The sequence below is a fragment of the Furipterus horrens genome, unplaced genomic scaffold (genome assembly GCF_987537825.1).
Source record: "Furipterus horrens unplaced genomic scaffold, mFurHor1.1.pri manual_scaffold_12, whole genome shotgun sequence".
Taxonomy (NCBI): Eukaryota; Metazoa; Chordata; class Mammalia; order Chiroptera; family Furipteridae; genus Furipterus; species Furipterus horrens.
The window spans coordinates 69,794,669-69,866,757 of record NW_028327182.1 but is presented as its reverse complement, the minus strand read 5'-3'; the positions used below and the strand labels follow the sequence as shown (position 1 = coordinate 69,866,757).

At 39.6% G+C, this 72,089-nt stretch overlaps 1 protein-coding gene across 1 annotated transcript; it reads left to right on the top strand.

Annotated features, from left to right (window-relative positions):
* Positions 1-17,753: 17,753 nt before the first annotated feature.
* ANKRD10 (ankyrin repeat domain 10) lies at positions 17,754-49,810 on the top strand. The gene is made up of 6 exons (XM_090258290.1): positions 17,754-18,132; positions 21,869-22,021; positions 25,463-25,554; positions 36,474-36,709; positions 44,964-45,059; positions 48,208-49,810. The coding sequence occupies exons 1-6, from the start codon at positions 17,923-17,925 to the stop codon at positions 48,681-48,683; spliced, it is 1,263 nt and encodes a 420-aa protein (XP_090114416.1). The 5' UTR covers positions 17,754-17,922; the 3' UTR covers positions 48,684-49,810.
* The last annotated feature ends 22,279 nt before the right edge of the window (positions 49,811-72,089 follow it).

Genomic DNA, 72,089 nt, shown 5'->3' with positions numbered 1-72,089 from the left:
AAGACACAAGACCCTTGAGGCAAAGGAAGGTTTAGGGTCTGATGTGGAATTCCAGAGGCATGGCTTCTGCTACTTTGCCCCTGCCCCTGTTCCCTGCAGAACAGAGAGATACTTCTCTCATTCCATATCAGACTTAGTGGATTTTATGGTTTGAAGCTGCATTTGTATCTTAGTTTTGCAAATTAAAACATGTAACCATGACATCATTGTGTACTGGCTTCTGGGTACAAGAGGCATAGTTTGGGAAGATGTACAGCACCTCAAAGATTTTTATACAGCATGTTCTTGGTGACAAATTAAAATTTTTAATTTTCCAAGAGGTTACTTTTGTCTATTGTTATTTTTTATTTTATTATGGACATAGATCATCTAATTTTGGGGAAAAATGAATTACTGGTGATTGTTGAGAGTTCCTTGTGGAACAAAAAAATGAAAGGGAGTTTGGCAAACTATATTTTTAGAGTGTATTATAAAGCTACAGGGTATAAAACAGTATGGCACAGGAATAAACGAAATGTCAGTGGAATGAAATAAAGTGTCCAGAAATTTTAAGTCATGACAATCATTTTTAGTATCAAATTTTAAGTATATGACAATCATTTCAGACCTAAATGGGACATTTAAGTACAATGGGTGAACTACTGCAAAAACATTAAGTTAGAGCTTTAACATGTCCACACAGGAAAACAAACTGAGATGAGTTTAATATTTAAATATTAAAAATACAAACAATACAATGGCTAAAAGAAAATATAAGGGAATTGTATAAATAATTATTAAGTGTGGTAGGAGAGTAATGGTAAGGATGGGGAGAGGAAAGTGACAGGTACTCCGTGACTAAAGGAGGAGTGTCAAAGGAAGACAAATTTGGAAGGGATCCTGCTCCTGAGACCAGTGTCCAGATTCCATGGAGAATATCCACCTGCAGAGTGCCAGGTGGTGGAGAAATTGCACAGTCAGAGCTGATCCCTAGTCACAGGGCAGTAGGAAATAGACCCCAGGCTGGGCTGTGAGGGGTTGTGAGGCTACACCCTCTCCCTAAGTCATGTCCCCACCACTCTGCAGCACCAACAGACCTCACAGAAGGAACAAGAAAGAGAACAAACATAGCACTTCAGGTGCCATCCTCCTGCCATGTTCCTGCAGCACCTCCTACTATTGAAGTTCAACACTGTGTCTACTGCAAAGGAAGAATGCTTAGAGAATCTGGTCCAGTATGGTAGAGTGGGTACCAAAGCTGAAGTTAAGGTAATAAGCTGATAACTAGCACAGAAATGTTTTTATAATTTCAACATATTTTTCTTAGCATGACTCCAAGGACAGAAACTATAAAGAAAAATATGATGTCAGACTTGACTACATAAAATAGACAATCCTGGCAAAGTAAAAGGACCCATTAAGATAGTTAAAACAGCTCTTTATCACATAACAGTTGATATTATTAAATATGAAAGGCTTTTATAAATTGACATTTACAAATAAAGCCTACCAGTTGGCAACTCAGCAGCAATACACAACAAATAGAAACATAAAACACACAGAAAGATGCTCAGTAGCAGTTTCATTAATAATTTTACAAGTGCAAGTTAAAAAGGGCATGTGGCAGGTGCTTGATAAATACTTGTTGAATGAATCATTTTTGCATATCAGATTTCCTAAATTTAAAAATATGACTAATGCCCAGTATTGACCATGGTGGGTGGAAACAGGCACTCTCAAACCTTATTAATGGGGTTATAAATTAGCTCCAATTTTCTGAATGGTAACTTGGAAATGTATGAAAAGCCTTTAAAATGTGCATAAAATCAACCTAGAGATTCTACCTCAGAAAATTGGGCAAGTATACCAAGAACTATATATAAGTATATTCATTGCACCATTGTTTATAATTACAAGAAATGCATTCATCAATAAAGGATGAGTAAATACATTATGCTACAGACACACATTGGCATATATAGCTATTAAAAAGAATAGTAGTGATTTCTGTTACCGGCATGGAAAGCTGCCTAAACTTCCAAAAGTAATGACTCTTGCAGATGGTGTGTGATATGATTCCATTTTACCTGAAAAATCATGTGTAGATTAATGCATAACCATACTTGTGTGTGTGTGTGTGTGTGTGTGTGTGTGAAAATATATACAACAAATGTGGTAATCTCTGGTGTGGAATTATAAGGGGTCACCCTACATTGGGGATGAAGAGGCCAGAGGAGGGCAGTGTCTCCCCGCCACAGGTCAGCATACTGTCACCAGCAGCCCTATGGACACCAGTGCTAGGAGAGGCCATTGGTCCCAGGAACAGGGAGGAATCCAGAGGACACTCACAACAGCTGGCATAAACTCTGAGTGGTGCCACTTTCTGACAACAAAGCCTTGGAGACCTTGACCACTGTAATTTAGCCTTCAAGAGAAAGAAACCACCTAACAGTAATACCTCATATCAGGAAAGACTGGTAACTGAAATTGTTATAAATTGCTTAGTAGCAGGGTAAATAATGAAAGTACTTTGCAGAACATTTAATAACCTGTATCTTCACAATATAAAAATCGTTTACACATCCACAATCTCACCTGACCCTCCCAACAAACCATTTTGCCAGAATAGGGTAATTTTTGTCTTCCTTTAATCAATGAGGAGACTAAGCTAGAGAGGCTGAGAGATGCTCCCTCAAGCAAGGGAGATCCATTAATCTTCTTTCCTAAGACATCTTCTAGCCCTCAGAAATGGAGAAAGGGGGAAAGGCTGGCATTAATGAGAGGTGACAAAGCACCCAGCCGCAGTGCCCTAGGCCACCACTTCAGGATGGCACTGTGTCTCCATCTGTGAATCTGGCTGCTCCCCCTCATGCTCCACAGTCACCTACAAAGATCACTCCCATGGCTGAAAGGACCAAGGGTGCAAGGTTCTAGTGGGGTGGTATAAAAAGACAAATGCTCGTGTGCTTGTCTTCCAAGTAGAGACCCTCCTGGGACCCGAGTGACAGGATCTTTTTGCTCCAGTCTCACTCCCGGGTAGCCTCTGCATTTCTGGCTCACACAGCCTCTCCACGCTGCCTCAGTTCTGCATCTACTAGCTTAAGGTCTTGTCTGTTAGTGCTGAGCAAGAGTGGTTTTAATTTGACAACTTAATTCCTGTTATTTCATCAGATGGCTAGGATTATGTTATCCTCCATACAGAGATTCCTGTCAGACGAAATGCTCTCGCTTCTAGAACGTTCTTAAGGAATAAATTCAACAGTGGGAATCTCAGGAAGGGTGAGGAAGATGGGTTAAACTTCAACCACATCAGGGACCTGGGTCTGGCCCAGAGAGCACAGTTAGCTGCCTCTGCCTGAGGACTGTGGCTCTGTCTAGAAGAAAGTCGGCCTCAGGGTGGCAACATGGGGATTTCCTGGCCAGCTCTGTGGAGGGAGGTCACCAACCCACCCAGTGGGACCGCTGATGTACATTTTAATAATAGTGATGACTCACTAGGGACTTTTCTCTCCAGTAATAACATTGGGAAATTAAGAAATAGGCTGACACATTTGAAAGGACTTCGTGGGTGCGAAGTTAAAGATCAAGGGGTCGGGAGACCACATGTGGTCATCCTCACCCATCAGCAGGACCCTCCTCAAGAGCAGTCCCTGTCAGCCTCTGTCTTTAGGATGGCAGATACCAGACTAGCCTGCTGTTTTTTCTTCTTCAGAGCTTTCACCCCTCCATCCCCAAGTATTCTGCTATCATAAGTCTACTTCTGAGTGGAGCATAGATCCTTTTGGTTTCATTTTATTTTAAGGGCATTCGTGCTTGTGAAATTATAAGAAATATGTATATATTGCCCTCTGTCCCCAGTTCCCCGCAGAGCTCTTGAAATTCCCTGATAAGACACTAGGAACATCTCTTACTCTAAATCTCCACACATTAGGTGAACAGAAGTGTCTAAAGTGAATGTTCTCTGTGAAGGGAAAGGAGACACACAGGGAAGAAACACACAGTAGGGAAGAACTGGGGTTTTGCCTACATAGGAAGAAAAAACTTATAGCGCTAGTCACTTTTTTTCTTTTCTTTTTTTTTTTTTTTTTAACAAGCTGTAAGACACAGGACAATCAGATTCAATAATCTTGATGTTCTTTGAAACCAAGGTCCCTGGTCCATAGCAGGTGTCTCCTTTCTGAAACGGAGCTGCCAACTGATATGAGTTTCAGCTTGCAAATTTCATGTCAGTCAACAGATTTGTATTTAGGCCTTAATACGGATAAGGCACTATTCTGGTGCAATGGCTACAGTGATAATGGGGAGAGAGATAGAGACAAAGACAGGAAGAGATGGAGAGAGGGGCAAAGAGACAGGAGGGAGAAACAGATGAAAAGAGAGACAGAGGTAGAGGGAGAAACAGAGAAAGTAACAGAGAGAGACAGAGACAGATGAAGAGAGAGAAAGAGATATGCAGACAGAAAAATAGAGGGAGAGACATCCATCCCTTTTTTATTCAACAGCACACCTGATACGAAGTGGAAAGCACAATATTTTCAGAGCAAGCTCTCTGACCTGCCTGGGGGTAGGGGGACTCCCTTCCAGAGCAGAGAGGGGTAACCTCTAAAGGCACACACCTTCTTTTACACTTAGAGCCTCTAGAGAGCCTCGAATGTGGAGAGGCAGTTGCAGGGCATGACTCTTCACTATCAAGATTATTTTTCATACATTTTTTTTTAGTTTTTAAATTTTTATTTCATAATTTAAAATGAGTAACATTTACTTGTTGGGTTTTTACATTTTTTCAGTTGGGGGTGAGAAGAAACTAGTGTTCTAGACATCTGGAAGCTCTCCTCCTGGAAGTGTCTTGAAGGGAAGAAAGCTTCCATTGTTACCAAGGTCATGGCTTTTGAAAGAAGTCTGAGGAGTCAGGTGCATTCAAAGGTGTCTGAGCAGGGCAATGAAGAAGCCTTCTAGCCTTTGGCATCTCCAGATTGAACCAAGATAGAAAGGTGTGTTAGTGTCCTAGTGCTGCCATAACAAAGTACTGCAAACAGGGAGCTTGAACAACAGGAATGTAATCTCTCATAGTCTGGAGGCCAGAAGTGCAATATGAGGGTGTCCACAGGTTGGTTCCTCCTGAGTCCATGAAAGAATCTGTCCCAGGCCTTCTCCCAGTTTCTGGTGGTTGCTGGCACTCCTTGGTTTCCTTGGTTTCTGCTGCCTCACCCCGCTCTCTTACTTCACCTGCCCATGGTGTTCTCCCTGTGCATGCATCTGGGCCAAATTTCCCTTTTTTATAGGGACACCAGACATTGGGTTAGGGGCCTGTGCTCTATTATGATCTCATCTTAACTAGTTAGTTACACTTGCAACAACCCCATTTCCAAATAGTTACATTCTGAGATACTGGGGGTTAGGACATCAACACATGAATTTGGGGGGAATTTTGGGGTGGGAAAAGCCTCTGGCAGAGGCAACTTTCATTTCAAAAACTGAGAAGACAGCCTTGAGCAAACTTTACTTTGTCATGTATTTGTTTAAATGGGTAGGGAAGAACATGTAACTAGTACCATAACTCATGGATGTTTTGTTAATGAAGAGGATGTGAATAAAGTGGATAAGTGTTAAAAAGTAAACCTATTTTAAGAAAAATATGAATAGTACAGATCATATATAGATATAAAAATTCACGTAGATGTAGTAAAAATTTACATGGGAGTGGTAGCTGAATGACCAGAGTTTGGGAAGTTGCTATGGACTGAATATTTGTGTCTCCCCAAAACTCATACCAATGTGACGCTATTTGGAGATGGGCCTTTTGGAGGTGATTAGGGTTAGATGGGGTCATGAGGGTAGAGCCCCCATGATGGGACTCGTCGGCGGCGGCAGCCGTCCGTCTCGAGAGACGATGGTGTAGCTTCTTAAGAGTCTATCTGCACCGCCAAGAATGGCTGTGCAGTCCGACTCGGGAGTGACACGGTATCTGTCTCCTCCCGTGTTGAATCGACATCTTACGATGACGCTGGAGTGTCCTCTCCAGTGAAGCTGAAGCTACAGAGCCTGGGCAGGGTGATATGGAGGGTCTGCTGTTGCCCATGCAGCAGACCCCCCCTCTCTTTGCAGCTGAAGGGTCCAAGGGAAAGACGGAGTCAATACAGCTTGGCTTCAGGTGCGCCGCAGGAGTTGCCGGTGTTGACTGCAACGTCAAACCGCCTTAGGGACTCCGGCTCCGGATTTTCTGTCGGGGTTTACTCCCTTAGCCTTTCCCCTGAAGAGGTATGCCGCAAGGCAGCAGAGGTTTTTTGGAATCAGAGTTTTCCTTCTCTGATGTGCCCTGACTGGAAGATCGAACCAGCGACACTTAGCTCGCAGGCCGACGCTCAATCCACTGAGTCAAACCAGCCAGGGCTATGATGGGACTAGTGCCCTTATAAAAAGAGACATGAGAGAGATCTCTCCCCCTGCACCAAGTGAGGACACAGCAAGAAGGTAGCCATCTATGAATCACAAAGACTTCTCACCAGAACCCAACTGTACTGGCACCCTGACCTCAGACTTTCAGCCTCCAGAACTACGAGAAATACATTTCTGTTGTTTAAGCTGCCCAGTCTTTGGTATTTTGTTGTGGCAGCCCAAACAGACCAAAACACCCTTCTTATAGATTTGCCTTCTTAAAAGATGGATCTGGCAGAATGGGAGAGATGGATGGGAGGGGAGAAAATGTAGATGAGATAATAGGAAGACTCCAGTCCCACTTTTAGGCCAAGGTGAAGGTACCATCAGAGTGGGGTCTCTTGAATCAGCAGTAGGTTGGGTCTGGTTCTCCCTATGAGCCCCACCTCTCCTCACCTGGCACCACTGCAAAGCTCCTCACCGGTCCAACACATTCAGGCCTTAAAATAACTTCTTGATATGGTGTATAACTTGGGGCCCTGCCTTCCTCTCTAATTTCATCTCCCACGACACATGTTCACTATGTCCCAAGTGTAATAACAGCACTCAGAAGAGGCCCACCAATCTCTACCAAGTATGTGGGTACTTCTATGCATTTCTGACTGGGACATTCCTTCAACTAAACACTGCCCCATTTGAGCAATTCCTCATGTAACATGATCCTTTTCTGGAAAACCACAATGCCAATCCTAAACACAGGGTTTTGAGGTTTGGTTTAATATATTGAGTCTTGAGTCTTCTTGTTTTCTTTCATGTATTTGAATTATGTCTTCAAATACCCAATTTGCTAGGTTAAAGAAAAAAATTATTATTCAAACAATTAAAGAAGAGAATTCTTCAATGACACTTGTTAAGGCATGGTAAGGTAGATTTTAATCACAGAATTGTGCACCTAAAACCTGGATAATTTTGTTAACCAGCATCATCCCAATAAAGCCAATAAAAAGGAAAAAGAAGATTTTACTCAAGTGGGGCCATCATGATGGGTGTAGGGACCACTACAATAGAAAAGACCTTATTATTTCTTGCAGTGAGGGAGAGCTTGAACTCAATTCTCAATCTAGCAAGGACAAGTTGGAATGTATAGCCACAACACAAGGTGGGTGTCCATGAATGGGAAATGGTTAAGAGGAAACATCACCTAAACATCAAGGATTCTAGCTAAACCAACCTAACAGGATTCTTGCTGAAGGCTGGCCAGGGTGAGCAGATTCCACTTCAGGGTTGTGGGGAATAAGGTATCTAATTATACATCAAGGGTGATTATATATAGGGGACGGCAGATTCTAGCTAAACCACATAGTATTCTTGCTAAAATTGGACAATGCAGAGACAAATGCACAAGTCCAAAAATTAAGGCCTAGTTGAAATTCAGAGGAGTCATAATAGAGTCTGGTCAAGGACAGAATCTTTGTCATATATTTATAGTTGCTTTATCAAATAAAATGAAATGATGTAAATTATGAATCTACTTTTTAGAAACAAGAGTCCTAAAGAAAATTGGGGATTGATAAAAATTATAAGAGTTGGGCAAAACTTGGGACCAACCAATTGGAATATTGGCATTTGAGAGAACTCAACAGACTCCCCCTTATAATTTGCATATACATAATTATCATGAGACATAGCTTAGGGATCCATCATCATATATATGTTGATCTATTTCTCTACAGCTACCTAAATGCATATATAGTCCAAGTAACACTAAAGAACCAAAAGGCATATTAATTGAAGAAGGATGCACTCTGAGAATTCTATCACATAACCTGTTTTATTTTCTTTTTTATGCAGAGTAGAATTCAAAGGTTAAAAAATTTTAACGGTGGGGAGTATCTGGTCAAGATGGTGGCTTAGGCAGACATGGCTTGCCTTTTTGCACAGCCACATCAAAATTACAACTAAAATATAGAACAACCATCAGCCAGAATGGTAAGAAATCAAGAGGAGTGGAAGTCTGACAAGTACAGAATTAAAGAAACCACATCCATTGAGATGGGTAGGAGAGGCGCATATGTACAATGGGCTGGTCTCTCACCTATGTGTGGTGGATAAATATTTGGGAGGGGTATCTCGGTAACAAGGAGTCCCAGCCCCACACCAGGGGCCCCAGCCCAGGGTTCCAGTGCCAGGAAGATAAGTCTCCACAACTTCTGACTGCAAAAACCAGCAGGGATTTAGGCAGTGGAAGAAACTGCTGGAGCACCAAGCAGTTCCTCTTAAAGAACCCACACATGAACTCACCTACTCAGACTCATTCCCTCTGAACACCAGCACTCAGGTAGCAGCTTGAAAGGTTCCAGTGGTATACAGGAGAAAACTGAAGTGTCTAGTATCAAGATGTGCAGAGGCCATTACCTCTTTTCTAAACCCTCCCCCTACAGGGCCAGAAAGCTGGTGCCATATTTAAGACTCCCATATCTGAGACTGTCAACCTGGCTACAACATTGTTTGACCCACCTTGGAAATCCCCAGAGACTCTGCCCCACCCAACTTACAGGCTCACCCAAGCTGCTTTTCCAAGTGAATGGCTGGTCTTGGTTCATGCTTCATAACTTCCTAAATCCTATCAAACAAGTAACAGCTGGCCTCCGTGAGCTCCAGGCCTACCTCTAGCTACAGCGAACCTAGATTCACAGCTTGGCTTCACCTGGGAATCTCCAAGCCCCGCACAAGTAGCAGCCATCTCAGATTGCTTTGCCCTGGGCAAAAACAGGTGGGGGCTGATCTTGGCCTGCACCACCAGGGAAACCTCAGAATCAGCGCACCCAGTGGACAGCTACAGATCACATCGGAACACCACTAATCGGCCCCTGCACAGCTGATCCTCCACAGATGACAGATGTTGGTGGTCAGTGGTCAGAGCCAGTTCTTGCAGCTGACTGGCCCGGGTAAATCCCTCCTATCAATCTACCAACAGCAACCAAGGCTCAACTACAAGAGGAAAGTGTACTCAGCCCAGTGAAGGGCACACCTCCAATACCCAGCTTAGGTGATAGGGGAGGCTGTGCCACTGGACCCTACAGGACACCCACTACATTAGGCCATACTACCAATACATGGAGTCAAATTAGCTCTACCCAAAACACAGAAACAAACACAGGGAAGCTGCCAAATTGGGGAGGTAAAGAAATATGGTCCAAATGAAAGAACAGAAGAGAATCCTCAAAAAAAGAACTAAATGAAGCAAGATAGCCAACCTATCAGATGCAGAGTTCAGAACACTGGTGATCAGGATGCTCAGAGAAATGATTGAGTAGGGTCACAAAATAGAGGAAGAAGTGAAAGTTATACAAAGTGAAATAAAATATATATATAAAGGGAACAAACAGTGATAGAAAGGAATCCAGGATTCAAATCAAGGATTTGGAAAAAAAGGAAGAAATGAACATTGAACTGGAACAGAAAGAAACAAGACTTCAAAAAATGAGGAGAGGGCTAGGAATCCCTGGGACAACTTTGAATGTACCAACATCCATATCATAGGGATGCCTGAAGGAGAAGAGGGAAAGCAAGAAATTGAAAACTTATGTGAAAAAATAATGAAAGAAGAGAGACTTCTGGCCAAGAGGAGGCATAGATAGACATGCTGCGTCTTCCTGCACAACTAGGAAGGAATACATCTACCTCAAAAACTAAAAAAATCAATCAAAAGTTCCCAAAAATCTAACTGAAGAAAAGTCCAACTAAGAAATAAAGAAAAAACAATCATTCAGACAGGTAGGAGGGGTGGAGTTGGGGTGGAGAGGAAGCAGGGTGGTGACAATGGCGGTGGCGCCAGCAGAACCGGAGTGGCAACACCCAAGGCAACACCAGTGGCAGTGGCGGTGCCGGCAGCAGTGGCAGCACAGTGGCAGGGGCTGACAAGTGCTAAGTACAGTCACACATTTAAAAAGTCAAGAAGAACCAAGAAGACAGACAACCCAATAAAAAAATTGGCAAAGGACCTGAACAAACATTTTTCCAAGAGGACATACAGAGGGTCCATTGGCATAAGAAAGAATGCTCAGAGACCTCCGGCCAAGATGGAGGCCTAGACTGACATGCTCCGTCTCCCTCCACAACTAAGAAGAAATACAACTACCGCAAAACCTGAAATAACAAGAAGTTTCAGAATATGAAGCTACATGGAAGTCCAATGTATGAAGTTACAAAGAAGTGGTGCTCGTCCAGATGGGTAGGAGGGGCAAAGCCAGCACAGAGAGGTCAAGCTGTGCTGGCAAAGGCAGCAGCAGCGATGGCGACAGGAAAGCAGTAAGCACAGACACCTGTATTTAAGGGGAGGCAAGAAGCACCTGGGGAGCACCCCCGGCTACAGACCAAACCCGTCAGCTCCCAATTCCAATGCAGGGGAAGGCAGACCCCCATTGCCTCGAACTGTGAGGGTCAGAAGGCATGGGGATGGAGGAGGAGGCTCCCGGTCTCTCAGCAGACAGTGAACGGCAGGAATCCATCTTGGACCCCCGCCCCCACACAAAATGCCACAGTGTGGTGAGAAGGGTCGCCTGGTAGTGACGAGTGGGCGGGGTTCCATCCCCTATAGCATAGAAGGTGCTACAGCCCTGCACAGGAAGCAAAGATAAACACAAAACTGTCACGATGGCACAGATCACGACAGAGATCCCGGTGACACAGATGACCAGCCAGCAAATATCTAATCTAATGGATCAGCAGATAGGAAATCTTTCTGAGGCACCGTTCAGAGCTTTGGTTATACGAATGTTTACAGACCTAAGAGGAGATCTGAAACAAGACTGGGAAGAAATGAAGGTTAGTCCCGCTGAAACGAACAAAAACACATACAAAAATAGTGGTGAGGGAAAGAAAACCAGGGATCAAATCAACAAATCGGAACATAGGGAAGGAACAAACAGTCAACCAGTGCAGAAAGAGGAAACGAAAAGTGAAGAAAATGAGGAGAGGTTCAGAAACCTATGGGACACCTATAAGTGGGCCAACATCCAAATCATAGGGTTGCCAGAAGGTGAAGAAGAAGAACTAGAAATTTAAAAATTATGTAAAAAAATAAAGAAGCAGAACTTCCCTAACTTGGGGAAGGAAACAGACTTACAGGTCCAGGAAGCACAGAGAGTTCCAAAAAAACTGGACTGATAGAGAACCACACCAAAACACATTATAATCAAAATGTTAAAAATTAAGGATAAAGAGAGAATCTTAAAAGCAGCAAAAGAGAAGAGAATTACGTACAAAGGGGTCCCAATAAGACTGTCAGCTGATGTCTCAAAAGAAACTGTAGGCAAGAAGGGACTGGCAAGAAATATTCAAAGTAATGAGAAGCAAAAACCTACAATCATGATTACTCTATCCAGCAAAGCTGTCACTCAGACTAGAGGGCAGAGAAAGTAAAACTGAAGGAGTTCATCAGATCCAAACCACTATTATATGAAATGTTAAAGGGACTTGTTTAGGAGAAAGAGGATCAAAACTATGAACATTAAAATGAAAACTGCATCACAAGAACCAACAACAGAAGCTAGGGAATTGAAACAAAGGCAAACTAAATAGGCAACGAGAGTGGGAAAACAATTATAGGGAACTTCCAGCCAAGATGGAGGCGTAGACAGACACGCTGCGTCTTCCCCCACAACTAAGAAGGAATACAACTACCTCAAAACTAGAAACAACCAGAAGTTCCAGAAAAGGAAGCTACATGGAAGCCCAGCAAACAAAGATATAAGAAGAAATACTCATCCAGACAGGTAGGAGGGGCAGAGCCAGGGCAGAGAGGACATGGTGTGGTGGTAGCAGTGGCGGCGGCAGCAGCAGGCTGGCAGAAAGCGCAGTCACACATTTTAAAAAGTCAGGAGGGACACCTGGGGAGCTTTCCCAGATCCTCACCGGACCTCGCAGCTCATGGTCCCAGCACCAGAGAAAATCAAGCCTCATTGCTTATGAGTGTTCATACCAGTGGGTGTTGGGGTGAAGGCAGAAACTTATGGTCTCTCAGCAGAGTCCGCTTGTTTAAAGGGCTCCCACCACCCTATAACGTCCGCAGACCCACCCACTCTGGGTACGACAGCCAGGGCAGCAACTAGAGGGGCGCCAGTCTGGTGCGGAAGTGGGAGAGGTGCCTGGAAAAGGGGCGAGTGCTGGGCAGGCGGCATTGTTCCCTCTCGGACCCCTCCTCCACATATAGCGCCATATAGTGTGGTGTAATGGGTTGCCCTGTACTGATGAATCTCTAAGGCTCTGCCCCTTACAACGTAACAGGAGCCAGAGCTCTACCTGGGACGCGAAGGCAAACAAACATGGGAGCCTGTCAGAATGAGGTGACAGAGAAGTATGGCCCAAAAGGAGAACGGATCAAGGTTCCAGTGGGAGAACTAAGGGACAAGGAGATAGCCAACGAACAGATGAGGAAATAGACAACTTAACAGACACAGAATTCAAAACACTGGTGATAAAGATGATCACAGGCTTGACAGATATGCTTGAGTACAGCAAACGCATAAGGGAAGAAGTGAAGGCTATGCTAAGTGAAACAAAGAAAAATCCACACAAAACTAGTGGTGAAGGGAAGGAAACCGGGGTTCAAATCAATGATTTGGAACATAAGGAAGAAAAAAAAACAGTCAACCAGTGCAGAATGAGGAAGCAAGAATTGAAAATAATGAGGAAAACTTCCCAAATCTTGCGAAGCAGATGGACATACAGGTCTGGGAAGCACAGAGGACCCCAGGCGAGCTGGACTCAGAGGGGACCACACCAGGATGCATCATGATTGAGATGTCAAAGGTGAAAGATGATGACAGTCCTGGGGGCAGCAAGAGAGAGGGGGAGAGTTGTCTGCAAGGGGGTGCCTATAGGACTATCAGCTGATTTCTCAGAGGACACTTTGCAGGCAGGAAGGGGCTGGCAAACAGTATTCAATGTGGTGAAAAGCAACCTACAACCATGATTACTCTATCCAGCAAAGCTATCATTTGGAATGGAAGGGCAGATGAAGTGCTTCCCAGACAAGGTGAAGCTAAAGGAGTTCACCATCACCAAGCCATTATTATATGAAATGTCAAAGAGAGTTACTTAAGAAAAAGAAGATCAAAACTATGAACATTAAAATGACAACAAACTCACAACTATGAACAACTGAATCTAAAAAATAAAAACAAAATCCAACTAAGCAAACCAGAATAGAAACAGAATCATAGGTATGGGGATCATTTGCAGGGTTATCAGCTGGAAGGGTGGAGAGGGAGAAATGGGGAAATGGGGCAGGGATTAAGCAGCATAATCTGTTGGTACAAAATAGACAGGGGGAAGTTAAGAATAATATAGGAAAAGATGAAGCCAAAGAACTTATATGCATGACCCATGGACATGAACTAAGTGGGGGTGGGATTGCTAGAGGGAAGGGGGTACTGGGCAGAGGGGAGCAAAGGGGAAAAAGTTTAAACTACTGTAATAACATAATCAATAAAATATACTTTAAGAAAACAATAATAAAAAGAATAGGTATAGGGAACATTTGGGGGGGAGGTCAGCGGGGAGGGGAAGGGGGAAAAGGAGGGAGATGGTACAGGAATTAAGAAGCATATTAGGAGGGAGTGGACAGGAAGATGTTGAGAAGAACTATATGCACAACCAATGGGCATTGTTAAGGGGAAGTGGACAAGTGGAGGGGGGTCACTGGGTAGAGGGGAACAAAGGGAAAAGAAATTGGGACAACTGTAACAGCACAATCAAGAAAGCTTTTTTTAAAAAAAATAAAGTAATTACAACAACAACAAAAAAAGAAGGCTCAACATCACTAGCCATCAGAGAGATGCAAATAAAAACCACAATGAGCTACCACCTCACACCAGTCAGAATGGCCATCATCAACAAATCAACAAACAACATCTGCTGGCGAGGATGAGGAGAAAAGGGAACCCTAGTGCACTGCTGGTGGGAATGCAAACTGGTGCAGCCACTATGGAAAACAGTATGGAATTCTCTCAAAAAACTAAAAATGGAACTGCCTTTTGAACCAGCAATTCCATTGCTAGGATTATATCCAAAGACTCCTGAAATACTAATTCAAAAGAACCTATGCACCCCTATGTTCATAGGGGTGGGCAGGGAGTGGGAAAGAAAAGAAAAAAAAAAAAAGTCAGGAAGGAAACCTGAGGAACCATCGCAGCCCGAGACCAGACTGGGTAGCTCATGGTTCCACCACCCAGGGAAAATAAAGCTACATTTCTTCTGTGAAAACCTGTGGGGGTTAGGGCAGAGGAGGGAGCTGCTTGTCCCTCAGCAGAGTCTGTGAGTTTAGTAAAAAAGGAGCAAGTGCTGAGCAGGTGGCATTGTTTCCTCTCAGACCCCTCCCCAACCTACTGCGCCACAACATGGAGAAACAGGTCACACCCCATACTGACCAATACCTAAGGCTCCTCCCCTTAGAATGTAACAGGTGCAACAGACACGGAGGCAAACAGGAGGTTTTCAAGTTGAGGAGAAGAGAAGTATGGCCCAAAAGAGCAAGCAGATCAAGGTTCCAGTGGGAGAACTGAGTGGCAAGGTGGTAGCCAATCTAACAGATGCAGAGTTCAAAACACTTGTGATAAGAATGCTCACAGACTTGACAGATTAAGTATGACAGGCAAGAAATGAAGGCTATACTAAGGAAAACCCGCACAAAACCAGGGGTGACGGGAAGAAAACCAGGGTTCAGATCAGTGACTTGAAACATAAGGAAGAAATAAAGTCAACCAGTACAGAGTGAAGAAACAACAATTGAAAAAAACGAGGAGACACTTAGGAACCTCTGAAACAGCTTTAAACATGCCAACATCTAAATCATAGGGGTGCCAGAAGAAGGGGAAGTGCAAGAAATTGACAAATTATGTGAAAAAATAATGAAGGAAAACTTCCCTAATTTGGTGAAGGAAATAGACATAGAAGTCCAGGAAGCACAGAGTCCCAAACAAGCTGGACCCAAAGAGTACCACACCAAGACACATCATAGTTAAAATGCCAAAGGGTCCAGATAAAGAGAGAATCTTAAAAGCAACAAGAGAAAAGCAGAGAGTTACCTACAAAGGAGTTCCCATAAGGTTATCAGCTGATTTCTCAAAAGAAATTTTGCAGGCAAGAAGGGACTGGCAAGAAGTATTCAAAGTGATGAAAAGCAAGGACCTACCTACAACCAAGATTACTCTATCCAGCAAAGCTATCACTTAGAATGGGAGGGCAGTTAAAGTGCTTCCCAGACAAGGTAAAGCTAAAGAAGTTCATCATCACCACGCCATTACGACATGAAATGTTAAAGGGACTTATTTAAGAAAAAGAAAAATATTAAAACTATGAAAATTAAAATGGCAATAAACTCACAACTATCAACAACTGAATCTAAAAAACAAAAATAAACTAACCAAACAACTAGAACGGGAATAGAATCATAGGTATAGAGATTATTTGGAGGGTTATCAGCTAGGAGGGGGAAAGGGGAGAATGGGGGAAATAGTGCAGGAATCAAGAAGCATTATTGGTAGGAACAAAATAGGGGGATGTTATGAAAAATATAGGAAAAGATGAAGCCAAAGAATTAAATGCACGACCCATGGATAGGAACTAAGGGGTGAGGGATTGCTGGAGGGAATGGGTATACTGGGAGGAGGGGGGCAAAGGGAAAAAAAATTGGGACAACTGTAACAGCATAATCAATAAATACATACACACAAAAATAAAGTACAAGGAAAAGGAAAACACAATTAACAGTGGTCTGGAAACTGGTCTGGTTTACTAACCTCTGTCGCAGGCATGTAGAAACTTTGTCCTTGGGCAAGTTCCTTAGTTTATGTGTCTCGGTTTCATCTTTTGCAGAATGCAGGGTTAGAAAGAGTAATCCCTCCCTGCCCTTATTATGGATTACAATGCATGCTTTTTGTCCTTTTGTAAAATGGTATGCCTCTTTCCTAGGAAGTGTAGGAGTCATTATCAGGGTGTATATCTTAAATAGATGATTTGATTAATATCAGCATAATGTATACAAAGAAAAATGATTGAATTCTGGAGTGGATCAAGCTTGAAATGTGTTCATAGCATATTTCTACCATTTTGGTCTGAGGGAGTATTGCTTAAACTACTGAAATATTCTTTCTTGCCTCATCTAACAAATTATAAGCTCATTGAGAGAAGATAGATTGTAAATCTCATTAACATTTCCTATTCATTAGTAATTGCTCACCGATTTGAAATACTTGCTATTTTTTCTAACTAGAGCATTTCCCAATGTTTCATTCACCATTGTACTCAACATTTGTTGCATGAATAGATAGCTCAGATAGCTCTTACGTTTATACCATTAACAATTTCCCTCTGTTAGGCACTGTTTCTAATTTCTTCTTTTATTAACTAATGCTGCAAAGTGCTATTTTATGCATCACTATTTTTCCAGACATGTGGTTACCTACTTAGTTTAATTACTGTGATTAGAATCTTGTAAAGGAAAAAAAGGAAAGTAATATACATAAGGTAAAAGAATATATACAAATCAACTATATGATTAGAAAAGTACTATAACTAAATATCCATAAACGTTAAGTGGTTATTCCTCGATAGTGAAATTATTGATAATTTTCACGTATTACTCATTATCAGAAAAAAAATTCTATTTTAAAGAAACAATGATTCTCAGTCATTGAAAGAGAAATTAGTATTTCTTTGCGGGCATAATGTTTCTTTCTCAGTATTTTTGCTATCTGTTCTCGTAAATGACCAGCAGGCGCCCTAATTAGGGCAGAAAGCGCGGGAACTTGCCGTCCAGTCCCGCACTGCAGTCTCAGATATGAAGGAGCAGTGGTCTCCCCAGTAGAATTAACTGGGCGAATTAGAGGCGCGCGGCCGAAACCTCTGGGAACTAGGAATCCCGCTTGCATGGAGACCACAAAAATACCAACTCAGGCCCCGCCGCTGGGCCGCCCACTGAGGGACGATTAGGACACTGCCGGGCCCTTGCCTGGCTCCGGCAGGGGGCGCGGCCAAAGGCTGGTCGGACGGCAGGTCCTGGGGGTCCACCTGGACACAGCCCTCCGCTACACCCCCAGCTCCAGGCCCCGCCCTCAGCCCCCCGGCTCCAGGCTTCGGCCCAAGATCCCAGCCGCGCCAGGCCCCGCCCCCTACTCCCGGACTCTTCCACTGCTGCTGACTCCGCCCGGACTGCCTCGGCACTATCTCCGGCTCCCGGGCCCTTCCCCTGGTCCTGGCCGCTCTCATCCCCGTCCTCTCTTTCCCCGCCAGGCTCCACCTCCATTGTTCCAGGCCTAACTCGGACCCGGCCTCTCCAGGCGCCAGTCTCAGGCCCGTCCACTTCAGGCCCCGCCCCCATCCCCGCCCCCTGTGCGCGCTCCTCTCCGCCGCCAGCCGGACGCAGCGGCGGCGACGGTAGCTCTGGAAGTGCTATCCTGATCCTTTGTGCTCGGGCGGCGACGACGGCGGCGGCAGCGGCGGCCTCTCAAGTAGTCACTGGCGTGTCCTCTCGACCCGCCAGCGCACACTCTTCGGTGAAAAACCATGTCGGTGGCGGGAGCGAGCCCGGGCGTGGAAATGGGCTTCTCTAGCGAGGAGCTGCTGTCGCTGCGTTTCCCGCTGCACCGTGCCTGCCGCGACGGGGACCTGGCCGCGCTTTGCTCGCTGCTACAGCAGACGCCGCGCGCCCACTTAGCCGCTGAAGACTCCTTCTACGGCTGGACGCCAGTGCACTGGGCCGCGCACTTCGGCAAGGTGGGCGCGGGCGCTTTAAGGCGCCATTTTCCACGGCTTTCCTGTGGGGGTCGGGAAGATGGGGGCTGAGGCGCTGGGGGCGCGGGGCGTACCGGGAGCGCGGGATCCGCAGCGGCGGCGCCAGGAGGGGGCTGGGGCGTGTCGGCGGTGCGGGGCAGAAGTGGGCCGGGAGGCGCCCCGAAGGGCTTGGGGCGCTTGTGTGGCGGCCCAGGTTTCAACGGGGGTGGCCTCCCGGAGGCGCCAGCTTTCCGGGTGCGCCGCCCCTGGCCAAGTGAGGATTAGCGCCTGCGGTCTGGAGGGAGGTTCGGGCCCACCCCCTAACGCTTGTACTGAGGCCCCGGGCCTCCCGCGGCCGGCCAGGTTGGGCTGTAGTGAGACGAGGCCGTCTTGGGGGCGTACGTGCTGCCCGAACCCGATGATTCTGGGGAAAGCCGCGGGGCGGTCGGGACCCAAGCGTTTGTGTGGCTGCGAGCTGTGGAGATTTTCTCGCTCCCGCTCTGACCCAGGGGAGGATTACTGGCCTCTGGAGCAAAGCTGCGTGAAATGCCGAGGATCAGTGGGCCGGGTTAACCTCTAAATGCGGAGGGTTGCCAGTGCTGAGCTGTGTCCGCCAGAGCCGGAGCCGGAAGGGGTCTGCGCGCCTCTGGCTGACGGAACTCCTGCCCCGCCGTTGCTTCGGAGATGCCCCCACTCCCCTCTCCACTGCTCCGCGGTTCGGGTCTGCGCCCTGGTCCCGTTTGGACGAGCGCGTACACCAATTATCTGGAGAAAACTTCTTTGTTAGCTGAAGGTTGTATTTCAGATTATTTCAGTGGTGGAATCACCTGATTAAATTGAAAAGTCAACAAAAAATGGTTTTAGGGGATTTCGTGTAGGATGTTTGTATGCCTCTGAGATTCTTAGCTTGTCCAGGTTCAGTAAAATCAGTGACGGCTGTACAATCTTGCGTGTTAATTGCTGTGAAGGTGTTAAATTAGGTAGAGTTATTTTCCTATGATAATTTAAGTACAGATTGCTACTTTAAATTTTTTAAAGATTAGTTAACATTTTCTTGTCTGTGCAGTAAATGGGGTTGTTTAATCAGGGAAGTAGTCATAAAGTGAGATTTACGGTGCACTTCAAAATTGATTAAGATTTATATGCCAGAATTTAGGGACATTTAAAAATGTTTACCTCTGAAACCATGAGCTTAGATAGAAATAAATGTTTTTGCAGAAATAGATGCAGGATAACGCGAAATAAGTTATTTCATTTCAGGAAGACCTGAACGTCTTAATGCAGCTAATGAAGTTGCTTTACTTGGCTCTTCTTGGTGCTTCATTCACAATAAGGTTGCATCTTTTGGGAAACAGTTTCTGATTCCCCTCATAAAATGGAAAAGTCAGAGGTTTATTTTATTAAAGAAAAGAAAGGGAGTTATGATAGCGTGGGTGAGGCAAGTAACTTAACTGTAAGACCCCATGGCACCAGTCTCTACGGAGCACCCATGGGAAATCAGGCTCTTAAAAAAAGTAATAGAACCTTATTTCCTGCCATTCTCCTTCTGGCCTTGAATGTAAATAGAGTTCCCAAGGCAATCAGTGATCTGAGGCATTATCTCCCTCCTGAGTGCAACTTGCTCTGGTTTAATTTTGCATTAAACTGTAGGTAACTCAAAGCGTTGGTTCTCAACATTTTTTTTTCTTTTTTTTTTTTTTTTTTGTCCCTCTGTGTTTTGGGGAAAGACACCCTTGTAACAAGCAATGACAGTTTTTTTGAAATGGTTTCCCTGTTGATGCCTGTCCTCCTCACCCTGGTAGAGAATGACAGTCTAGTACATTCTGTAGAATGCTTAAGCCTCATTTCCACTGGTCATTTAGAATATTTATTAACCGGCCCCAGGGTATCTTCAGGTATCTCTTGGGATTAATAATGGTTATAACTAATTTAAAATGCTTAAACTGGTCAGTTTCATGTTATGTGTATTTTATGACAATTAAAAATAAAACCGACTTTTTGGAAATCTGCTTTTATAGAACACGAGTAGTAAATTAATCTTAGAGGCCAAATGTAACTGGAGGCAGTTATTGTAGTGTTTTCAGCTGTCTGTAATCATTTTATCTGTATAGTCTTTGATACAGAAGGGGCCATAGACAGCATCACTCGTTCTTTGAGAAAAAGCTGTAAGGACAGAAATTAGCCCAGGATTCAGGGCTGCAGGTTCCCAATCCAGTCCCCAGTAAACCTCCCCCACCCCTTGAAAACAGCTTCCCTTCTTACTGTTGTGGGCCTGTGCAAGTGCCAGTGTAGTGTTTAGCATATTATAAAATTTTCCCAACTTTCAAGCTGATGTTTCTAGAACTGTGCCAGTTGTGCACAAAGTACCTAACCTTCTTTAAGGCTTATTTGTTCCCAGAGCACTAAACATTTTAAATCTCTAATTATACCTTGCTTTAACAAGCTCTCTTATTGAACAATATTTTTCCAAAATTTCAAATCCAGTTTCCTCAAGTGAACTGATTTTTAACAGATTTAAGTCCAGGGAGGTCTGAATTGATGTTAAGATTAACTGGCTTTGGCATGCCAAGTGATTTTCATCCTCATTTCATTTTTGTTGGATTTGACGGGTGTTCGTTTTATCACTGGTATTGCAGCTTTCTTTTTTACTCAGTACATTAACAAAGGCAATATATAAAAATATACCAAAGTTGTCTCTTATCAGCCATTACTCCCAGATTCAAGTTCCTTGAAGACAGATATCATGTTTTAAATCTGTGTGCTTCCAGCTGTGAGAGCTCATCACACAAAAATGTTGATTGCAGTAATCTGTTCTTTGCAAGGAAAGGCTTAAATTACTAAAAGAGGAGAGGAGACATGGGGTGAGATGAGAGCAGAGCTATTCTTCATTTGAGGTCTGCCCTCTGGAAGAAAGAATTTTGGCAGGTAGAGCTTTTTCAGTAATTGTGCATGGCTCTTTGTGAGGGGAAACAGCAGGTGGAAAGTGTAAGTTCTTGAGAACAACAAGGCTTTTTGGACAGTGCTTGGCATTTGTTAGGCATTAGTTAAATGTCTGCTGAATGTGATGAATTCTTTTACCCAGAGGCTAGTATAATAAGGTAGCTGGCTGCAAAGTCTTATCTTGACTCCTGTCTTCCTTTTAGTCATCAGCTAGGTGCAGAGCTTAGCTATGCTCTAGCCCTTTTTGCATTAATTTTCTTTTTTCTCCTCTATACACATCTTTTCCCTGAGAAAATAATCTGAAGGATGGGCCTCAATTGAGTATTCATTAAATGCTGCATAGTATAAAGGTGTACAGTTGTGCAGAGTGCAGAAAACAGCCTTTCACTGTGCAGTTTCCTATGGCTACACAAATTTTTTTTAACCTACCATTCACTTTAACATTTTTATTCTTTAGGATAGTGTGTGAAAGTGACAAAACCTAGTTTTGATAGAAGGCTGAATAATGCAATTTAACCTAATTTTGTCTGTAGGAAAAACAAAATATTTAAATTTGCATAGTGTCAGGTTTTTTTACTTTATATTTCTATGTGCCAAATTTTTAATAAGGGAAAATGTTCTTTTAAATGCCTTTTAAAATTTGTATGGTATTGGGAAGGAATGACTGACTTTGCTCTCGTAAACAGGAAAAATATTGATAACAAAAATGCCACTTAATCTCCATTGTAGAATTCATATTATTTGTAATCGTATGACAACATTTATGCATGTTTCATTTCTTTTTGTGCTGTTTTCGAAGTTGGAGTGCTTAATACAGTTGGTGAGAGCTGGAGCCACACTTGATGTCTCCACTACACGTTATGCACAGACCCCAGCCCACATTGCTGCTTTTGGGGGACATCCTCAGTGCCTCATCTGGTTGATTCAAGCAGGAGCCAGCATTAACAAACCGGTAAGGGAGTGCCAGTGATTGACTTGGTTTGGTTTTTCCTTTTCCAGTTATAATTACATGGTGTTGAGTTTTAAATTGAGGCCTTAATTAGAGTTGGATATTGTTACCTGTGGGCTCATTGGAATTTATGTTTATTAAGTTACTTATGGATAATAGGCCTTTCACATAGCAGAGCTTTCTCTCCTATTATATGACTTACTGTGACCCAAAGTGATTTGCCCAAGGTTACAGTTGTAACTGAAGGAGTCTGGCGTAGAGACCAGCTTTCCTGGCTACCCTGCTCACAGCTGCCTTAGCCTTGTTTTCACTGATAATTGTGAAAATATATCCATGCCAGCAAAAGAATGGCTATTAAATCATCTCTGTGGTTAAGTTAGCCTTAGAGTGACCAACATGGGTTACTGTTACTTCAGATACAAGGTGCCAGTTATGACCTCACAGATAAGTAGACGTGTCATAGGAAACGACTCTTGGACAGCAGATGCAAGGATTTTGTATTTAAGCAAAAAAAAACATGAACATGAGAGTGCCTTTTTTTTTTTTTCCCCCATGGTCTGTTTTCAGTTTCCTTTTCACATAAGTGGGCGGAAAACCCGACAAGAAGAGTGCTTGGCTTGGGAACTATGGATAGTCTCACTGGAGCATCCCCAGTCTTAGCACCCCGTCCCAGGATGGATTTGTTAAGGAACTTATGCTGTGGGCTTTGTAGCTATTCTTCATGTCTTTTTTCTTTTCCCTTTATCCTGCGTTTAAATTTTTTCCTACTAATAATCATCAAAGGCCTACTGTGTGCAAAGGAACTTCTCTTTTCTGCTTTTTTTATTTTTCCTAAGATTTTTCCATTGATGATAGTTATAAAGTAGTTGCTATCCCCTCTCCTAAAGATAACACAGCTACCCACTTACAAAGCAAGTAATTGAGGAAAGGTGTTTTAGCAGTGATTTAACACAAGGATCAGTAGGAAAGGGGAGTGAAAGATAGAAGGGTAATTTGTTCTCCATAGTAGACCTTTAGTAGAGAGGACGGTAAAGGGAGAGGACTGGATTTTAGTCCCGTTTCTGTTACTAAACTGGAACTCAGGAGATAACACAGATTTTAGGCTTACTGTGCTACTCCTTTCTCTTCATTCCATCTCCATGCATGGGTGCCTTTATATATACAGACTTTTCTCCTCCTTTGTTACTTTTACCCACATATTCAGGAGTCAGTGACTGTATACCATTATTACTATAGGCATTGCCTGCCTCTCCATTTATCTTATTCCTGGTCCTGCATTCTCCTCTCCTCCCCCTTCTCCCAGTAGAAAGGGCACTGGGTTCTGATTACACATTTTGTTACCTCATCTCTCTGGCCTTGGGCAAGTCATTTACTTGGTCTTTGGCTTAATCTTATCAATAAAATGTGGACAATCCATGAATGGTACTAATTAATATTTAATATTAATATGGAATTTAAGTACAGAGTATTCTGTGTGTTAATTTTCATTAAATTGTTATGTAGCATCTAATTTGCAATTAAAGAAATTTTCTAAAGCTACTTTTCAGACCTTTTAAAATATGGAAGCCCCCTTTTCATATAACGTTTTTAGCAACTTAATATTTTCCACAAGTAACAAATTTGTGCCCCCACCCCCTTCTTCCACTGAGCTGCTCTAGATAACAGTGTGTAGAAACCTCTTCTGAACTCTGCTCCCAGGACTACTCTCCTCACAGCCCTCCATATGTTCGAACCGCTCACCTGGCTCAATATCCCCAAGTCCTCTCATGTACAAGAGGGTCACTTGAATTTCTTAAGCATCCTCACATTGCTCCTGAGAGGATCTCAGTTGGCTGTGGTCTCATGTGCTCCGTCTGAATCTCAGATGTCATCTTGCCCTGTTAGGTAACAGTGGGACTGCTATGACAGGCACCCAGTGACCCTTGAGGTCCCAGGAGCCCTTTGGTTGGCTCCCTCAACACACTGGTGACTCATCTTGAGGTAGACAGGTTTCCTCATTTTCCAGTAAACCAGATCCAGATTTTTCTTTTTTGTGTGTGTGTTTTTTGTTTGTTTGTGTGTGTGCATGTACTTTTTTTGAACCTAGCATAGTATTTCTTAATAGCATTTTTTTAGTTTTAACTCATTTTTTATTTTTAACCTTTTGGCATGCTAATGACTAACCATTTTTCTCAAGTTTAGTGCATTTCTGCCATTTCTAAGGTTGGCACAAGCAGTTTCTGAAACTTAGATGTACTATCTAGACGCTCAGTGTTCTAAGTTTACACAAAGGAAGTGAAGGCAGTTTTCAAGTGATTTATTTTTATAAGTCTATAGCAGCAATTTTCAACCTTTTTCATCTCATGACACATGTAAATTAATTACTAAAATTCTGCAGCACACCAAAAAAATATATATTTGTTGCTGATTTGACCAAAAAAAGGCATTTTGATTCATTCACACTGGACAGCTATTGTAATTTTTTAATTTGACAATCTAAGGGAAAAGAGGTCAGTGCCCCTGACTAAATTGTCACATATTGCATGTTTTAAAAATCTTGTGGCACACTGGTTAAAAATCCCTGGTCTATAGTGACCACCGTTGGTGTCATTTTTGTGTTTGCAAGTTATCTCTTTAAAACCCCTTCTAGAATTTTGCTGGCATTTGATGTCGCATTTCTAATTTCTTGTAACTGGATTACAAATAAGATTTTTGTTTATTAAAATTAAAGGTGACTTATCTGTCTTCAGATTTCTGGTAACCTCTCCCACTTTCCTTTATTAGTCAGTTTGCCAACAATACTTCTAGAATCATACTACAAACTCTTTGGTATTCTTGAAATGTGACTGGTCTGAAATGTAACCTTAAAATGGCTCTTTACTCTTATTACTCTCTTGGCTGCAGTTTTCTTTAAAGTTTATTCTGCCCTTCCAGCTTGATGATGTTCTCCTTGAATAACACAAAACAGGAGCAGGGTAGTTGTTTTGCTTTGTCTCTGTCATCTGTTACTGTCCCACCATGTTTTGAAAGTAGCAAAAACCTTTACTACTTCTTGTTCCAAAGGTAACTCAAAAAAAAATTATTTTTCCTTGAGGATTCTTGTTTTATTTTTTGAAAAACCTCATAAAAATATCAGCTCTACTTCTACTGGCAATATTTGTCAGTAATTTTTATTGGTCTTCATTATAGTCACTGCCCCCCGCTCCCATATTTTGGGGGAGGATTAGAGGCATGTCACGGGGGCTGGCTTCATTCCCAGTCAGGGCACAAGCCTGGGTTGTGGGCCAGGTGCCCAGTTGGTGGCGTGTGAGAGGCAACCTGTTGATGTTTCTCTTAAATGTACATGTCTCTCCTTCTCTCCCTCCCTTCTCCTCTTTCTAATAATAAATAAATAAAACCTACATTGGTTATTTTACTTTAAAATGTGAAAGTCTTGGATCTGTGTGTCGCTTTTTGTTGTTTCAGGACTGTGAGGGTGAGACTCCCATTCACAAGGCGGCTCGCTCTGGGAGCCTAGACTGCATCAGTGCCCTGGTGGCTAATGGGGCTCACATCGAGTAAGTGTCTTTGTGTATTCTTCCCAACCAAGATGTAGTCAAGGTGTTGTATTTAGAGACAGTATTTAGAGCAAGCAAAAATCCTGAAGTTTCTTCTTAATGTTAGGAATAGAATTTTGCTTTTTTAGATCAGTTGATGTTAGCAAAATTGTGCAAGTAAGTTGACCATAGAAGGGGCCTTAATTTCACAGCTCTAACAGAATTATTGCCACGAGAGAGAGCATATTAGGATGGAAAGAACAGTTAACTAATTAAACTTGGAAGCTAGCACCATTGACTTTTCCACTAACTGGTTATATCACCGTGGGCAAGTCTTCAGACTTTTATTTGCCAAGTTGTAATTTCAAAACAAGATACTTGAATTGGATTTGAATATTTTTCAGGCCTCTTGGCTCAAAAAATTTTTGCAGACAGTTAGCTTTCCTAAATTTTTATTTCCTCATCTTTTAGCAGATGTGACCTATTATGACTTTTGATGATTTGTAACTCCTTGTAAAATGTAACTATATATGTACATTAAAGACTTCAAACTCTCTCTGGGCTTTTGATACTGATAGCATTATTTTAGAATATCCTTGTTTTAGCCCAGTTTATATCAACTAGATTATTTATGGTTTGGTAAAATGATAGCAATATTTAAGTATTAATTTTAAAATGTTACTTTGTATGCAAATTATGAGCTATCCATGACATTATACATTTATTTTAGGTAGTAAATTCATTTGTATTTACTTAAAGATTTATATTATAAAAATTTTTCTTCTGCAGTTCACAGCATTAACAAAATGGATGCGGTTTTCACCCTTAAATGTTGAGTGTAAGCTATAGAGCGTAATAACCAAAATAACTATGATAATATCAGCTTTTTTGTTTTACCTTGAGTGTCTCGAATATTTAAAAATTAATTATAAGCCACTTTAATTGGAAATGTGAAATTTTAGACTTTGGTAGAAATAAAACCCACGAAACTAACTTAGTTTAACCCTTTGGTTTCCACTTCATTGTTTTGACTCTGTATTATAATAAATATTGAAAATAGACCCTGGACAGCAAAACTATATAGGTTAATGCAATACCAGAAGCTGTCATTAGGCTCTTAGTATCTTAGCTTCTGTTTCATTAATTATTATTGTTAAGATTAGTTATTAGTTTGGGCTTGGAACATTTACTTATGTAGTAATTTAGTATTATAAATATGACCTGTATTAACCATTACATTACAGGGAACCTTGCAATTTCATATGTAGTTACGACTTAAGGTAACGTAAAAACAATTGAATATATGTTATACAATGTTAAGAACATTGAGATAATTCTCAATGGATTGCTTTAAAGCAAAGATACATATGCAGTTTTCTTAACTGTATTTAGATAATTCATCTTTAATAAGAGAAGCTTTGTTTATAAAATACAGAGTCATATAAAATAATTGATTAAATTGCTTAATTGTCATTAATTGAAATAATTAGATGTTGATCTTTTTAATGACTTATTTTTCTAAACAATACTGTTAATTGTTCCTGAACATTTTATTACTAAAATGTTAGTTTTATTCATTTTAAGGGATAGCTTAATCCTTTAAGCCAATAAATATCTATTGCTATGTCCTTTTAATAGGTGTCTTTTAAAAATGAGATCATTTTATTTACAATTCTGTCCTTGGTTACAGGACCCTCGAGTGTCTCTTTTCCACCAAGTGTGACTGAGCATGGCCTCAAGTGCCAGTCTGTTTTTCCTTCTCAGTATAAGAGCCACTCCCTCGAGACCCTGCATTATGGTGATTTCCCTTGACTGAACTTTCAGATATTTCACCTGAGCCACCTAAGCCAAAAGCGAATCTTAAAATTATAAGTCTTTGGCCTGGAGATGGAGCACAAGTAATCATTATGTATTGCAATTTTATATAGGGTTATTCAGTTTTAACATCTAAATAAAATGTCAATATTGCCAGTAAGCTAAATTGTCAATTGCTTCTGATAATTGTTCTGCACGTTTTTATAGTTTAACAGTTTTAGTCTACCAACAAATAATAGTTTGATTCCCCCCAATTATGATTCTTAGATCTGTTTTACTTGTTTCCTATAATGCTGTTCATATGGTAAAGTGTAATCCTAGCAAATAAAATGCCTTTTTCTTTTAAGAGCAAAGGGCACATAATTTATTTAAAGTTACTTATTTTTTTCCAGTTCAGAACAGACTAGATTATTCTTTATATTACATGCCATATACTTAGAAGATAATATAAATTTTTTCTTTTCCTGTGAATAGATTTAAAAACTGTCTCATGTCAGTACTTTATCACACTTGGTGGTATTTAATAATTTTGTTCTTAATTCCTACTTTGCTTTTTATATATCAGCTGCATAAAGTGGCCAAAGTCTTAAGTTGCTGCTTTTTGGTCATTGGGTAGATAATGGTGAGGTCAAGTGTACCACATATCTGTGGCTAGAATGGTTTGTTATATAACTAACTTGTCAATGTAGGCTGCATCTGTAAGATAACGCATGTCAACTGCTGTGCATCGTATTACATTTTCTAGCACCACACGTGAGTATATTGATGGAGTTTGTTTTGTTTTGTTTTTCCTTCTCTTATTTTACACCTTGAGTTTTGGTGCCAAGTTTTCTTTTTCATGTAAAGTTTTATTTCTACTTATATGATCATCATGATTATTTGCCATTGTTTAGATATAAAAATTAAAATCCACAGGATCAAATGTCAGTTCTGTGACCAAACTAGATGTTTTGTGTACTTTAAGTGATCTAAACCTCTACAGATGCTTCTCATTCTCATTTTTTCTCAACTATGTCAAGTATGGAGTTTTCATTAAGCTGGGTATTATCCTTCATTTTGCTTGTATGGCAGTTCAGTTTTTCATTGCAGCTAATATTTGAATGCTGTTTTTTTTCACAATTAGGATTTTTGATTGGCAGAAGGGCATATACCAACATGGAAAAGTTGTTGCCTCATTTTTTCTTTTGTGATCAAACTAGTAACAATGTAAGAGTGTCTTAATATGATTTTAGAAAATAATGTTTGAAAACTTGTGATCTGCTGATAATTAAGAAGACTGTTTTACTACTAACATTGTCAAGTGGACATTTTGAGCCTTATATTATCTTTTAGTATTTTGGCACCATTAATTTTGGTTACTTTGTATTTATTTTCTTGAGAAATTAAAGTGGAGAATGAGAATGTTTCCATATCAACCAGATATTAAAGTAGCTTTTTTTAATACCTCAGAATAAAAATAAAGGGATTTAGCAGGATTTAGAGTGAAACCTGAATTACTTGTGTCTCAGGCAAATTTGCTAGTCCATTTTAATACCACAGTATACAGGTGCTGATGTTGAATCAGATTATGACAAAGTCTCATAGCTTTCTATTAGGAAAGGATTTCTATATAAGCCATTCTGTGGGAACCAAACCTTCCAGTGGACTACATATATTTTAACTTAATTATTTTGATCCCGAGAAGAACTTAGTTATGATCATCAGCTGGAAAAGCATCTATAGCCTTATATAAAAATTCATTGACTCACTCTAAAATAATCTTGCCTAATTTAGAAAACAGGCACAGTTGGCTATAATAACAAAAGTCTTAAATGTGATCTTCTTAATAGACTTTTTTTTTTTTAATGTTGCAATAAAAAGTATGTCACTGAACTTTTAGGAATTTTTCATTGAAATGGATGTGGTTTAGTTTGGTTCATAAAGATGGCCATATTTATGACACACTTTTGTTTATTACCCATAGAGCCCTATCTGGAAGCAGAATTTTCATTAGAGCAAATCATGAGATAAGCGTTATTTTTAATATTAGTGCAAGAATTTTGTTTGTAACTTGCATTTGGCAAATCCAGATTTACTTGATTAGTCATTCACGTTTGACATTTGTGGTTTCTTTCTTTTTTATTTTTATTTTTCATATTTTTTGTGATTTCTTTTTATCTTTTCACTTGTCCTTCAGAATAATAGTCTAACTATGAAATTTATTAGACTTATATCTCTGAATTCGTACTTTCTGATTTTGGATCCTCTGCATTCCAGTCACCCTTACCTAGTCCTAATTTTCATTGTGACAGACTTGTCTGATCTTGCCATTTCCTGGCTGTTTTTTCATTTTATTAAAGTGTAACAAACAAAGTGGAGGAATTGACTTCCTCAGATAGCTATTAAAGTTCTGCCTGATAGGCAGGATCAGATGATGGACTGATGATGTTATAGAGTTATTGACAAATTTAGTTTAGAATTTTTATTATTTTTCATTATTGAATAATATATAGGTTTGAATAGTTGTCTAACCACTACTTTTATAAATAGTGCTTTCAAATAAACCAATGATTTCTAAATCAAAATATTTTTCCTTTGCTAAAATGTAGTGGTAGCATGTTAAATATTTCATCAGAGTATTTTAATGTATGCAAACATAATTGGGTTCAGTTGCAATGTAAAACTATCCTCATCAATTTTGAACTTAAAATGAAAACTTGGCACCAAATTTATTCAGGTAGAAACTTTAAAAAATAGTTTCTTCCTATTGTTACCTAAAGAATATATTTAAGAAAGTCCTCATAATTATTTAAGAATTTGGATACCAAAGGGTTAAAAATACTCATTTTTCTTCTACTGAAGAAATTTTAAGATGTTTGCTAATGTTTTGTTTGTACAAATGGACATTTAATAATGTTTTTCATTTTTTTTTTTTTTTTTTTTTTTAATGATTCCATGTATTTGCTTATTTCCATCTAGGAATAGTTACTAATGTATTTGAGATACAGCATACCAAATTTTAAAGTAACCAGAATCGTGAGTTAATGGTTTTTAGTCCATACTGTTAAATTTTGTTGAAATATTGACATAATTAAGTTGGCTTCATGCTCAAAATTATTAGAAGTGATTGAGAAGGCAGTGTTTTAGAGCAATAGCTTTTGGTCAAGGAGGTCACATGACAATGGCTTACGCTCAGTAAATGTGCTTCTGCACCTCGTGTATGTATATGTATTTTTAATCCAAATGTTGCCTGCAAATATGTGATCCCTTATTTAAGTTTCCTGTTTTATGAACAATTGCCCGTTTTAAATCACACAGAAGATTCTGAATCTGTAAAAACTACACATGTCAATGTTTTACAGCTACGTAATTCGAATTGACTTGATTTTTTCAAGTAATCCTAGAAAGGGGGAGCATTCCATATAGAAACTGCTGAAACTGCCACAGGTGCTTCTCCGAAAACCTTACAGTTGTGGCATTGAATGTTCAGTATGGCTTCCTTTCTTCACACGAGGCATACTGTTGAGGTATTTGTTGCGGTGATTGGTTTTAATGCTAATCTAGGAATTCAGATATAGATTCTTTAGATTTGCATGCTTTGCTTACCCTAATTTATGATACCTACCTTCTTATTTTTAAACTAACAATAGTTAAGTTGAGATCAGAATTTAACAGAAATATTTATATAAAAATTGTGGTTATCTTTTATTGTCACATGGCATTAACAAAAAAAGAAAAAGTCCTGAAGGTGATGTGACAACTCAGATTCTAAAAATTTTATTTCAGGTTTTTCAAATTAAAAATAAAAACTGTTCTTACTAGAATCTAGGCTTCTCATGTTCTAATGTTGTGACACTATAAGTGGAAAATAGAGAATTGGCTGGCAGCAAAGTGGAGTTTCATTTTAAAGTTCTTTGGAGAGACTTTCTTAGGTATAATTTAATATTCAGAATTTTATTACAGAAAATATATAAGCATTTATGTTTTAACTTTAGTAAAGTTAAGAAATACCAGTTTGATTTTACCAGTTATTCAGCAGAGCAAATAACTCATAATAGAAACTAGTCTGTGTTTTCCCATGTTTTCATATTCCAATTTTGAAAGAATACTAGGAACTATTGGGAGAAAATAAGTGGTCTGCCCAGAGATGGCTGTTCATGTTCTTGCTGTTATAGGAACTAGAACATACAGATAACTTCCTAAATAAATAACAAGTTGATCTTACCAGCCTAAAAATCTGATCATGTCAATTTTCATTTAAAGGAAATAATTTTAAAACATTAACAGACTAGACCCAATTTGAACATCAAGTTGATAGATACCAGATACCTGATTTCTTTAAATCTCTGCCATTTTCAAAGATTTTTGAAGTGGATATTAGAGAGGTCCAGATAGGGTGAACTAGAGCTATAGAACAACTTGGTCCTATGTGGGACCTCTCTTGTTTTCATAAATGGACAAAGGAAAGTTTTAGCTCAGTCGTAGTTTGCCCAAGTGCATCAAACTGAAGGCACTAAACTCAAAAGTGTATGTTTTTAAAAGACTTATTGTAAAAATAGTCTACACTCTCTTTACTACCCCAATTTTCATACAAAACAGTTTTTGAGAGTAATTTTGAACATTTTCTTCCAGATACTATAAATTTCCCTTTGGACTAGTGTGTGTGAAGACTGCAGTTCAGGTTGACTTTGTCTTTACCAGTACCCCACTTGAAGAGGCCAGCATTTAGTGCAATGTGGCCTTATCACACATGCAGTGAACACCTTTGATTGATGGGTGAAGGTTTGGGACTGTTTTTAAAAAGTATTTTAACAGAACAAAGTACATTTTAATGTGAAGTTATCATGGAACCTGTTAATTGTCAGTCACATTCATGTGCCCAGCTCCCATTGAATTTTATGAAAATAACAGGGTAGCTTAGGTTTAATACCTATTTAAACTTGGAACATTAAGTAGAGTTTGAGGGTTTAATAAATTGATACATTTTAACCAGGATTACTGTTTCAACCGCCCCCCCCCCCCTTAAAACATCAAATTTTAAAACATCAAAATTGAAACATGCTTAACAAATAGGACAGCTTACATGAAAAAAGAATTTAAAGACCTGAGCTTCTTGGGTTAAAAATTAAAGTGTTTTGAGAATGGTGCCATGTAATAATTTTTTTAGTTTTTACTTGGAAACCCACATGATTTTCAGCCTCTATAGAACATTTGAAAGTCCTCTCTCTCTACTTATTAAATATTAAAAAGCGGTTTGAGGAATTAAGACCTGTAAAGACAATTTTTACATTATTCATATTAAACACATTGCCTAATTGAATTGTAAGACACTTAGAACTTTTAACAGGAAATACTCAAAATAGGAATGAATGATTGTATTCTATATGTTCTCTCAAGGTCTTTTATTTTTTACATTCTTCTAAAGTTTACCTTTAGATATTTTTCTTGGTATTGAACATTTTGTGATTTAACAGATTTGACAACTTCTTAAAAGTTATTTTTTTTGTTTGAGTTGAATAGTACATAAAATTACTAGAATTTTTCAGGAACCCATGCAACAGCTATTAAGAATTAAGTGTTAACAGATGTGGCCTGTTGCTTATTTTCGAATGGCCCATAAACTAAGAATGATTTTTACATATTTAAATAGTTGAACAAAAATCAAAAGTATATTTTGTGACTCAAAATTATATTAATTCTAATTTCATTACTTGCAAATAAAGGTTTGTTGATACACATAGTTAAGCTCAATTGTTTACATACTGTATTATCTGAGGCTGCTTTCAGGCTACAGTGACAGACTAGTCGTGATTCAGACTGTGGCTTCTAAGGCCTAAAATACTTACTCTGTCCCTTTACAGAAAAGGTGCCTATCCCAGAATTAGATGATCCCTAACATTCCTTTTCAGCCAACCTCTGCGATGTGCAATCTGTGATTTAGCAGCCACTCGCAAGTTTTTAAATGTGACCAGAGCAGAATTAGGGAGTTAAACATTTCACAGGGGTGGAGATTGAAGGAATGAATGTAGGAGAGGAGATGGCATGGAAAACATTTAGAGGCTGAAGAGGGGAATGTATACCAGTGTCAGGTTAACAGATCTTCTGCTTGAGAAGAATATTGATGTAAACTGTATGCTTATGTTGTGTACATTCATTCCTTAGTATAGCTGAAATCTTATGTAGCTCATTAGAAGCAGAGAAAGGATGCTTTGATGTCTGTTTCCTATAATATAGGGATGTTGCCAAAATTATAATCTCCCAATTAATTCTTCCACAGTCATCGAATGTCCCAGATCTTGATATCTGTCCATACAGTTTATACAGTAGAATGTTTCGACTTCTCTTCTGCCTCACTCCAACCTCCAGTCACCCGAAGTTACGTGAGGAACCAGCAGGTGTTCAGTTTGACTTGAGATTGTTCTCATTTACTTGCTTGGCCCATGCATAGGGCGTAAATAGCATGAGTTGGCTCTAGTTCTTTTGAGTTTTGAAGATAATACCTCCCACAACCTGGAAATTTGATTGGCTCTTACAGTCGAGTGATGTGCATTTGACTACTTTTGGTAAGGGAGGAGGCGCAGGGTAAGGTAATGTTGGCAGTATTATCTTAGGTCTAGGCAAATACTCCCACTCAAACGTTTACATTCCATGGTCTCCAGATAGTGGCAGTAATTTGCTGAGTTTTCTTTAGTTATATTTCCATGGAGGAACAGTAAACTTGCTATTTTAACTCAAATTCACTGTGCTCTTCTATTTCTGAATGAAGAGTAAAGGAATTAAGTGTATTTTGAATGTTATTCTTTTCAACAACTTCAGAATGTTGGCATGCTTCTTAAACATGCCCCTCAAACAAGTTTTCCTTGGTGACTGGCATTTATAGTGGTAAATGCTGTTTTAAAAATCTATGCGCGTGTGGCTCAGTGGATTGAGCTCCGACCTGTGCACTGAAAGGTCACCAGTTGAATTCCCAGTCAGGTTACATGCCTAGGTTGTGGGCCAGGTCCCCATTTGAGAGCCTGTGAGAGGCAACCGATCGATGTATCTCTCACACATCAATGTCTGTTTTCCTTCCTTTCCCTCTCTCTGAAAGTAAATAAAATCTTTTTTTAAAAAAATTTTAAAAAGAAACGCTCATTTAAAAAAAGTCTGTGTGTTATTCTTTATTCTCTGGTCGTCTAAAGGGTAATCTTCACTGTCAACTTTTATTTGTTCTAATTTAAGCAGCAACTTCTCATTTCTATATTCTTCTGTTTTGGAGAGCAAGTCCATATTTTACCTGCAGAAATGATCATTATATAAACTTTGCTTATGTACTGGGTCTTCAATTTTTTCAAATTTTGACAGCTAATTTTTTTTTTTTTTTAGTTTTCAGGTGACAACTTTTTTTTGTTGTTCACATTCCTGAAGGAAGTAGACCTATATTCTGAAAATGAACTATACACTTAAAAATCATTCGGCTCTGCACTCTGATGTTATATTTGCATAACATGTTGACATTAAAAATCAAGTATATGATCATTTTGTATACATGTAATTTGCTCTGCCCGAATTTCGGTGTTTACTTTTAATTTATGTATCAAAATAAAAACATTAATAATTCTAGAATAATATCAAAATACACAGCTGTGAGGTAAAATTAAAATGTCAAATTTAGTCCCCACTAGCTGTGCACAACTGCCTTATACGTTTAAGAAAATACTGGTGGCTTCAGGGATTAAGTCTTGTCTTTTATATCTGATAAAATTGAGTTTGGGCCTTTTCCTTCCTTCGAAATGTATAATACATTTCTTTATCTCATCTGCTGAGAAGTGAAGACATATTTAATGATTGTCCAGAAATATAGGTTTTTCATTCCTGAGGTTGGAGCTTTATGAGTATGATGGCTGGAAATAATTCAAGGCTATTTATCTTTTAAAATGAAAAACCCTTATTTGCCCCTGATTCCCTAGTTTTCTCTGAAAACAAATTTTTAATTGACATAGGAAAGAAGCATCAAGGGTTCTGCATTGGTTGTTTCAGTTAACCCAAAATAGAACCTTATTTGACTATACCTTTGCTTTGTTCATAGCATAGCTTGCTGAATAGGTATGGGAGGTATCTTTGCTATTCGGTACTTCTTCAGTTTAGTTTATTGAGCTGTAGCTAGCAACCTGTTTTGCTTTTTTTACAGATTTATTTCACAGACCAGTATATTTTCTTGTCCTCCAGGGAAACTTCAACATGGACTTCCTTTTGTTCTCTAAATTTTTATTGTTTCCTAATTAAGGTTTGCAAGCTCAGCTGGTTCTTTATTCATCTTATTCAGATCTTTCATTTATATTCTGCCACAACTTCCTCCTTCTAATTTGAATTTTAGCTTCTATAGGAGACATCAGACCTTTACTTATTAGTGTTATTAGCCACTTAAGGTTTTGATTCTTTTCAGCAGCAGGACTCTTAGCCTAGGGCATGAGTTCTTAGAATAGTATTAGGCTTTCACAGGAAATAACCACTCAAGTGCTCTAGAATTCCACTTCTAACAGTTTTCCTAAGCAAGGCCAAAAAATAAAGTAAAACACGAAAAAACCCTCATCTTTTCACATCTCCAGTCTGATGATAAGTTATTTTAATGTCAGGACATCCTTCTAAACTTCCACTTATAGTGTCACATGTTAGCATAAAATCTGGCTTGTATGTTGGTAAGCCAATTACACACCCCTTTGTTTTCAGGAAGCTGATTGTTATGAATGCCATGGACAATTTCAGTACATGTTTGTTTGTTATGATTTTACTCAAGCTAAAGGAATGGATTATTAAAATTAAATGCAGATAATACAGAATTCAGGTTAAGTCTGAAGTTAGCATAAATTTAGGTTCTTCAGACTAACAAAAACTGCTTTTGAGAAGTTAAAAAGGAAGATGCCTTTAAAAATTTTTTACTATATTGATTTTTAAATTACTATCTCCCAAATCTTGCTTAGTAATCAAATGTTCATAAGAGAGAAGTTAGTTACAGAGCTAGGATGAGTAACTCCTTCTTTAATGAAGACTTGCTGTAAATCTGTATACTCTTTCATATCACCTTCAGATAGTTAGTCAGTTCGGCAGGAGCAGAGACCAGGTGAAAATGCTAATGGAGTGTAATTCAGTGTTTTTGTGTCATACAGCCTGAGAAATGCCAGTGGCCTGACAGCAGCAGACATTGCTCAAACCCAGGGTTTCCAAGAATGTACCCAGTTTCTCTTGAACCTCCAGAATTGTCGTCTGAACCGTTTCTATAATAATGGCACCTTAAATGGAGGCCATCAGAATATATTTTCTAATCATGTTAGTGTGGGAACAAATCGCAAAAGATGCTTGGAAGATTCGGAACCCTTTGGAGTAAAGAAGGCTAGAACTGAAGGTGAGACCACTTCGTGGGTGGGAAAGAGCAAATTGGTTTCCTTTCTCTGACATGTTTTCTTTTTTATGGCTGAAAACACCTTCAAGATGAGACCTTCGCTTAAGGTGGTACTGTGCCGGAAGGATTCTGGTGCAGTGATGGTGGAGTTTTTCCTGTATTGCTACTTTGAAGATTGGCCATTTAACAAAAGGAGAGGATATCAGAGAGCAGTGTTGACAGCTCAGATGTAAATGTGTGTGTATGACTTTTCTGCACAGCCAGGTTTTACGTGCCATGATTTAGAAAGATTTTTTTCGTTTGTTGTACCTGTTGGAAATATAAATTTTTTTAAAAAATCTGCCACTGTGCCTGATTTTGTTTTTTGTTTCCTCTAAACATTCCTGGTCTGGTAAACATAGTTTCACATCTGGGAAGGTAGATGTTTGCTGCACTGTTCCACTTACACTGTGATTTGGTCTCAGCTGGTCTCCATACCACAGTGTAATATGTATTTGTCACAAGATCTGGAGTGTCATTTAGACATTGAGGACTTAAGTCTCTAAGGTAAGTAAAGTTTTAGGTATTCTTCCACCTTTTTATCTTTAGTTTTGAAGTTTGTAAATAATCATAATCAGCTAAGTCACTCTTTAGGTTAGAAAAATCTTCCCTTTTATCTAGGAAAAAAGTTAAATATCTGTAGGTAAAATATCTTCATTAGAAAGCAATAGGTTGACAGGAATATTTAGTGAACTTAGAAGGAAATTTAGAGATGACATTGAAAAGTAATCACTCTAAAATTATGCTTTCAGATAAGATTTGCTGAAAATAAATAATTTGTGCCCTTTGGCTTAAAAAACAAAAAAAAAATCAACTATACAAGTATAGTCTGAGTAAACCTGGCTGGCTAGAGGTTTTAGTTGACTTTAAATTTGATGTGGGTCAACATTACCCTCTTCAATGCTTTATCTCTTTAACTGGAGTATATCTAGATGAAAAGTTTTTTCTTTCTATGACAATAAAAACTATTATCTACTCATACTTTTAAAATATTGGTCATTATAAAAACTTGTGATTGTGTGATTTTGTAGAAATGAATGTTTGAACTTAAATGTAATATATTATCAAATTCATAGCATTTATAAATGACAAAGTACATGGAGGTATGTCTGAATTTTAAGAGTGGTATTTTTTTAATGGTGAAGTGTTGCTCAGCATTGTCATTTACGTATTCATAACATGTTTCAGAGTATTTTTTCTAATGTATTTCAAAAGCTTTTTAAGATCATTCACTTTTTATTTAATGCCTGATTAATATTTTGGAATGGTATTTGATGTTAGCTTCATTGTGCCCTCATGCAAGAATTGTGTCTGTGTCCATGTATGTAGGTTTGTAGGATAAATCTTAAAATCTCTATTTTTTTTATTAAAGGAGTGTCACTTAATATTCTATCTAATGAGACACAGAAATGTACCTAGAGAGTTTTAAGTGTCCTAAAAAACCTTTCCAATGATTTCTAAAATTTTATTTTAAGTTACCTAAACCATTATTACACAAATTTGGTTTGAAGCATCAGGCAGATTTTCAGGGGATTTTATTTTCCTTCTCCAGACAAGGATTCATTTTGGTGAACTGGGCTTAGAGATTCACATTTTGCACACTATAAACTCCATGCAGCTTTCCCAAATTGCCCATTCCTCATACTCAGCCCAAGGATGTCAGTTCAGAAAAAGATGTGGATGACACCTGGCATTCATTTGTTTGCGGGTAATAATTATGGAAGCCTAAGGTTGAGCACTGCACTGCTCCACGTGTGCATGAAGTGATATTTGTTACAACAGGAGAAATCATTGCTTGACACCATGTGCACCCTCAGAGCTCCTCTTCCAGGATTAATCATTTGTCTGCTGAGCATTATTTTAATTATTTACTCCCTAAACTTTAATACTCTAGCCCTTGATAGTGGTGGTCCTGAGATTGTCCTGCATGTCACTAAAGAGTGTGTGTGTGTGTGTGTGTGTGTGTGTATAAAATCATATTTGTAAGCATAGTTTTCTTTATCCCACTCCCACACCTGCCACCACTCTCTCTTCTCTATGGGAAAGGAAGAGTTGATTTTTTTCATTTTACTATTATATACTCTGAATCGTGCAATGGGACGATAATTCTTGATTACTGAAACAAGATCCCGATCCTCTGCCCCCACCCCCCACAACAACCTGAATGTTCTAAATGAAGTTGTCCTTGGCTTCAATAGCTCTTACAGTTATTTCCATTCTTTGACCAGTTTTTTAGTATGTAGTTCAAGATTGGTTGCCTTAGTTCATTTAATTTCTGGCATTTTGTTTTGATTTGCTGTTTAAATATATCTGAGTTCACTTCGTAGGTAAGTTTTTGGTTCTCATGCCAAAATAAAAAAATTTTCCTAATGTAACATGCATATAAAATACATTTAATATTTTTTAATTAATTTTTATTTTTTAACAAGGTTTTATTGTATTTTTATTTTATTTATCTCTTTTTAGAGAGAGGGAAAGGCGAAAGAGAGGGAGAGAAACATCAATGTGTGGTTGCCTCTCATGCGCCCCCAACTGGGGACCTGCAACCTAGTCATGTGCCCTGACGGGGAATCGAACCAGCAACATTTGGTTCGCAGGCCGACATTCAATCCTCTGAGCCACAGCAGCCAGGACACATATAAAATACATTTTTAAGAAACTTTACATGTGAAAGTATTTAGAAGTTTGACCAATTTTTTTTTTTCTTTTTTGAAGTACAAGTGCCCTTTAAAATTTACTCTAATTCTTTTTTTACTTTGGAATCATGAGTCTGAAAGTTATCTACTCTTCTCCACAGAAAGCAGTATGTCTGCTTTCAATAAACTATTTTCAGATATGTTAAGATAATTGAAGTTATTTTTCCCTTGTAAACTATATTAATGTAAAAGAACTAAAAGGAGTTTGGCCTTTGTACTACTTGAATATAAACTGTCCTTTGGAAGCAAGTTGTACTATAAAAATATGTGCCTTAAAATGTCTTCCATGCCAGTATCAAAATGGGCTTTAATCAGTACACAGGCATAATAGATGTGGCTGTGAACTCTGGAGAGTGAAATAAAATCGAAAGTTATTTGAGCAGTTTTGATTTAAAGTATTTTGGGGTAATAATTTCCCCAATACAGGATTTTGTTCTTTTATGATGGTGAAAGGAAGTATCCACATAATTAAGTTTGGGGTTTTTTCCCCCCATTTTAAAACCATTTGCTCAAGAGGGGATGACAGATGGATTATAGGACTTCAGCTGGAACTGCTTAGTAAAGATTGGTTTAGTTTTGTTAGCATTCCTACTTAATCTTCAGGAATAACTCAGTACAATTATTTATACATGTATTTCTTGAGAGCTATTGCCCAAACTATCAATGACCCTGGTTAGAAAAGAATGGCAGTCCCATCACGAGAAAATCCTTTATCTTGCTTTTAGCCAATAATTTTTGGGGGTGCAGCTCTAGAGTTTTGAGTGAGGAGAGGCACTGTGAGTTACAAACTGACCAAGTAGCTTATAGTTTGTAACTACCATAAAAAGTAGGCTGTGGTATTATACCAGATCTCAGGTGTGTTAAGTTGACCTCATGGTTTTTGTTTGAATCCAATAGGTATTTTATTGATCTTAGCATCTCATACATAACATGTAGGTGTTTAGTATAAAAACATCTTTTTAGGAGATTATATTCAACATACAGTTAGCAGTGAGAAGTTTGTCAGCGCACTTTTTCCAGGCTAAATTGAGCAAAGAATTATCACTTTTGTTTTTAATTGTTCATGCTGACCAGCCTTAATGACTAGGGGGGAAGAAGGTGGATAACTTAACACATTTGTATATATGTTAGCTAATTATTTAAACATAAAATTCAAGAAATCAGATTTTTAATTTAGTTCCTTCTATATGTATGAGGTGGAGTCTCATATATATAAAATACTTTAATTTTTGGTTTCCCTAGTGTTCTCAAACTTCCAATAAATGGCTATTTAGATTTGTTTTTTAAAACTTCACCAGAGTGAGTGAACACACTCACATAATTGTTTTCAAATAACAAATAATTGTTTTGTCTTAACTCCTAAAGACATAACGTTTTATAAATCTGAATAAATAACACTTAAGAATCAAGCCATTTCTGTGATTTCCACTGTGTCTGTTGTAATCTTGAACTCAGCAAACCTCATGGACCTGAACTGTTTCCAGCAGTGAACATCTGTGGGAATAAACTACTGGCACACCTTCAGGATGGTCTGTTTCACATGCACCTTTCATTCCGTGTTCTTTTAACAACCCCAAAACCCTCCTTAGTGTTTCCAGTTCTGTCACCACTGCTCCATGTCCCTCGCATCTCCACTGCCCTACCTTCTTGGATTTTCACACCCCCTGGTCTGATGCAGTTGGGGCTGTGTCAGAGTTCCACAAAAGTTACCTAATAGACCACCTTCACACTGGCCTTATTATTATATTTTAACAGGACCTTTCTTTTCAAAGATAGTTATTTGGGTTAAATGTGCTCTATAATAGAACAGAATAGTTCTAATTAGTGATGACTAGTGGGAAACCAAGGGAACATTTCCATTCTGGCTCTTTTTATGGGGAACTGAAGTCAGAGTTCCCAGTTCAGTGGAAAGACCACAGGGATGTGAGGTATGTTGCCCCCCTCCCTCTCACTGCCCCCTTAATGGTTGTGGATCAGCACCTGGGAGGGACTTCCAGCTGACACCTTAAAGATGTACAAAGAAAGGGAGCACTTCATTTAAACCCACTGTATGAAACCACTTGGCAGATTTTTCACATCAGATGGTCTCTGATATGCGGGTGTCTAGAGATTAAATTAGGCCTTTCCTACACTTCAAACTACTTTCTCATAGTTTACATGGTTTTAGAAGCTCCTTGAGAACTGGCTTCAGGGGTTTTAATCAACTTAGATGAAAATAAAATGGAAGGCCTCTGCATTGTGCTGAGCACCTTCCCAAATGAAGCATCTTTCTTGGCTCCTGAGATCAAGGATGAGACGACTTCTTGGGGGAAGGAAGCTGTTTATTTTGAGCCAATCCTAGATGGTTTTCCACCATAAATGTGCATTGTTGAATGTTTCTCAAATACCTGCTTTGGCGTTCAAAAATGTAAGGATATTTTACAGAATGTTCAATAATTTTTCCTTTTAACTGAGAGTCAATTGGAAAACAGGAAGGAAAGGTGCTTTTTCAAAACAAATACAGTAGAATCAAAATTTACAATTTTGGAAGATTTTCTGAAGGGTTTACAGGACACCTTTCTCAGATACAACATGGAATATTTAAAGTTTGTTTGGCAATGGTGATAGGTATGTGTGGGAGAAAGGAGGCCAGTCCAGATCCAGTGTTCTTAGTAATCTGAGAGGCCAATTTTAATTTCATGACTTATAAAATACAATTTAAAAAAGCAAGTGCAACCTTAATGACCCCATCCAAGTAATTGAGCGCTTGGTAATTGCAGGTGCTGTAAATAATGAAGTTAAGGCATTCGTATGAAATATATTAACCCAAGGTTCTGGGGCAGCTGGATTATCAGCCAACTAGTGAAATATCCTTACAGATGTTTTATGGAAATAACTCACTACGGATTGTGTACCTACAGAGAATTAAATGCTAGGCTGTCTGCATTAGCATACACTTCCCACATGAAAAAGTTTGATTACCAAAGTAAGAAAGCCCTTGTCTTGTTTCATTTATCCTGTATAAAAATGAGAAGCCATGCACATTAAAAAAGCTCCTAAATGGAACAGTTTCAGAGTAGAAATCCTAGTGCACTGGATAGGCCTCTAGTTAAGAGATTAATTTTTGCTTTAAAATGGCTTTGTGCCACAGCTCCTCTTGATAAACGTTTGTTTTGAATGTCCCCAAACTTTTCTTTACCAATGACTCTGGCCCCCTAGTGGCAGGTCTGCCTTCATACCCCACTTCCACTCTTCCCTGAAATGATTGTGGTTATTTCGATTTTACTGGTTACTCTAGTTATTAATAGCTTTTGCTTTTCTGTGTTTATACCTTTTCCTGCTAGAGTTGGCTTTGTTCATTGATATGGGTACTGTTCTATGCACTGGGCTCAGGAATGAATTGACAAATACCCTTTTATGAAGATTGTGGGGGTGGTTTCATGTCTTTTCTGTCAGCTTTTTTTTTTTTTTTTTTAATCTGCTTTTCACCGATCTGAAATTGCAGGTGTAACCTAGTTGCCACTTTCCCCAAGAAGCACTGGCACCTGAATTCCAAAACAAAAGCAAACATTAAAAGAGTATGGCTACTTAAAGCAGCATTGTGCCCCCAGTGATGTCTTTTGTACAGGGATGTTTGTGGTTTTGCCATATTAGCCTGCACCAGTTCTCAGTAAACTACCCAATTTGGCTTATCAGGCAATGGAGAGTGCAGGAGGAAAATCAGACCCTGCAGTGACTGCAGGTCTGTCTCAAAAGACGGTTAGGAACTCCCTGAAGGTTGTCTGGATTTTGTCAACTGGTATCCGGAACATCCCTCTCCTGTCACCACCGCCTCTTTTTCAAGATGGCCTGTTTACCACTGAGCTCTTGAAAGTACTGTGTTTCATAGTGAAGATAGAATCTCGCCTGTCACTAGAGGATTACAGAAAGCATTGAATGAAGAAGACTGAGATTCGTAGTTTAATGCCTCTGGTTTTTTAAAGCACCTATATTGGTGAATGCTTTTGGCCTCATACCTGTGTAGACTTCTATTTTTTTCCCAACTACACAAAATACACTTTCCTATTTCTCCCACATACTAATTCAGAATTTGTGTTTCTCTTTCATTAAGACTACATTATTCTCTTTGGTTTCAACAGTTAAAGGTTAATCTGGAATATGCTGTATTGAAAATGACTTGTGTGCCTCTAAAACTAAAAGTAATTAAAGCTGCACAAAGTTCCAGTCTCTGTTTTTAAATTATTTGAAAAATATTTAGCATCAAAAGTTACCTATTTGTTTTATATATTATTTGACCCAAATATAATGCTGGTATTCATCTGAGTAAAGAACCAGAAATATGCACAAAGGTGCCTGTATAAGGATGTTAATTAAATTGTGGTATTCTGATAGGAAAGAAAGCTGAAGCAACCCAGACAGTAGTGGAGAATTTGATGGTGTGTGAATTATAATGCAGCCATATAGTGGATTTTAACTTTAAAGATTCTTTTAAACTTAGTTGATGGGATACATTCATGCCATTGTAAATGAATAAAAGCAAAGCATGAAAGTGATTTTTAAGATCTGGTTTTGAGATAAAAATACATGCTTAAGATGAGATTTGTCTTTATCAAATGAGAGGGGCTGCTCCTGAGAAGTGAGGTTTACTAGTTTTGCAGGGAGAAATGTTTCTGCACAGAGTATGTAAATACTTGGAGGAAGAGTGATTAAATATGCATGTTTGCTTTTCTCCAAGATACGAAGGATTGTAATTTTATAAGAAATCTATGTTAAGAAACTAGTATAAATGACCCATGCACATGGACTACAGGATGGGCATAGACTGAAGGTAGGTAGGGGAGAGCAATGGAGGGAAATTGGAGAACTGTAATAGAACAACAGTTTTTAAAATAATAAATACTTAGGTTAAGGCAAAAAGAGAAAAAAATGTACATATAACTTCAGCTCCAAACTTCTTGGAACTAAGACTTCAATTTTTTTTTCCAATTTTGTTGTATCTTGAAGTACAGGGCTAATGCCAGACCAGGACAATATTGAGAGGCCTGTCTTGAGTTTTGGCTTTTACCTTATTTTCTGTTACTGAAATTAGTGAAAATCTTTTTGACTTGAGAATCATTTTCATGGTTTTTATGTTAAGAATTGCCCTAGTATTTATGAAAAACAATTGAGTGAACGTTTGGGGACATAATAGAGTATGCTGAATTTAAAAATTTTTTTAAATGTCTCTGGATTGTAATTTATGTTGTCCAAATAGCCTTGAATGAGAATTTATGTCTTCAATAAATCTAAAGTAAGTACCTTAAATTTCATGACTTTTCGTTGAAATGCCCACTTCAGGAAATATTTTATACTGTGGAAAAATTCCTCAGTAGTACTGTGGAAAAGTTTCTCAGTAGCGTACTAAGTTCATTTGTCGTCTGCAGATTGTGAAATTATTTGGTAATTTTGAAACGTTCAGTTCTCTAACAAAAAAGAATGAGAAACATTTGTCTTAAAGTCTTGTGTGTACAGGGAATCTAAAACTGCTTTTGTTTCCTGTGTAGCTCAAAGCTTGGATTACTCCATGCCACTAGTGAACGGCGAGGCAGAAGATGATGCTGATATAATGCACATCGATAGAGAGTTTGCCGTTGTAACAGGTGGGAGTGGACAGTTTCCCGTTAGCTGCAACAACAGTCCCGTGGTCGAAGACACCAAACAGCAGGAGGGTGGTTCTGTTGGACCAAAAGAAATAGAAATATATACTGTTTCAGCAATGCAAACCCCTTGTCGTTGCAAGAATCAGTATGCATATTATTTCTAACATAAGCTTCTCAAATGAGTTTTGCACTTTGTTCAGTGTTTTAAAGAATGTTAACTAATTTGCATATCTTGGGCAAGTTTGTAGATACAAGGATAAGTGTTTTTGGTGCATTCTATGGATATAAAAAATATAAGTGCAATATTTCTTTTGATTTTAAACTTTTGCTTAATGTGCCTTGTTTAATTTTAATAAGGTTTTGCAGTTTTAATTTTCTGATGAGGACTTTGGGTGAATATACTGAATGAACATCTGTTGCTGGTAATGTCAAAGCAATAAACAGCAAGAAGGATGACTCACTATAAACATTGAGATCTAGTAAACATTGCAGTTTTGACTTGTCACGCCAATATAGAACCTCTCACTTGACACTCAGTGGTTGCGCTGGTTTCTGTGCCATGCACTCTAGGTCTAGTAAAATGCTGATCACCATGTCTCACAAAACACATATTATACATCAAACTTTTTAGTGAATTAAAATTGTATCATCAGTAGTCATCAGTTTTTAAAAGGCAAAGGCTCGGTTTATTTTAGCTTTTAGAATAAAGATTTATCCATTTAATTAATGCTTTTTTTCTATTGTTCATTGATTTAGGTGACCGTGAAAACATTTTACTTATTCTTTTAACATGTTAATAATATATTTAGAAATAGATACTGGCTTTTAAAAAGTTTGATTATTATGTCTATACTATATTCTTCACTGGGGACAAAAAATTACATATTTTGTTTCCCAGACTTATATGAAAAAAAATCATTTCTGTTCAGTAAAATGAAAAGGAATGTGTACATATTTCTAGAAGCTACAGAATTGTTAGGGTGGAATCACCTGTTTGCCAAATAATTAAATGAAACAAAACTCAAAGCCAGCTTTTTTTTTAAATGGCATTGCTACATGCTTTAAAAAGGCAGAAGTAATCACTCTTTAATCTTTAATCATTCCCTGCGTTTTCAGGTTAAATTTAATACCAAGCTTAAACATAATATTGAAAAAGCCATACTTTTTTTAAAGCCCAGCTCATCCCATATACAGGTGCCAAGTAAGCATTCCCATATTTTCCATCATTTCATTTATAACACTATCTGACTGAATAAACAAAATGTTAAATCTGAAGACTCCTTGTAGTAGATAAGCAAATAGGTGAAGGGGAAGTGTGAATCCTAAAAGGCAGTTTGGAACAGAATAAAGGACAGTATTGGAGATGGCCGGTGGTATGTGAGTCCCAGTCAAGCAGGGTTATGTCTCTTAGCCGGTCTCTAGCATGTCTGCTATTTTCATGCTCAGTTTTATTAGATTTCCAGCTAATCTTAACTTCGAGATTGCATAATGGAACTAATTTAACTGGGCACTAAAGGAAAACAATACACACACACACACATAATGAACGTTAAACGAGCAAAGGGAGTCCCAGCTCAGATTTCGGAGGCGTGCTTATTTACCTTTGCAGGCCCATCACCTGAAAATATAATCTTAATCTTTATTAGAAGCATACCAGTTATTTGTCTTAAGAACTATCCATGAGTTTTATTACCCAGCAATAGCTGTTGATACTACTTTTTTTTTTTTAATTAATATAAGTATTTTCCTGGAACTTGCTTTTTCCTTTTTATTTTACTTCATGTTTAGTTCTTGAAACACATGTTCTCTAGCCTTGAGTCTTAACTAAGTAGAAAAACTGTCATTTAATTTTTTAAAAACTTGTAGTCTTCTGAAGAATTTATGGGAATTATTAAACTATTGATTGTCCCTTAAATTGCCAGAAAACCGATAAGTAATGGAATGCTTAGAAAATGTTCTTGTTCATTGAACAAGTCGTGCTTTTTTATTGACAGGTTTTTCAGGACACACAGAAACCTGTGTTTGAATGCAAATCAGAGGTCTATGCATGGTGACCCAAAAGTGAGCCCTTCATGGGGAGAGTCACACTGTGTGAGATGTGTTAGAGTAATCATATGTACAAAATGGGTCCTCATCTATTGTAACTCAGCTTTCTGTGTTTAATATCACACCATGCTTTAATAACGCAGAACATTGGGATAAAATCTGATATTATCAAGCAAGACATCATTTTAGATCATTCTCTATCCTGTGAATTCCTGTGAACATGAATATTAACTCTCTAGTTTCATTATACAGAAGAATACTTTGTAATTGCCTATTCCCATGTGCCCAAACATTTTGTGATTGACATTTTTTTGTAAGACATCCTTCTCTTAATGGATGCAGATTAAACTATGAACATTTCCAATATAAGTGGCTTTTGAAAGTGGAACCTTGGATATCATAATCACCTTAATTGCTGAACACAGAAGAAACTCTGCAACTGCTGTTGGCCCAGGACTGTATGCATGAGAGCTGTTCCTTCCTATAGTGGCTGTAGTCTATACTCTGCACAGCTGCTATGTGGCGTTTTGCAGATGTACTGCATAAGTTTCAGTGTTATAAGGAATATTTATATTTTCATATTCCTCTGTGTGCTTCCCTGACTTGTGAGGTGTGACACTGTCTTGCCTAGTCCGAGAAGCTGCCAGAATTCACCTGCTTCATAACCGCTTTCCTTTTCTTTTTAAGAGCTGGAGAAGTTTGTGTTTTATTTCAGCCCGTTGTGGGAATCCTTACATTCAGCTCTAACAGACTTTTTCAGGGGTGACTTGAAAAACCATTTTCCAAAAGTAGTCTTAAAATAAGAAGTTTTTTTGTTGGTGGTATGTTTCACGCAGTGCGTTTATCAACTTAAGTTTTTTAATTTGGCTCCCTAACACTACTGAAATTTATCAAATGTTTCCTATCTTGCCAGAAAATTCTACTGTTGTGTTTTACTTTTAAATCTACCTATGTACTGTTTTTACTTTGGAAAAGGAACTGGTCTGTGTAAAAGAAAAGGAGCTAAATAAATACTTTAAAATTGTAGCAGCAATGAAGCATTTTATAGTTTCTCCTCCCTTCTGGTTCTGAATTTTGGTGACAGGTGTATTTCTTAATGCAGATACGAAAAACAGTAGCTCCATATCGAATACATTGACAAATGGATGTGTCATCAATGGACATTTGGACTTCCCTTCCACAACTCAGCTCGATGGGATGGAAAGCAGGAATGACCAGTGCTTAACAGGATCTAATGGAATTAGCAGTGGATTAGTTCCAGGACGGCCATTTTCGAGTAGCCAGGGTTCTCTCTGTGTTAACGGGACTGAGGAGCCAGAAAAGACTATGAGTGTTAACCCAGAGATGTGCGGTTCTCTGCACCTGAATGGAAGTCCAAGTAGCTGCATAGCTAATAGACCTTCCTGGGTGGAAGATATTGGAGAAAATTTGCACTATGGACATTACCACGGATTTGGGGACACTGCTGAGAGCATCCCTGAGCTTAATAGTGTAATAGAGCATTCCAATTCTGTGAAGGTGGAAGAAAGGTACGCCAGTGCCGTCCTGGGTACCATGAACCTTTACCATGGCTCTTAAGGACAAGTGGCCCGGCTCTATCTGGAAGTGTTAATCCTTCCTAGTAACCAACTTAGAATACTAATGTAGCATCAACTTAAAGGAATGCCACAACTTGTCCTATTTTTTTATACTTTCTGAAGAAGTAAACTTGTATTTGACAAGTTTCTCGTGAGTCCTAGTGAATGCACAGGTAGGGCTTATTTAGTGCATTTGTGTTTCTTCCATGGATAGTGGGCCTCTTAAACGATGCACTTTTGGCATTTAAGTTTTCTGCTGCCAATCTCAATATTTTCTTTTGAATACTGTCACCATAAATTGGCTTTTTTTTTCTTTTGTCAAGTTAAATTATATCTGGTCAAGATAAATTGGAGGCAGTCCATGAAGTGCTTGGTAATTTAACTCTTTGCACGTGGGCATCATTTGAAAAGCTTGCTTTTATTCATTCCTGCAGAATTTTTGACAGGAGACAGCTATTCCCTATGCAAGGTACAGCCTTACAAAGATTAGTTGCAGTGATTTGTATGAAGAAAAGGACATTTGTGTTTTTCAAAGTCTTTTCATTGAAACTGCAACTTGCCATAAGAAGGTTTACTTGTAGACACATATAATGGTTTGGACACATAAGTTATGTCCCTTCTTTCATGATGTAACTCACTCCCTGTGTTTCATTGAAAACACGCAGCCTGGGACTAACTTCTGATTAATTGTTTTTATTACACATTTCCTATTTTGTCTCTAGAGTTTTTACCACAGATAATGGTTTCCTTTATATGTAGTGGAAGTTACTATTTGTAGGAACTGTCAGGTCAAATATTTAACTGACTATTTCGACTTTATTTTTCTTTCTTGTTTTTGTTTTCTTGGGGGGGTTTCTGCTTTAAAATATATACCACTATTATATCCAGTAAACAGAGAATTTTGAATCTCTTAAAACTGTTAAGTTTATGGTTTTATAGAAGTTAGCTTTGTTTAGGTGACTAGTGGTTACACTGTGCAACTATTGTAACGAATTTTTACTTTTCTGATTTTTGTAATAAAAATTGGTGAAGATAATGTCAAATGAACAAACCAGTGTTCTAGAGTGTTACTAACAGTTCGTTTCTACACTATCCTTTACAAATTGAATAAAAAGCTCTCATACTTAATTTGTTCCTAGAGTGTTGTTTGTTTCTAGGTATGAGCAGTGGGGGTGGTCAGTGGAGGGAATGGGAAGGGAGGTAGAAGTTTAGTATTGCCTTTCAATTTGCTTGTAAGAGTTTACTTTACTCTTTTGGACACCCCCCCACCCCCCACATATAGGGTTTTTTCCCCCACCTTTGATTTATACTCTAGTTTCGGGGACACTTGGTCTCGCTGGATCTGGCGAGGGAGCAGGTAATAAATTGCTGTCAGTTAACAGTATTGTACTTGTGCTATTTTCATCATAAGTGACAACAGCCATAATTTACTGAACTTCTTTGGGTCAACAGATACTAAAAGAATATAAGCCTTTTTAAAATTCAAGTTATATGTAGTTAGTAAGTGGCCATTCCGGCATGCCTGTATATGTCATCTAAAATATTCACTACGTCCCTGGCTGGTGTGGCTTAGTGGAATGAGCGCTGACCTGTGAACCGAAAGGTTGCTGGTTTGATTCCCAGTCAGGTCACATGCCTGGGTTGCAAGCCAGGTCCCCAGTTGGGGCTGTGTGAGAGGCAACCAGTAGATGCATCTCTCACACCTCAATGTTTCCCTCCCTTCCTGTCTCTCTAAAAATAAATAAATGAAATCTCTTTAAAGAATCAATAAGTAGAAATGTACATGGAAGTAGGTGAGGAGATATTAGGCATAGTCATAAACAGACACATGGTATCATAAAGTTGAAAAAATAAAACACTCATTACTTTATGTATATTATTGTAAAATTTAAGACCAAAATGAAGGAGCATTAGGCTTTGAAAGTGTCATAAAAATGACTCATGAGAACAGAAGAATCTGCTTGTGTCACTGCCCCATGGGCATCAATAATGAAGCTCCAAATCCAGATGGCCTTGGAAACCTTTTTAACAGACTGATCCTAGAAGACCCTCCAAAACAAGAGAGATGAAACCTAATGCCATTTATTCCTTGCTCAACAAAGTCTTAACATATTTCAGAGACTTCCTAGTTAATATTTATTGAAAATCATTAAGTGAATTTTTAAAAATTTTTATTAGCTTTTTATTATTCTATTACAGTTGTCCCATTTTAAGTGAATATCTTAAAAATATGCTAAAGATGAGAACATTTGATTAGTCTTGTAAGCTGGACAGCATACTTCTTGGGAGTAAAAATATTGCATGGAGTCTATAGTAGGGCAATATCCACACTTGAATGAGTTATAACAAAGTTTCTCATTGCAGTTCAGGTTCATTGCCACTAGCATGTTAAGTTTTTCTTTAGAGATACGTAAGGAAATTATGATGGAATTATACTTGGAATTTGTCTCAGAATAATACAGGGAAGTGAGTGGAGACAAAACTCAAACTTAACATTGGGTAGGAGCTGATGCTGACACTAGGTACATGAAGGTTTGTTATTCTGTCTATGTAGATTTGGGGAAAATAATTAGGACCTTAAGAAAAATATTGTTCTATGCTTTTAAAAATTGTGGACATCATTTTAACACATTAAAACTAAGCTGCTATTTTACTATGCTTAACTCACCAAAATTAAGTTTATGTTAAAATATAGTAATTCACTGATTCTTAACATTTTGGTCTGAAGAAGCTTCATGCTTGTATTCTTAAATACTAGTAGTAAAAAACTGGAAAATGAAATTAAAAGCCCATTTACAGTAACACCCAAACTGTAAAATACTTAGGAATGTATCTTTTAAAATGTTCAGGACCACTGCACTGGCAACTGTAAAACATTGCTGAGAAAAAGAAGGCCTAAATAAATGTTTTGATTGAGGTACTTAAAGACTCTGGCCTCATACAGATATGTAATTGAAGAAGGGAGGGATATTTTAATAGCGTTTGCAGTTAGTTAATCATAGGTATTTCATGTAACACCAAAGCTACAGTGGTGGTTTCTTAAAGGTTAATTGCAATGTTGAATCAGAAACCAGTATGGGGGATGGGAGGCAATGGAGAGCAACAGGGGGAAAATTGGGACAACTGTAATAGAACAACAATTAATAAAAGAAAAGCCAATATCAATGAATTTATTGTACTCAGTGTACAATAAAGTCTTGCACTTTATTTTTTTTTCAGATTTAATGTGTTTTATTGATTAAAATATTACATTTGTGCCAATTTCCCTTCCCTCTGCTCCCCTCCACCCGGTGGCCCCCCTCCCTCCAGTTGTCCCCCCCTTTTAGATTATGTCCATTAGTTGTGCATACAGTTCCTCTCAACCTCTCTCCATCTATTCCATTCCCTCCTACCATGATCCCCAATTCCTATATCATCTCCCTCCCTCTCCCCACTCCCCCTCCCTGTTGACCTCCCCCCAATATGCTTCCCGTACCTACAGTTCCTTTTCCACTCTCGTTGCCTGTTTAGTTTGCCTTTGTTTCATCTCCCTAGCTTCTGTTTTTTAAACCAGTCCCTTTAACATCTCATATAACAGTGGTTTGGATCTAATGAACTCTTTCAGTTTTATTTTGTCCTGGAAACACTTTCTCTGTCCTTCTATTCTGAATGACAATTTCGCTGGATAGAGTATTCGTGGTTGTAGGTTTTGGATTTTCATTACTTTGAATATTTCTTGCCAGTCCCTTCTTGCTTGTAGGGTCTCCCTTGAGAAGTCAGCTGATAGTCTAATTGGGACCCCTTTGTACATAATTCTTTTCTTCTCTCTTGCTGCTTTTAAGATTCTCTCTTTATCTTTAATTTTTGACATTTTGATTATAATGTGTCTTGGAGTGGTTCTCCCTGGGTCCAGTCTCTTGGGAACTCTCCTTGCTTCCTGGACCTGCAAGTCTATTCCCTTCCCCAAGTCTGGGAAGTTTTCCTTTATTATATTTTCACTCAATTTTTCAAGTTCTAGTTCATCTTCCTCACTCTCTGGCAAACCAATGATTCTTATGTTGGGCCTTTTATAGCTGTCCCAGAGGTTTCTGATCCTCTCATTGTTGCTTCCCATTTCCTCTCGCTGCATTGGTTGACTGCTTGTTCCTTCTCCATATTCCAGTTTGTTGAAATGAACTCTGGATTTTTTTTCCTCACCATCTGTCTCGTATGTGGTTTTGTTCCTTTCGTTATGAATGTTTTTCGCTTCTTTCTTATCTTTTTCCTGCTCTTTTGTGAATTCTGTAAGCCACCTGATAACAATGGCTCAGAACTGAGCCTCTGACAGGTTTCTTATCTGTTCATCTGTCAGGTTCTCTTATCTGTTGCCTGGTGAGTTGTGTCACCGGGATTTCTATAGTTGTCTGCCTCATTTTGACAGATGCGTTTTGTTTTCTTGGGCTGGCTATAGGGGGCAGTGCCTGCGTACGCGTCACAAATCAGCGACCGGCGCCTGTCTGCAACCTATTTCGCAGCCCTGTGGTGCTTTCTTTGGGGGCGGGGGTCCAAGATGGATTCACACAGTTATTCAGCTAGGAGACCGGGATCCGTCCTCCCGCCCCCCTGGGCCTCACTGTTCAAGGCGATGCAGTGGCTGCTTTCCCCAGTGCTGGGGTCGCGCACTGCCAGGGGCTTGACTGCCGCCGGGATTTTTCGCCGCCCCGCCGCTGTCTCAGGTGCGACCGCAAACAGCACTGCCCTCTTTAACTCTTACCTGCCCAAATGGCACCGCTGGTTTATAACTTCATATGTTGGGCTTCCGTGTAGTTTTATTTTCTGGAATTTCTAGTTATCCTTTGTTTTGAAGTAGTTGTATTCCTCTCTAGTTGTAGAGGGAGACCTAGCGTGTCCGTCTAAGCCTCCATCTTGGCCGGAAGTCCTAAAGTCTTGCACTTTAAATGGTCCTCTAACCCATGCTTGATTTTATAACATCATGCATTAGCTACCTGGAAAATATTCTTTAACGGAGTTCTGCAGATCTTGCAAATATTGAAACATTCCATTATTCAATATTAAAAATCACATACAGCTGATAGTCTCAAAAATTGGAAGCTGTCAAGCACATGGTAGTGGATACAAGTTTTGCAGCTTTCTAATTATTTCTTGAAAGATCAAGTTTCATCAATGGCTACAAATCCTGTCAGTTGCTTTCCTCGAAGTGGCAGGCTCCCTTGGTTAATTTTTTAAAGCCATGTCTGCCAAACACTCAAGTCTTATTTTTATGTTTATTTTTTGCTTATTCTATTACAGTAGTCCCAATTTCTTTTCTATCCCCCTTTTTCCACCCTCCACCCAGCACACCCTTCTCACCCACAGTCCCCTCTCCATTGTCCCTGTCCATGAGTCATTCATACATGTTCTTTTACTAGCCCCTTTCCCTTCTCTCCACCATTTCCCCCTCTGTCCTCCCCTCCTACAGCTATCAGTCTGTTCCATGTTTCCATGTCTCTGGTTCTTTTTTTCTTGTTATGTTATTCATTAAATTCCAGTTATATAAGACTTTCAGCCAAGATGGAGCCGTAGGTAGACACACTTCCCCACCCTCCACAACAATAAGATAGATACAACTACCTCAAAATTAAAACAACCAGAACTACCAGAAAATTGAACTGCATGGAAGCCCAATAAACAAAGATATAAAAAGGCAATATTCATCCAGACAGGAGGGGCGGAAAACGGGCCAAGAGGACATGGTGTAGCAGCAATGGTGGCGGTGGCAGCGGTGGTGGCAGCAGCAGGGCTGTGGCCAGCCAGCAGAAAACGCAGTCACACATTATAAAAGTCAGGAGGGACACCTGGGAGCAATCCCAGCCCCAGACCAGACCATTCAGCTCATGGTTCCAATGCTTGGGAAAACAAAGCCTCATTGCTTCTGACTGTGAAAACCAGTGGGGATTGGGACAGTGGAAGAAACTGCCAGTCTCTCAACAGAGTCCATTTGTTTTAGAGGGTCCCCATGGTCCTAGAACATCTGCAAACGCACCCACTATGGAAACCACAACCAGGGCAACAGCTAGGGGGGCGCCAGTCCCATACAGGAAGTGGGGGAAGTTCCTGGAAAGGGGGTGAATGGTGAGCAAGTGGCATTCTTCCCTCTCAGACCCCTCCCTCACATACAGCGCCACAATGTGGTGAAACAGTTTGCCCCGCACTGACAAATGCCTAAGGCTCTGCCCTTTACAATAGAACAGGTATGATAGCTCTACCTAAGACACAGAGGCAAGCACAGGAGCCTGTCAAGTTGAGGAGGCAGAGGAGTGTGGCCCAACAGGGGAAGCAGATCCAGGTTCCAGTGGGAGAACTAAGCAATGAGGAGATAGATAGCCAACCTAACAGATAAAGAGTTCAAAACACTGGTGATAAAGATGCTCACAGACTTGACAGACATGCTTGAATACGGCAAACGAAGAAGGGAAGAAATGAAGGCTAAGCTAAGTGAAATAAAGGAAAATTCACACAAAACCAACGGTGAAGGGAAGGAAGCCAAGGTTCAAATCAACGATTTGGAACATAAGGCGGAAATAAACAGTCAACCAGTACAGAATGAGGAAACAAGAATTGAAAAACGTGAGAAGAGGTTTAGAAACTTCTGGGACAACTTTAAATATACCAATATCCAAGTCATAGGGGTGCCAGAAGAAGAGGAATAGCAAGAAATCAAAAACTTATGTGAAAAAATAATAAGGAAAACCTCCCAAATTTGGCGGAGGATATAGACATACAGGTCCAGGAAGCACAGAGAGTCCCAAACAAGCTAGACCCAAAGAGGACCACACCAAGATATATTATAATTAAAATTCCAAAGGTTAAAGATAAAGAGAGAATCTTAAAAGCAGCAAGAGAAAAGAGGAGAGTTACCTACAAAGGGGTTCCTATGAGACTATCAGCTGATTTCTCAAAAGAAACTTTGCATGCAAGAAAGGACTGGCAACAAGTATTCAAAGTGATGAAAAGCAAGGACCTACAACCAAGCTTACTCTATCCAGCAAAACTATAATTTAGAATGGAACAGCAGATTAAATCCTTTCCAGACAAGGTAAAGCTAAAGAATTCAATCATCACCAAGCCCTTATATGAAATGTTAAAGGGACTTATTTAAGAAAAAGATCAAAACTATATACATTAAAATGACAACAAACTCACAACTATCAACAACAGAAACAAAAAAATAAAAACAAAAACAAATTAAGCAAACAACCAGAACAGGAACAGAATCATAAGTATGGGGATCATTTGGAGGATTATCAGCTGGGAGGGGGAAGGGAGAGAAATGGGGAAATGGTCCAGGTTGGTAGGTATAAAATAGACAGGGGAAGTTAAGCATAGTATAGGAAAGGGAGAAGCCAAAGAACATACAGGCATGACCCCTGGACATGAAATAAGGGGGCTACTAGGCAGAGGGGAGCAAAGGGGAAAAAATTGGGACAACTGTTAACAGCATAATCAATAAAATATAATTTTTTTAAAAGACTGCAATTATAAGTGAGGTCATACTGTATTTGTCTTTTCCAACTGGCTTAGTTCCCTTAGCATAATATTCTCCAGTTCCATCCATGCTGTTGCAAAATGTAGGACTTCTTTCTGCTGTGTAGTATATTCCATTGTGTAAATGTGCCACAGTTTTTTAATCCACTCATCTGCTGAGTGGCACTTGGGCTCTTTCAATACTTAGCTATTGTAAATAGTGCTGTTAAGAACATAGGGGTACATAAGTTCTTTTTAATTGGTGTTTCAGGATTCTTATGGTATAATCCTAGCAGTGGAATTGTTGGGTCATAAGGCAGTTCCATTTTTAATTTTTTTAGGAAATTCCATACTGTTTTCCATAGTGGCTGCACCAGTCTGTATTCCCACCAACAGTGCACTAGGGTTCCCTTTTTGCCACATCCTTGCCGGCACCTGTTTTTTGTTGATTTGTTAATGATGGCCATTTTTACAGGTGTGAAGTGGTATCTCATTGTGGTTTTTATTTGCATCTCTCTGATGGCTAGTGATGTTGAGCATTTTTTCATATGCCTGTGGGCCGTCTAGATGTTCTCCTTGGAGAAGTGTCTATTCAGATCCTTCACCCATTTTTTAATTGGATTGTTTGTCTTCCTGGTACTGAGTTGTATGAGTTCTTTATATATTTTGGAGATTAGCCCTTCTCTGATGTAACGTTGGCAAATATGTTCTTCCATACAGTTGGTTTCCTTTCCATTTTGATGACAGTTTCTTTAGCTGTGCAGAAACTTTTTAATTTGATGTAGTCCCATTTGTTTATTTTTTCCTTTACTTCCCTTGCCCTAGGAGATATATCAGCAAAAATATTGCTATGTGGGATATCTGAAACTTCACTGCATGTGTTTTCTGCTAGCACTTTTATGGTACCATGACATGTTTAAGTCCTTTATCCATTTTGAGTTTCAAGTCTTAATAACCATAGTTTATCTTTCAAATAAAAATGTTTTCAGAAAAGAAAGCTAGTTACATTGTAACAATAGCTAAACAAGTGCTTTTCTGGGAGACAACTGTCGTACTTTGGTATGACACAGAAGTCCTTTGTGTTGACACCTCCCATTTTATCACAAAGAATGCACTCAGTGGTTGAGATTTAGTAAAATTATTTTTACTGCCTCAAGGACATTCTTAAGTGGAAAAAAATGTTTTAACTGCACAGCAGAGAGAAATATCATGGTAACCAGGACAATTGTTGCTAAGGCTCTGACCACTGCTTTTGAACCATCGGTGCAAGTCAATGTAGGAAAGAAGGTAAATCACATCTTGGTAATATACTTGTGATCTTTTGGGTCCCCTAAAATGGCTTGAGGCCTCCGGGGGTCTGTGATTATAGATGGGAACTGCTTGAATAGATGCCTTTAGTGTTTGGAGCAATGAGAACTCAGTGACTGATAAATGCTGGGACTGTAGAAGGGTGTCCATTGAATCACTCAGCTTTCTTCTAGATTTTTTTTTGTTTAATGAGAACAGCAGCAAATGGGAGAAGACTAATAGAAGACAGAAACAGAATAGTTTTCTAGAAAGGGAGAGCCAAGAAATAGGCCATAGGGAGAAAGATGATGTGTCATGAAGAGAGTTTGATGACAGGAAGATAGAAAAGAGGGGAGACTGACATGCTGGTGGATCAGGCTGGCCTGCCCTGCATTCAGGCACCAGATGAGGCTGACCTGCTTCCAACACCTTGGCTCGGTAGGAAACTACTCTGTCCAGCAGAGGTTTCACGACCACGGCAGAACAAACTTATCCAGGACACTGTATTTTGTCTGGGGGAAAAGGAGGCGGCTGTTTGCTCTAGTGGAGAAAGCTCAAGACCTCCATACTTCATGATTTTTATTGAGAAGGGTATGCATAGGAGATACAAGGTCAAAATTCATAAGTCATCAGTAGCTTTTAGGCACCTAGATTACAGTTGACAATTACAGATTACAAGTACCAATATAGAGGGCACGGTGACCAGTCTGTGTCAGGGTCTATTCAACATCTTGATGCCACAGTGGCATTAGATACAAGGTTTCATACATTCCTTGCTAGAGATTGTTTATAGTTAACTAAGAGATAAGAAAAGCAGAGCAAGCTCCAAAGCATAATAAGCATTCTTTAAATCCAATTCCCATGGAAACCCTCTGAATGGCCTTGGGTCCTGTCTCCCGCACAGCCTTCCAGTGTTCTGTTGAGATCTGAAGACTTTCCGAGGCGGGAGAAGCCTGGTTCACGGCCAGGGTTACAATTCCCGAAACCACAAGGAGCAGTTCCCCACAGGTGGACATAGACCTTCCTGAGGATGAGAAAAGTGGCAGGGCCCTCCCCACCTTGAGACGGGCAGTGGGTGTGGGTGCAAGTGTGGGGAGCTCTCTCCAGATCACTTCCCCAGGGGAATTGGAAGCCACCCACTCAGGGGGCAGATGGGAAAAGGAGTTGGTGTGTGAGGCAGGGTGGGAAGGTGAGAGTAAACAGGCTGGACATGTGGTGTGGTTTCTGGGAGGTACTGGCATCGCTTAACATGGGTAACTATGCAACTACAAGTGATACTGGACAGATGAGTTGATAGTGCATGTTGGACTTATTTTGAATTGTGGTTCAGCTAAGCAAGTACAACTAAGTACAGAGGGTTTTTAGAATAGCTGGGGATGGGCTTAAGCTGGTTGAGGTGGGGAGTGTAAGTGGCTTGGAGGGAGCAGAAGGCTGACAGGTTCCACTGATGGTGGTTCTGGTAGTTCTGGCTATTGAATGTTGGCTGGAGAGGAAGTGGACTGGAAAGTAGGGGGTGAGGGCTGGGGTGTAGTTATGGTGAGGGCCATGATGGGTACGTGGGTAGTCATGGCAATGCAGCCAAGGCAGTGAGGGGATGAGACAATAGGGTCAAGGGACTCAAAGAACTGAGTCACTTTGTGAACAGTGTGATAGCCCCAAGTTATGACCTGCGAAACATGTAGAGCCAGACTGAGACATGCACACAAACCCTCAAGGGAAGAGGGGGAGGGCCCAGAGTGATGAGGGGGTGGGGATGGTCTAGAAGCAGTACAGGGGCCAGTGTGAAAGAACCCCGGCACGTCTGAAGGCTCGGGAGAGACCCCCATCCTTGGGAACGCAGCCTCAGACAGAGAAGGACACAGCATGAGAACTAGAGTGTACTGGGCGTTTTGCTAATGCCTGGTCAGGGTTCCAGAAAGAAGCATGGAGAGATTAATGAGATTGGAATTGGAGTGTAAGAGGGAGGTACAAGCACTGGAAAGAACAGGAAAAAATTTCAGTCTTAAAGATGCATGTTTGCCAGACTTCCTCTTAATGATGCACCAAAATGACTGGTCTATTAAGCAACAAGCAATTTGTAGGGGAGAAAAAAAAATTTTCCTCCTACCCTTTGAAGTTCTTCTGGCTAGACTAACAATCAAATTGACATGAGGCATCGATTAACAGAAGATAACCACGTTTGTTACTTAAGTACATATGGAGGCTCTGTAAAACTACAGGACCCAGAACGAATGGGGCAAATAAGGCTTATATGCCTTAGTAAGCTAAGGAGAAGGGTGTGCGTGTTGTGGTTTAGGACTCCCAAGGGGATCAAAGCAATTCACACGAATGCAAATGTTTAGTCAAATGTTTGTTGGGCCTTCTTGGACAGGGACACGGAGAGGACCTTGCTAGGTTCCTCCCTATCACACTGAGTGTGTATTACATTGTAGGTGCCTATGATGATGGATCGAGGACCTGCTCCAAACTAGGCAGCTAGGGGGAAGATCAAAGTTTCTTCCTGAGTGTTTTGTTTCTTAAAAATACCCACCTTAAAATAATCATCCCAAAAAGGCATTTTGGGGGTGGCAAACTGCCTCCCCTCAAATTTACATAAATGAATTTGACTCAGGTAAGTGAGACATTTATGGTGTCTTATTTTTTCTCTGTTACAAGTAATGAAGGAATGAACGTCTCTGTGCAAACTTCTCTTTCATTTTGCAGAGTGAGGGACTAAGAGTTGATTAGGTCTTAAAAACTTAAACTAGCTAGCTGCTTTGGTGGATAATCCTAAAGTTAGGAATTCAAAATTTAGATGGTGACTTTAGAAATGTAATGAGATTAAGAAAGAGAAACTGCAAAGGTGGAAATGAATAGGGATGGAACAGGCTCAGACAGGGGAAGGAAAAATGGCATCCTCGGCGTGTCTATATCCCTCTGAGAGCCATCAGGAGACAGAAACCACACAGTAATTTAGAAGGAATTTTAATATAAAAGAACTACTGAACTATAACAGAAGAGTAATTAATTACATAGCTGGGAGGAAAATTCTGAAAGTATGCCAGGGCTAAGGGTGAGGACTTGGGAAGTGCAAGCTTAGAAAGGGGTCCCTTGCCCAGACTGCCGTTTGAGCCTCAAGGAGGAGCTGTGGTCACAGTTCACCAGATGGTGAAGTGCCCTGAGTGCCTGGACAAGGGCAGGTCCACAGACCCAGCAAGCAGGGGGCACGCTTCTGGGATGGAGGATGCTGAGGCTGGCAGGGGCACCCAGAAGTCACTACTGCTGCCATGAGGCCTGGAGTCCATGTGGGAGGGTCACAGACAGGGGTCACCAGACCCTGGCTTCAGTGTCACCGAGGGAATGACTGTGCAACCGAGTACCCCCAGGTAGCCCACCACCACACAGGCATATGCACACACACACCACCAATGAATGTGCAGTAGGGGCAAGAAAGTACAGAACAGCACATTCCAACCAGGAAGAAACCCGCCTTCCTGCTGTGTCTCCTCAGTGTCCTCCGCTGACAAAGCTCAGCATCATGTCCACGGTGAAGGGGAAGTGCTCGGTGTTCAGTCTGTTGTCATAGAGCAGCGCTGCAGGGTGAATCTGGATGTACAAAGCCATGAGTCGACAGCCGGCACAGCATCCGCTCTGGACGTGCCTTTGTCAGTTCGTCACAAGTAATTATTGATTTGTTTAAAAAGTATAAGAGCTGCCAGCTTTGGTCATTCCTGAGTCTCATATTTCTATGAATTTCATGTGTACAAAATTAAATTTTTTTTTCTCCTGTTAGTCTGTCTTATGTCGATTAAATTATTAGGCCAGTCAAAGAATCTAGAAGGAAAGAAGAAAAAATTTCCTCCCCTTCCCGATGTCCACCACCTTCAGAAGAGGGCAACCCCGGGAGGGAGGGAGAACACTGGATGGAGGAGGGGCACAAAAGAGACATCAGTTTTTTCATTTTATCGCTGGGTTTTTTTCAGGGTGATCTGAAACAAATACATTTAAATAAAAACATTTTAAGGACAAAATAAGAAAGAGTTGATCTGAACAACTGCTTGGTTCATCTAAGTCCCTCCCAGCTTTCTACAACCCTGCTCCACAGCACTTCCCTGAACTTCAAGATTCCAATATAGGTGGAAAATCAACTTACATTTTTTTGTTTTACCATTTATGACTGCCACAATGCTATCACCAATGAATCTTTATTAAGATGTTTTTAGAAACAACTACAAAAATTGTAACTCAGATGCATCAGCTAGTTGGACTCATTCCCTTTCTGCTAAAAAGTTTCATTACCGTCATTTGCAGTACTACTCTTATGACAGTTTATATAATTTAAGATAATCTAAGCCAATTCTGCAAGCAAAACAACATGGACCCCTACATCAAATAGCACATTAAGTCCCCAATACATAAAAATGACATTATTTCCTTATTTCAGTAGTTTTGAAATTCTCTCCAGAAGAGAAAGGGGTGGGGGGTGACAGGCCTCCAAGAGAACAAGGTCACTTTCATTCCAGGCAGAATGGGATCCTTTGCCCACAGGCAGGGGACCCAGGATTTAAATTACAGCTATTGAAGTGTGCCTGCTAGGTTGCATTAAAAAAAAAAAAAAGTTAATATATATGCCAGCAATGACAGCCATTAGCAGTCTCTACCTCCTGTGAGCATCTGAGTATAACAATAGCAAGATTCTACAACAGAGGAAATTGATGGAGCATTTCCCTCACATAGAGGAAAAATCCTCTTACTGGATAGAGGTAACAGCAGACTTGGGAGCAGGTGATTAGAGCAGAGACTGCATGGACACACTTAAATGAGACTCTCATCTTAGATTATGAGCCAAATAAACATGCGCCCCACAAGCAGCAGTAAATTCTCTCAGCAAAAATATAAGGAAAGAAGAAAAGGCCAGGTTGATGACTGCGGAAGGGGACCGTGACCAGACCTTCACCACATGACTGCTCCCTCACATCCTGTGCATTCATTTTTTCTGTCCCAGTCATCAGCACAGTTTCTGCCTCACTCACCGAGTGAGGCTGTTCTCACTTGCACTGGACACTGACCTGCCAGAAATGTGAAATCCCCTGAGAGCCTTCTAGCTATCGGGCTAAGCCACTTTGAGTTTCAAATGGAATTTAAATTTGAACCAAGACACAGATTTGCTGAGGTGACATCTGCCAAGTACAGTGTTTGTGTAAAAACCACTTGCCACATTTGATGAGCACCGGGAGGTCTCTGACGGAAGGTGGCCTTTATGATCTGGGGCAGGGGCTCATGAACCTCTAGTAATGATTGCTCTCAGGGAGCTACTGGGACAGGGAGATGAGTGTGGCCATCACCCCCTCCGAAGCTCCAGCCAAGAGCAGCAGCAGGAAGAAGGAAGGAAACAAAGGAAGGAGAAAGCAGAACCACCAGAGCAGCACAAAACTTCATTATCTTAGGGCAGCAGGGACTGGTGCCGACAGCTGGGTCTGCACTCACCGGGACAGGCATAGGAATACATTGTGGAGAAAAGCAAGCCCAGCAGAGTTTAATTTGTCATAATCTAGGGAAAGCATTTTCTACCTAAGATTCACCTGTGTAAGTCTGGCAACTGCCATGCTCACTAAGGTCCTTTTCAGCGTTTGTTCAGAGTTTGTGATTTAGGTGACACAAAAGAGTCATGACATCTTTGGACTAATAGGAGGAGGGCCAGGTTACCAAGCACCAGCAGATGCATGAAATGGAAATAGGGTCCTTGAGGCTGTCAAAACAAAGACAGTCTTGATATAGCCACAACCACGAACCTAGAGAGACATGGTGAGTAATGTAACATGGTACCTAGAGCAGGAAACAGACATCAGCTAAAAATTAAGGAAATCTGAATATAGGGTGGACCTTTGTTATAACATGTATCAGTGTTGGTTCCCTAATTGTGGCAGATGTACTATACTAATGTAAGATATTAATGATAGGGGTGTATATGGGAGCTCTGTACTATCTTTGCAATTTTGTAAATGTAAAACTACTCTAAAAATTATTTTAAGTGGGTTCTGTAAAATTTGCCAACATTTTCAGGACGTGCCCCAGATGGACATGGAACTGACCCTCCAGTAGAAGAGTGCAAGGTGTGGGACTCCACCCTGTGGACCCTATTCCTCAGGCAGAAGTAAGAAGTAGGAATAAGATGTCTGGAAATTGAAACTAAGTATGGGCAGGTCTGTGCTCTTTACCTGGACACTGGATGCGTATGCATAGATGTGTTAAACATTAGTGTGGTGATGGCCATAGGGAAAGGGGTGTGGGGGTAGGTGGAGGTGGGCAAAGTAGATGAGAGTGGGGGCAGAAAAAGACCTTGCTCGGGGGTGGTGGGCACATGATGCAGTGTGCAGATGATGTTTTATTGAGTCGTACACCTGAAACTTGTTCAGTTTTGTGAATCAATGTCTCCCCAATAAATTCAATTAAAGTTGTTAGATACATGTTTAGAAGTTTGCTAACATATGGGATTGACAGGTGTGGAAAATGGACACTCTCTGGCAGTTGGGGGGGCTGGAAAGTTTTATTGCTTCAAAAACAGTTTGTCATTGTATATGACTAATTAAGGTGTTCAGAACCTTCAACTGCAATCCACTTCCAGGAGGAATTTTCTGCAGAAATATTCACTGTTGCATACAAAATATAAAATGACAGAAATCATGGCAATATTGTTCGTTGCTACAAAACTTTGCAAGCAACTTAAATGTAATCAGTGGGGAGTGGTTAAACTTGTTTTGATGCCACAGGATATGGGAGACTATGGAAAGGAAAGAAACACAGGCCAGTCTCCAAGTCCTGACAGGTAGACACTTCCAGGGCATCTCTGCAGGTGAAAAGGCCATGGCTGTAGCAGAATGCCATGTGTGTTTTAAAAGGAAAAAAAGACCAAGTCCGAAGCTCCATATCTATATGTGAATGTGTATGTGATGTGCAGACACCACACAGCTGGGAGGGGTTAGCTCTGGGACAAGCAGTATGGGGAGAGAGGGTGAAGGACTTTCACTTGGGGGCTAGACTGCCTGGGTTCAAATGCTGCTGCTACTTAGTGCTGTACATCCTGGGTGAAATAGTGAGCCCTCTCTGTGTCTCCATTTCCACATCGGTACAGTGGGACCTATGGCAGTGCCTACTTCACAGTCACAGGATTGCAGTGAGGATTAAATGAGCTCCTGCTTATAAAATAATTCCCAGTTGCCCCTACACCCTGTGAAGAAAATGGAATGTGGAGTGAGAAGGGGGCCAGTAGTTGGTTGGGGCAGCCCAGTGACAGAATCAATAGGTCACAGGGACAGTGTAACTCAGAGGGATGGGTGCTAGGGATGACCCAGGCCACACAATTAACCTAGACTCCCCATACTGGATGCTTTGGATTCCAAATATTATTTGTTTCTGTTTTAATATGTAAAAAGAGAACCTGAATTACTCAGTGATATAACTCGGAGCATTGGGGCGAGAGGAGCACGATGCAGGGTGCAAATGATGTTTTATTGTGTTGTACACTTGAAACCTGTATGGCTTCATGAATCAATGTCTCCTCACCTACTTTATATCTGTTAGAAGCAGCCCCTGAGATGGAAGCCATTAACCCAACAAGGCAGAGGGTCTGCAGTGGAAGCCTTAGCAGCCCCGGGCTTCACAGTCACAGGTACCATTAACTGGGCCAAACCAAACAAGCTGGAGACTCCCCACTCCCTCATCACCACCTGGTGAATAAAGCAGGAAATACATTTTAACAAATATAGTGCAAACTTTATTTGATCCAAACAACTTCTACTGAAGATGAACTGAAAAGCATTCATTTTGACATAAGTATTTTATCTTTCTATCACTATATAGAGAAAAAACAAAAAAGCCAAGCTGACTGCTCTCCTCCTGGGACACAGTGATCCAAAACACAAGGTCCACATATTTAAAGTATAGAGTTCAGATCAGAATGGAAAAATCAAAACAACCCTATGTTGTTGAACTGGACTTGGAGGCATCCGTGTGAGCTCAGGTTTTTCAATATAGATACAAAACAAATCTAGGTGTGAATGTGCACACGCACACACACGCACGCACACGCACACACACAATGGTGGGTCCCCAGATAGGACACAAGTGAGAGAAGGAAAGAAAACATGGTTCCAACAGATCACGCAAGGCAACCCAGCCCAAACACTGGCTTTGTTATTCTCTAGGTAACCCCTATTTTATGTCATGAGTCTAATAATAATCCCATTGTTGCAAAACCAGTCCAAATCCTACCAAGTCAGAAAGAAGTCCCTCCCTGGCTTGTTGGGTGTAAGTGGTAACCCAACCCCTCCCACACCAAGACAGCAGCTCTGGCAAGAAAGCCTCACATGCCTTGAGGGAGCTGTTGGTAGGATGCTCCAGCCAGGCTGAGATACAAGGCCCAGGGCCCAGGGAGACAGGGCCTTTTCCTGTTTCACCCTCTTTCAAGGTCCTTTGTGTTTTTCTCCTACTCAGTCCCTGACTGAGAGTCTCAGTCCCCTCTCTTTTCTCCTCCTTAAGGAGGAGGCTTCAAGACCTTTAAGGTCTTGCATATGAAGGGAGAAGGAAAACATACTTCCCATTAGGATGAGATGTCCACAAAACCATGAAATCACCTCCAGTATATTGTTGTGCTCATAAGTCTCCGTGGTTTTCTTTCTTTTTTTCAATAGATCCCAATTTTTTATACTTTTTGGTATGACCTGGATCCCTAGTAGAGGTATAGGTATGCACTCTGCCTCAGAAAGGGAAGGAGGTCAGATAATTCCATCTTACAGCATAAATAATGAAGTTATTTACATCTTTGAGTAGATGTGTTTTTCTATATTTGGTATTATCTCCTGTGGGGGAGGGGAAAAAATTTTCCTCCTACCTTCTAAATTCTTCTAGCTGAACTAATAATAATCTAATAAACACGAGAAATAATAACAGAAGAAAATGACCAAATTTATTACGTATATACATGGTGGTAGGAGGGTTCCATAAGGATATGAGACCCAAGGATAGACTGGGCAGTTGAGGTTCACCTGCCACCTCAAGCTAAGGAGAAAGTGGCAGGGAGGAGACTTCAAAGGGCAAGAAGAAAATTCATATGGGGATGGAAAAGTGAATATCTGCTAAATAAATGTTTGCTGGGCTATCTTGAAGCGAAGGGACACAACAAGGACTTGGATCAATTGGCCTTGCTAGGGTCCTCTCCATCTATCACACTAGCTCCTGTTGAACTGTAGTTTTCTATGGTGATAGCTCCCTTTCTGGAGCATGTCCTCTGTCTGAATTCTTCAAGGCAATTAGGGGGAAGGTCAAAGTTTCTTTCTGAGTCTTTTGTTTCCAAAAAATAACCAGCTTAAAGTAATCTATGCCCCTCCCAAGCATATTTTAAGGTGCCAGACTCTGGTTCTCCTTATCTCCAAAAGGAAGACAACATTTAAATTCTGGCACACTCATTTTTAAAAAATGTTTGTGTGGGAAGGGTTAGGAACAAAGGTGGGAAAGGTAATTTTGGTGAAAATTATAGAAAGCTGTGATAAGCAAAGGCTAGTTTTATGTTTATAGGTCTTCAAAGAGGGTGAAAACTAATTCTTCCTTTCTTAGCTACCTGTAGACAGAGTACCTTACCATGCACCTGGTTGGCGTTTGCTGTTGAAAATTAAGTGACACAGGTAATGTGCATATCACAAATACTTAAGTCTTAAAAAGAGACTAATATTTCCTCATTCCTCCCCAAATACAAAAGTGCTCATCTGTCTGATAAAAAATATAGCCAAGTTATAAAAGATATTTCTTTTTTAAAAAATGCTGAAAACTTGCACAGAAAGAGGGAAACAAGATGACGGGGAAATTAGCATTACATAGGAAGTCTGGGCCCGCAGGGGGCCAAGAGTAATTTTGCCTCCAGGAGTAGTGAGTCAAGGACAAGACCCACCAGCTGGGGCACAGCTCTCATAATTAACAAAGCTACCCAGAAAGCCTTGGGGAAACTGCATTCTCTTGATTTATCTCAAATGCCCACCACAGTCCAGGTCGCCTTTAATATCATAATTTTACTCAAATTACTTTAGCTATCAATCTTGGAAACCAAATTTGATTAAGTTGGCTCCTTCACTGTATGTGAATTTTTAAAATTGAAATTGTGATATTTAAAGTATTAGAGGCTATTTTTGAAAATGGAAAGGGAGTAATTCATTTCACCTTGAGAGAGACAACCCATGGAAAAGAAGTTAAAGCATTCTAAAGGGACTTTAAAATGCAACTGAAATTGAACCATCAGATTTGCTGAAGTTGCATATGTTGTCATATGGGAAGCCATCAGGTATGCTCCTCCCACCCTGCTTTTAATTTCTGTATTTTGTAAAGAATGGAAAATTTTCTCTGAAGCTTATTTTATTTATGGAATGCATTTCTGCCAAAATCAAAAGTGCATCCTTAAAGAGATAAGATGACTCAATTAATTAATCAGCATAATGAATAGAGATAAGCAATTTTTTTAAAAAGCAAGAACTGTCACTAGTGCCTGCCATATTTGATCAGAATGAAAAGATCAGATAATGTGGGTCAGGGGGGTAAGTGAAATATTTCTGCAGAATGCAAGAAAATATTTTCAAACTATATATCTGATAAAAGGTTAACTTCCAAAATATGAAAGAAACTCCTACAACTCAATAGCAAAAACAACAATTAAAAAATAGACAAAGGACCTGAATAGACATCTCTCCAGAAAAGACATACAAATGGCCAACAGGTACATGAAAAGATGCTCAACATTTTTCACTAATTATCAGGTAAATGCAAATCAACACCCCAATGAGATATCACCTCACACCATTAGGATGACTATTATAAGAAAGAAAAAAAAAGATGCATTGGCAAGGATGTGAATAAATTGATAAATTGGAACTCTCGTATACTGTTGATAGGAATATAAATTGATGCAGGCACTATAAAAACAGTATGGAGCGCCTACAAAAAATTAAAATAGAACTACCTTATGATCCAGCAATCCTACTTCTGGGTGTTTATCTGAAAGAAATGAAATTCACTTCAAAAATATATCTGCACTTCATATTCATATCAGCATTATTCACAAAAGCCAGGGTATGAAATCAACCCAAATGTCTATCAACAAATGAATGGATTAAAAATGTGGTATATAGATTCAAAGAAATCTTATTCAGTCTTACAAAAGAAGGAATCCTACCATTATGACAATATGGATGGACCTGGAGGATGTTCTGCTAAGTAAAATAAGCCACTCACAGAAGGACAAATACTGATGTTTCTCTTATATGAGGCATCTAAAATAGTCAAACATATAGAAATAGACAGTAGAATTATCGGGGGATAAGAGGAGGATGATAATAGGGAGTGGTTATTCAATAGGTATACAATTACAGTTATACAAGATAAGCAATTCCTGAGATCTGCTGTACAACATAGTGCCTACAATTTACAATAAGGTATTGTGCACTTATAAATATGTTGACATAGTAGCTCTCATGGTAAGTGTTATTACCACAAAAAAAATACAAAGAAACACAAGCAAGCTTTTCAAAATGTCAGATATGTTTATTGCCTTGATTGTGGTGATGGTAACACAAATATATATATATCCAAACTTAACAACTGTATACATTAATGATGTGCTTTTCTATACCAATTATACCTCAATAAAGCTGTAAAAAATCAAGTTACATTTTAGCCATTTGAAAAAAATAAAAATTGGAATAACTGTAATAGAACAACAATTAAAAACAGAAAAAAATAAAATGAGTGTTTGTTTGACTTTTCTTTGACAATATTTATCAACACAATTCTCTTGCTTAATTTCTTTGAAATATTTGAAGCAATATTACATATTGGGCATTTCTAAATTGTTTCTGCCTTTTTTTCAAGTATATTTTATTGAGTATGCTGTTACAGTTGTCCCAATTTATTTTTCTTTGGCTCCCCTCCACCCACCACTCCCCCTCCCTCCAGCCAGCCCACTCCCCCTTAGTTCATGTCCATGGATCGTATATATAAGTTCTTTGGTTTTACCCTTTCCTGTATTATTCTTAACATCCCCCTGTCTATTCTGCACCCTCATACTATGCTTCTTAATTCCTGCACCATTTCCTCCCTTTTCCCCTTTCCCCCACCCAGCTGGCATCCCTTGTTTCTGCCTTTAATACTTTAGTACTTCATTATTTAGGATCATATTTGTTGTTGGGACATGGAAAATACGTTCATTATATTATGTAAGTTCTCTTCTTTTTCTGTTTACATCAAGTTTGTGATTAGGAAATCTGCTGAATTTTATCAGGTGCATTTTGGTCCTATAGCGATAAAATCACATGACCTTTCTTTTTCGGTATACTGGAAGTAATGATTTGTGTTGATGGACCTCTTAATGATAAAGCTTCCCCATGTTCTTAGAATAAATCCTACTTCACCACAGTGTATGTTTTTAATATATTGCTGCATACAGTGTACTCATATTTTACTTGGTATCTTTGATCTGCTCCTAAGAAAGGAATGTCTGTCACTGTGTCCATTTGGGGAGGGGCATCTTTATTAGTTTTTTGTGAAGATTTTATTAAATAATTGATATTTGTTTATATTTTTCTCTGTTCTAGAACAATTTGTATAAATAGGAATTATATATTTCCTGGATATTTGGTAAAATTACTTGAAAAATCATCTGTCTTTGGCATCTTTTTAACTTTTTTTAAAATTATATTTTATTGATTATGCTATTACATTGCACCAATTTTTATTTATTTATTTATTTACTTATTTATTTTGCTCTACTCCTTCAGGAAATCCCCACACCATTGTTCACGCTCCTGGGTCATGTGTATAAGTTCTTTGGCTAGTCCACTTCCTATACTGTTTTACATCCCCCTGTCTATTCTATACTACCAATTTGTACCTCTTAATCACCTCACCTCTTCACCCATTACCCTATACCACCCTCCCATCTGGCAATCTTTTTCTTAAATACCCTTAATATTTCCATATAATACTGGTTTGGCAATGATGAACTCCTTTAGTTTTTTCTTCTCTGCGAAGTTCTTTATCTGCACTTCAATTCTAAATGGGATCTTTGCTGGGTAGAGCAGTCTTGGCTGTAGGTCCCTGATTTTCATGACTTTGAATATTTCTTGCCAATCCCTTCTAGCCTGCAATGATTTTTTTGAAAAATCAGTTGACGGTCTTATGGGAACTCGCTTATAGGTAAGTAATTTCTTTTCTCTTGCTGCTTTTAAGATTCTCTCTTTATCGTTAACCTTTGGCATTTTAATTATGATGTGTCTTTGAGCAGACCTCTTTGCATCCATCTTGTCTGGGACTCTCTGTGCTTCCTGGACTTGCATGTCTATTTCCTTCATCAAATTAGAGAAGTTTTCTTTTACTATTTTTCCAAAAAGATTTCCAATTTCTTGCTCTTTCTCTTCTTGCTCTACTTCTATGATGTGAATGTTGGACCTCTTGAAGAGAGGCTGCTTATACTATCCTCATTTTTTTTAATTCTTTTTTCTTCTGGTTGTTCTGATTGGTTGTTTTTTGCTTCCTTATGTTCCAAATCATTGATTTGATTCTCGGCTTCATCCACTCTACTTCTGTTTCACTGTAAATTGTTCTTTATTTCAATTAATGTACCTTTTTCTGACTGGATCTTTTTTATGTTGTTGAGGTCCTCACTAAGCTTGTTGAGCATCCTTATAACCAGTGTTTTGAAGTCTGTATCTGATAGGCTACTTATCTCCATTTTGTTTAGTTCTTTTTCTGGAGTTTTTATCTGTTCTTTCATTTGGGGCATGTTTCTTTGTGTCCTTATTTTGGCAGCCGCACCGAATTTGTTTCTATGTATTAGGTAAAGCTGCTATGACTCCCTGTCTTGGCAGTGTGGCCTAATGCAGTAGATGTCCTTTAGGATCCAGTGACACAGCCTCCCCTATCACCCAAATCGGGTAATTTAGGTGTGCTCTTTGTGTGGGCTGAGTACACCCTCCCCTTGTAGTTGAGCCTTGATTTCTGTTGGCAGACCAATGGGAGGAATTTACCTTGGCCAGTCAGCTGCAAGGACTGACTGTTACCACTGACCACCAACCTCCACCCTTTGTGGAGGATCAACTGTGCAGTGGCTGGGTTGTGGTGTTCCAACATGGCTGTCCACTGGGTGCACAGTCTCTAGGGTTTCCCGGTGGTGCAGACCAAGGTCAGTGCTAACCTGTGTTTTGCCCAGGGCCACCCTGCATGAGCTATAAAGCAATATGAGATGGCTGCTACTTGTGTTGGGCTTGGAGATTCCCAGGAGAAGCCAAGCTGTGAATCTAGGCTGGCTATTGCTAGTGCTAGGCCTGGGGCCAATTAGCAAGAGGTACATGGGCTGAGGACTCACTAAGGCCAGCTGTTGCTTGTCTGAGAAGGTTTAGGAAGTGTGAAGCAGAGCCAAGACCAGCCACTTATATGAAATATCCACTGTTAACAGTGTGAGTGGGCTCATAAGTTAGATGGCATGGAGCCTCAGATGGGACAAACAGTGTTAGTGAGGTTGATGGAATCTCAGATGTGACACCTGCCTGCCTGTTCTGTGGCTCTGTGAGGGGCAGGGTTCAGAATAGGGATAATGACCTCTACCTGCCTTTCTCTCTAGGTG

Excerpts from the sequence above, each read along its gene's own strand:
- ANKRD10 (XM_090258290.1), top strand. The coding sequence starts at position 17,923 with ATGTCGGTGGCGGGAGCGAGCCCGGGCGTGGAAATGGGCTTCTCTAGC. Across the intron at positions 25,555-36,473 it reads GCTAATGGGGCTCACATCGA|CCTGAGAAATGCCAGTGGCC; the intron begins GTAAGTGTCTTT and ends TGTGTCATACAG. Across the intron at positions 45,060-48,207 it reads AGAGTTTGCCGTTGTAACAG|ATACGAAAAACAGTAGCTCC; the intron begins GTGGGAGTGGAC and ends TTCTTAATGCAG.